Source organism: Notolepis coatsorum (genome assembly GCF_963971535.1).
Source record: "Notolepis coatsorum genome assembly, chromosome: 4".
Lineage (NCBI taxonomy): Eukaryota > Metazoa > Chordata > Actinopteri > Aulopiformes > Paralepididae > Notolepis > Notolepis coatsorum.
The window spans coordinates 131122106-131194194 of NC_140168.1; the positions used below are offsets into that span (position 1 = coordinate 131122106).

The following is a 72089-nucleotide window of genomic DNA, read 5'->3' on the forward strand; positions in this document are numbered from 1 at the left end:
AGGCTCCCGCCAGAGCAGCCGCAGCCTGGTCTTTGGTCTGGGCCCCAGCATAACCAATGCAGATGCCATCATCACTGGTGCCAAACTGCCAAGTGGTCGCCAGATCTTGCGGTGCATGCTGTACAACTGCGACACGCAACTGCATGCCAAGCGGCCAGGTTTGACCGGAGCCTTGTCACGGTTCCATGCGGCTAAGGACGTTTTGGAGCAGGTGCAGCCATTTTATGGAAAGGCCAATATTCCAATGGTGAGTGATCGTCGAGCATGCGTCAAGATAGTAGCGCTTGTCAATGCTAGCAACAAGCTGCGGCAAATTCCAAAGGCCAGGCGCTCCAGTGAGGCTACAGCTCGACTGGTGGACGCAATGGAGCACAAGCTGGATGCCACATTCCCGCTGTGGTCTCCAAATGCAGAGGAGCTGATCTGTGATCCAGAGGACATTGCTTTCCTGGCCAGCATGAAGGGCGACAGAGTGGCCACATTTGGAGCATTGGATGCCAATCTGCAATCCAAGTTGAAGCGGCGACAGGAGCGTGAAGCAGCGCAGCAGGCATGCTTTACCAAGGAGCAGCAGGAGATGACTGCGAGGTCCAGCATGGCGGTGGTGTTGGAAAGCGAAAGTGATGAAGACAGCAATGCAAATGAAACAGCTGCTCCACCGGCTGAGAACACACCCACCCGTGAGCGTAAGAAGACTGGCACCACAGCCTTCATTCCATCAGACATTCTCAGCCGGCCGAGTCTTGTGTCACTGGCTACACGGTTGAAGATCACACCAATGCAGCAGGCTGCCTTCACGCGCGGTCTGATCGAGGAATCCGGTGGCAATTCGGCAATGGTCTCCACATCCTACGCAACAGCAGACCGAGCGCGCCGCCACGTGTTGCAGGCCATCAGTGAGGACCAGCAAGAACAGTGGACACCACCTCCCATGTGCACCTTGCACTGGGACAGCAAGTTGACGCCAATGCTCAACAATGTGCGCCAGTTGGAGGAGCGTCTGACAGTGGTGATCGGAGACGCGGAGCGGCTCAAACTGCTTGGTGTGCCAGCATACATGAAGGGGACTGATGAGGCATGTGGAACGATCATTGCCCGGCTGACATGCAAGCTGCTGCAGGACTGGTGCTGCACCGATCAGGTTGTCAACATGGCATTTGACACCACCGCGTCAAACACTGGCCATCTCACGGCAGCCTGCATTGCCATCCAGCTCTCACTGGGTCGACCACTGCTCTGGTCCGGGTGCCGGCACCACATCGGCGAGGTGCTCCTCAGCCACATCTTCACTGACCTCAAGGTGGAGACGTCACGCTCGCCAGAGGTTACATTGTTTACACGTCTGCGCGACAACGGGAACCTGTTGCCACACAAGGACAGCGGCCCATTGGCCCGCTACATTCCTGGCGATGCCGAAACACCGTTCCTGGGCAAGTTGCGTGCTGAACTAATTGTGTGCGCTGCAGGAGTGCTCGACTACAAGCGAGGCGACTATCGCGAGTTCGTGCAGCTATGTCTTGTGTATCTGAGTGCAGACAGTGCAGAGCACACTCCAGTTAACTTCCAACGACCGGGAGCACTGCACAAGGCGCGGTGGATGGCTAAGCTGCTCTACACTCTCAAGCTGGCCTTGATGGAGCAGCACATTGCCTTGCTTCCTCAGGGGACCATCACTACGCAGCAGCAGGTGCTGAAGATTCTGGCGTTTGCCAACGTCATCACGCACATCTACGCAACGTGGTGGTTGACCTGCGACACGGCCGTAGATGCAGCATGGAATGACCTTACACTCTACCACAACCTGTACGCATACAAGTCTGTTGACGAGGGCATCGCAGCATCAGCGATTAAGGCGCTGAAGCGGCACCTATGGTACCTGTCAGGCGAGATGCTGCCCCTGGCACTCTTCAGCACCAAGGTGCCAGTTGGCGAGCGGCGCGCACTTGCAGATGCTATATTGGAGCACAAGCCGGCTGATATATCCATGCAAGCCCCACAGCTCCGCTTTGGCACTGGCTTCGGCAAGCCAAAGTTTCCAACCCTCTCGCCGACCACCAGCTTGGCTGACCTCGCCAACCCAGACTGCTGGTTCGGCATGCACCTGCTGCACATCGATCCCGCGTTTCTTTCACTGGATGTAGAGGATTGGGTTACCAGTACAGCATTTCAGATGGGTGCAGTGAATGTACGTGCCATCAATGTTGTGAATGACTGTGCCGAGCGTGGCGTCAAACTGACGTCAGACTTTGTGGCAGCAGCCAGGAGCGAGGAGCACCTGCAGAATGTGCTACAGGCAGTTGAGCATGACCGCTCAACACAGCCAAATCTTCGCTGCTGCAAGCGCAAGCTGGACCAGGTCTAGGACTCTAGGATGCTTGAGACATGTTTGAAAGACTATTTCAATGTTGTTATCAAACATTTTGTTCTTAAATGTTAGGGTTAATAAATGTTGTTCTCAAAAACTATTTCTTGCCGTTTTTTTAATTGCCTTGTCATGTTATCTAGTAAAACGCCCAAAAAGGCCAATTTTCATATATTTCACATGCTGTGTGGTACCTCTAAATCTCAACAAATCTTTCCCAAACTTTGCACAAATCATTTTTATGTTTGTCCGAACAGAATGCAACCCCACACAGATTGATATGTTGAGATAAAATTTTTGCATTGCAATTTGATGCACCCTAACACCCACCCTGATACAAACACAGCTCTCACCACTAGACTAAGACACCCACCCTGATACAAACACAGCTCTCACCACTAGACTAAGACACCCACCCTGATACAAACACAGCTCTCACCACTAGACTAAGACACCCACCCACCCACCCTGATACTAACACAGCGCTCACCACTAGACTAAGACAACCACCCTGATACAAACACAGCTCTCACCGCTAGACTAAGACACCCACCCTGATACAAACACAGCTCTCACCACTAGACTAAGACACCCACCCACCCACCCTGATACAAACACAGCTCTCACCACTAGACTAATACACCCACCCTGATACAAACACAGCTCTGACCACTAGACTAAGACACCCACCCTGATACAAACACAGCTCTCACCACTAGACTAAGACACCCACCCTGATACAAACACAGCTCTCACCACTAGACTAAGACACCCACCCTGATACAAACACAGCTCTCACCACTAGACTAAGACACCCACCCTGATACAAACACAGCTCTCACCACTAGACTAAGACACCCACCCTGATACAAACACAGCTCTCACCACTAGACTAAGACACCCACCCTGATACAAACACAGCTCTCACCACTAGACTAAGGCACCCACCCTGATACAAATACAGCTCTCACCACTAGACAAAGACACCCACCCTGATACAACACAGCTCTCACCACTAGACTAAGACAACCACCCTGATACAAACACAGCTCTCACCACTAGACTAAGACACCCACCCTGATACAAACACAGCTCTCACCACTAGATTAAGACACCCACCCTGATACAAACACAGCTCTCACCACTAGACTAAGACACCCACCCACCCTGATACAAACGCAGCTCTCACCACTAGACTAAGACACCCACCCTGATACTAACACAGCTCTCACCACTAGACTAAGGCACCCACCCACCCTGATACAAACACAGCTCTCACCACTAGACTAAGACACCCACCCTGATACAAACACAGCTCTCACCACTAGACTAAGGCACCCCTAGGGCTGGGCGATATGGCCTAAATATGATATCACAATATTTTCGGACCTTTCGGCGATACACATCACGATGTTTTTCTTTTTTCCCCCAAACAATTCATTATGAGGCTTACCAAGACAGTATTTGAGTTTGCAAGCTAACATTAAAGACAAAATAAAATACCCATGCATTTAGCATTTTTATATTATATATTAGATTTAGATTATTGGATTATTAGATTATATATTGCATATATTTAGCAATGAGATATTATACGATTTAGATATGAAATATGATTAATTGAAAATGGGGGACCCTGATGTAAACAAGATGAAAGTCTTTCTCTGGTCTGCATCCCCTTAACAATTGTATGTATTGAGCTGTACTGTACCCATTCTGCAATATGTTAATAAAGTTTTAAATCAATCAATCAATAGCATTTTAGCATTTTTATGAAACTACTGTATATTTGTATGTCTCTAAATGTTTTGATGAATTGAAAATGGAGGACCCTTATGTAAAAAAGCTGAAAGTCTTTTTCTGGTCTTCATCCTCCAGTCCACTGTTGTTGTATTGAGCTGTACTGTAGTGTACCCATTCTGCAATCGTTAATAACGTTTTCATTCATTCAATCATTTAGCCGGCAACAGAATAATTTTGATCGACAGTCGAGTCTGCCAATTACGTCACACCGCTTGCACCCGCCCTGCTGTTCTTAGCACCAATCGGCAAGCGCTATTCTTTTTTTACATTCCTGAATGTCCTCCATTGATTTTGACGAGAGCTCAGCTCAACGACAACAACAACAGCTCCCCGCGGCCGACGAGTGATTACCAGCGCACCGCAGCATGACTAAACGAAGCATAACGATTTTACTGCAACGAATGTTATAATAAAAGCCTTTCCATACATCTGTCTGATTGAAAACTTTATTAACAGACCGCAGAATGGGCATGCACAACTCAGCACGGGCTGAGATATGAACAGTATAATGCTTGCTATCTATGTCGTCATCGGACGTTGCTATGTTTGGGTAAATACGCTGATGTTATTGAATGTGTAACTATATAACGTTAACACTTTAACTGCCAGAAGACGAGTTTAGGCGTCCTTCCCCGCCATGCTCAAGTTGCCGAAGACGCCGTAACTAGTCTTTGTTCTGTTTACATCTTTTTTCGATTTTCCCTGTCTGAACTTCACCGCAGAGCTTTTGGCAGAGAGTTTGAACAGGAAACTGCATTTCCTCTCAAATTACACTAGGTGGCAGTGTCCCCCTATTTTCTAACACTGTATCACAAGGTAATGAATATTGCACCCCACAATGAATCTGGCATTTGATTGGCCAGCATACCTGACCAGTGTGACCACAGGTATAAAAGTTTAGCGGGATCCCAGAATCGACGAGGTTTTGGAGGGAGAGAGATAGATAGAGCGATAGAGATTGAGAGAGAGATATTTGAATTGAGATCAGCCTATAGTCTATATTTATAGTTTTATACAGTATAGTGGTAGTATCAGAATAATTGTAAGGTTTCAGCTGTGCTTTAGAAGTACTTAGTCGTGCTAAGTAGTAGTACTATTGTGAGGGATTAGTGTGTAGTCTAGGTAGTATATTTCAGTAGTAGTAATAGTAGTTTGATCATTTAGTAGTTCCATTTAGATCAGTATGAGGAGACGTAGTGTAGGTAAGAGAGGCGACAGACCGACAGCGGATCGGTTTGTTCAAACGAAGCTGGCGTTTGGACCCGCCGCTGCAGCACCAACGACCGGACCTTTGGTAGCTCCAGCAGCAGCACCAACGACCGGACCTTTGGTAGCTCCGATCGGAGAGAGCCGTGAGACCGTGTCTCGCCCCGGGACCGGCTCTCCCCGTCGCAGTTCGAGGAAGAGGAAGGTGGCTGCTGTGCTGATATCTTCTTCAGCCGAGTCCTCGGACAGCGATTCAACGGCCCATGAATCTGATGGGAGCGCCGATTGGGAACCACCAGGTAAGGATTGTGTGTGTGTGAAACGTGTATATTTGATGATGATTTACCTAATGCTAATTGATTCATTGTATACTGTGAATATGTAACGTTAGTTCGCCAACCAACCCAGGTATGCATTTATTATAGCTCCGGAGTCATCTGACGAGGATATCGATCTGGGACGGAGGTATTATGGTTCTGATTCATCTCACGAGTCCGACGGGGGACGCGGTGGTGGTCGAGGGGCGAAGGGTAAGTCCCTTGAGCATGCATGTTCAAATCGATAGTTGCATGCTATAGACTAGAGGCAGAGGCATCACCATGTGCTATATATTTGATTGTGTGTGTGTGTGTGCTGTAATCAATGGAATTGTGCATATGCTACACAATCCATGCATATATAGGCCACCATGTGCCCATGCCCTTTGATCTTTGTGTGTGTGTGTGTGCTATCAATGGAATTGTGCTACATGCTATGCTACACAATCCATGCATATATAGGCCACCATGTGCCCATGCCCTTTGATCTTTGTGTGTGTGTGTGTGTGTGCTATCAATGGAATTGTGCTACATGCTATGCTACACAATCCATGCATATATAGGCCACCATGTGCTGCAAGTTCAAAGCTGTTGGATAGGGGTCATGCCCTTTGATCTTTGTGTGTGTGTGTGCTGTAATCAATGGAATTGTGCATATGCTACACAATCCATGCATATATAGGCCACCATGTGCTGCAAGTTCAAAGCTGTTGGATAGGGGTCATGCCCTTTGATCTTTGTGTGTGTGTGTGCTATCAATGGAATTGTGCTACATGCTATGCTACACAATCCATGCATATATAGGCCACCATGTGCTGCAAGTTCAAAGCTGTTGGATAGGGGTCATGCCCTTTGATCTTTGTGTGTGTGTGCAGCACATGGTGGCCTATATATGCATGGATTGTGTAGCATAGCATGTAGCACAATTCCATTGATAGCACACACTATATATAGGCCACCATGTGCTGCACACACACACACACACGTACATGTACATGCTTTGATGTACAATGGCCGCTGATTTATTTTGTGTTCATACAGGATCCGACACAGAGTCCGGCGCTGGTACACCAACATGCTTGGGTATGTACTAACTACATTCATGTATGTAAATGTATTACTATTGTGTTTTATGAGACTTACTTACTGAATGAATTTAATCCAATTCAGATTCTGGCGCAGACTCCGCAGAGAGTGACGCAGAGACTGGCAACGACATAGGATCACATTCTACTCCTGCAGGTAATTGTACATAAAATATAACACATAATGCTATATATATATATATATATATCATGTAAATAAAATGACAATACGTTGCCCTAGTGTAATGTATTACATCATGTGATTCTAGAACTGGATGCTAGTCTGGACATGCCGGAACCCGTTGCAGGGCGGAAACGCACATCTAAGAGCGGTAAGTTGGCCTCACTCTGCACACCACTTCCAGCTCTGACCTCGGACTCCCACACCACGTCCAGCTCTGACATCTGAACCCCACACACACTCACTCATTCACTCACACACAGTTTGTAACTACGTGGCATATGAATGTTTGTCTACAGTAGGGGTGTTATAGTATATTTGTATAATTGACAGGTCGTGGCGTGCGACGCGGAGGAGCGAAGAGCAGGGCTGCGATCCATCAGGAAGAGGAGAATGCCTGGTCTCGTGAGGGCTGGGTGCCTCACAGGATCCCCTTCACAGCCCAACCGGGGTTGCTCCAGGACGCCGCGGCACTGCAATCGTACAAGCCTGCAAAATGGCTAGATCTGTTCCTGACGGATGCTTTTCTCAATTCCATTGTTGCCCAGACCAACCTCTACGCTGATCAGTCCATTGCCCGGCTGGATCCCACGCTAACCAGTAGCAGGGCACTGCTTTGGAAGGCCCTCACATTGAAGGAGCTGAAGAAGTTCCTTGGACTCAATTTCCTCAGCAGTGTCCTTCGGAAGCCTCGCGTGGACATGATGTGGACCACCGACGATATGATGTACACACCGTACTACTCGGAGACCATGCCACGCAACCGGTATCAATTGATCTGGCGATTCCTCCACTTTGCGGACAATACATCCCTGGAAGTCAGAGACAAATTGTGTAAGGTACGCCCTGTAGTCGACCATGTCAACGCGAGGTGCAAGGAACTGTACCAGCCCGAACGTGAGCTCGCCATTGACGAGGGGGTGATGGCATGGCGAGGCCGCCTGACCTTCCGGGTCTACAACCCCAACAAGCCAACCCGGTATGGCATCAAGTCGTACTTCCTGTGCGAATCACGCACAGGATATTGCTTTGCATTTAAGCCATATTGCCGGGAAGGCTCGCTCCTGGGGGACACGGTCGTCGGTCTGCTTGGACGTTTGTCTGGGGCCGGATATAGGACGTTTGTCTGGGGCCGGATATACGCTGTACATGGATAACTTCTACAACAGTGTACGCATGTCCGCCAGGCTCCGACAGTTGAGGACCGACGTCTGTGGTACCCTCAGGAAGCACCGGGGGGAGCCAGCCATCATCAAGAACTTGACCAAACGTGACATCGGTGTGGGGGAGCGCATTGCGGTCAACAACAAGGAGGTCCTGATCGTGGCATGGCGCGATAAGAGGATCGTGAAGACCATCAGCAGCTACCACGAGGACACCATGGAAATGGCGAAGGTGTGGAAGAAGCAGAAGAAGGGCAAAGCGCTGAGGGTGGAGATGCTCAAGCCGTCATCAATCTTGTCGTACAATAAATTCATGAACGGCGTCGATCAGCTGGATAAAAACCTCTCGTACTATCCGGTTACACGTAAGACTGGAAAGTGGACCAAAATGTTTGTGATGTATCTGATCCAAATATGTGTGTTCAACGCTTTTGTCTTGTACAAAAGCAAGCACCCACAAGGGCATTACTACAACCTCTTCCGGTTCACCAGGGCTGTGGCGCGGACCTACACAGGGGGTCAGGAGAAGAAGATTCCTGGGGTGACAGCGGAGATGGAGGCGGAGGCAGGGGGTGGGGGTGAGGAGGAGGCAGGGGGTGGGGATGAGGAGGAGGCAGGGGCTGAGCAGGTGGGGCGTGATGGGCAGCATGACCCTAGGGCCCCACTGGGGGACCCGCAGAGCAGATTAGTGGGTGGCTCTGTGAAGCATGTAATGGTTGCATACAAAGCCACCCCCAAGCAAAAGCTACCGTGTAGGAAATGTCGGGTCTGCAGTAGGCGTGGCATCAGGAGTGAGACCAGATATTTTTGCACATCGTGCAAAGTCCCCCTGCATCGTGACAAATGCTTCGCTCTGTACCACACAAAGAGGGATTTCTCTAAATAGTTTCTTTATTAGTTGTCATACAGAAGTACAGACTACTTCTAAATAATCCGGCACACAGAAGTACAGATTACTTCTAAATAATCCATCATTGTGTGATACAGACAGAATCATGTGTACCGGTACATAGTATAGCTAGCTGAGAGTAGTATAGTATAGTATAGTATAGTATAGTGTATGGGTAGTTGCACTGTTTTCTGTACAAGACAAATGCGTTGAACACATGTATTTGGGCCACGGTTGTCGATATTGCATAGGCATGTTTGGACCACTTGCAGATGAGACGTTATGTTAGCGATCTAGCTGTGTCGACTCCATTCATCATTTGCATTGTGTGTGTATATGGTTTATTTTTTTATTTATCTTTTTCCCCCCTCATTTTTACCGTTTGCACAGAACCAATGGTTGCTGACAGTCACCCAGTTTATAAAAGTATATACTGTAGGTAACATACCACACTTTTCTAATGCAGTCCATTGGCCTCTTATTTATATACTTTGGAAGCATGTATTGGATATTTTTTGGTCCACAGATCATCTGGCGATTCATCCATTTATCAATGGACAATGCAGTCATCGATGCGAGAGACCAAGTAAGATATGCCCTGTAGTTGATCATGTGACGTGCCTGTACTGTGAATGTTACCAGCAAACTTCTAAATGCACTGAAACAATGGTTGGTTATCCTCCAGTGTTCACTTTTCATAAGGTATTGTCTTGGTAAATTACCATAATCCTATACTGTGAATGTTACCAGCAAACTTCTAAATGCACTGAAACAATGGTTGATTATCCTCCAGTGTTCACTTTTTATAAGGTATTGTCTTGGTAAATTACCATAATCCTATACTGTGAATGTTACCAGCAAACTCCTAAATGCACTGAAACAATGGTTGGTTATCATCAGCCAGTGTTCACTTTTTATAAGGTATTGTCTTGGTAAATTACCATAATCCTATACTGTGAATGTTACCAGCAAACTCCTAAATGCACTGAAACAATGGTTGATTATCCTCCAGTGTTCACTTTTTATAAGGTATTGTCTTGGTAAATTACCATAATCCTATACTGTGAATGTTACCAGCAAACTCCTAAATGCACTGAAACAATGGTTGATTATCCTCCAGTGTTCACTTTTTATAAGGTATTGTCTTGTTTCAGTTTTTTTTAATGTCAGATTGAAAATACAATATTTTATTCAACTTCAGCCCTGATGATAACACCACATTAATTTTATAATTCTAACCCTTTAAATGCCAGTGTGTGTGATGGCATATATTTGCAATATATCAAATGCAAAGTAGATTTTTTTTTACTTACTTGTCCGATAACACGTACACATTGTACATTTTCATAAATACATCAATATATAAATTATGGCTGTAACATAACGTACAATACGTCATCCTGTGGTCGATTAGTACTTTATTTACACATTTTAAGCGAGATCGAGCTGGCTTCTCAGATTTAATTGACCCATCTCAAAAACCCTCGCACCCTCTTTTCTTGATCCTCCACTCCTCCGCTTGTGATTGGATGATCAGGAAAAGAGGGCAGGGTTCGAGATGGGTGAATTGCATTCCGTTTCACTTCTTCATTCAGTCTGAAAAGTTCTTCCATTCTGGACGATTTCAGCCGTTGTTGTTATTATTCTGGTCAACAGACACAACAGGTGCCAAGTAAACACTACCTAGCAACGTGCCAAGTAAACACTACCTAGCAACGTGCCAAGTAAACACTACAGAGCAACGTGCCACGTAAACACTACCTAGCAAGGTGCCAAGTAAACACTACCTAGCAACGTGCCGAGTAAACACTACCTAGCAACGTGCCAAGTAAACACTACCTAGCAACGTGCCAAGTAAACACTACCTAGCAACGTGCCAAGTAGGGCTGCAACTAATGACTAATTTGGTAGTCGACTAATCTGCCGATTATTTTTTCGATTAGTCGACTAATCGAAAACCAATGTAAAAAAAAAAAAAAAAAAAAAAAAAAAAAAAAAAAGGATTTTTTTTTTAAAATTATCTATCTTTGTGAAAGTGGCTTCTCAGCTCTGGTCCAGCTGAAGACAGAGCAGAGGAACAGATTGGACATTGAGCATGACCTCAGAGTTGCTTGTCTACCATCACCCCAGACTTTGAGACTCTTGTCAGGACCAAACAACAACATCATAACATGATGATCCCATAGCAAATTAAAATAATGACTCATGAAACATTTGAATTTGGATCTTTAAGCCACTTTAAATGAAAATGTATTTGAAGAACAATACAGCAATCACTCATAACAAGATAAATAAATTAAATAATACAAATTAAAGTGGAAGTGTACTTTAAATAACTTTTGTTTGCTGTGTGTGAGAGGAGTCAGTGTGTGTGTGTGTATGTGTCTTACTCTGATCGCTGTGTGAGTGAGAGGAGTGTGTGTACTGTGTAATTTGTGTGTGTGTCTTACTCTGATCGCTGTGTGAGTGAGAGGTGTGTACTGTGTAATTTGTGTATGTGTGTGTGTCTTACTCTGATCGCTGTGTGTGAGAGAGGAGTGTGAATGTGTGTGTGTCTTACTCTGATCGCTGTGTGTGAGTGAGAGGAGTGTGTGTGTGTAGGCCTGTTGCAATAAGCAATAAATCAATTTATCGCGCAATAATGAAAATTAATGCAATGATTTTGACGGGCGCAATTAATTGCTATTTGCGTGTTTGTTTTAATGAGGCGGGAACCAGTACCTCTCCGTGTGGGGAGGCGGGCCGCTGACGTTACTACAGAGTGCTCCTGTGAGCACCATGCGTATGTTGGGCAGTAGCAACGCTACATAGCTTAACTACATTTCTCAGTAGCGTGATGGTAGCGTCGCTCCTTTTGAACCAAGTAGCGTTCTTTGTAGTGTAGCTATTTTTAGACCCAAGTAGTGATGTAGCGTGAACAAACGCTATACGCTACTGCCCGGAGAAACTGGACTGCTAAATAAAGATTAAAGATCTAGCGTTGATGCTATGACGCTTCCTCCTCATCGTTGATTGCCTGTAGTAGCTGCATCTAACGTTAGTAGCTAACGTTAAAACTAACCTAAAGTTAGTTGTTCACCAACAATCTCAACATTTGTTTTATCATTAGCTCAAAAACACAGAACCGGACGACACAAGTTGTCCGCTCATAGGTTCTGCTAGGATAATAACTACAATACTTCCGGTCGGTGGGTTTCAAAATAAAAGAGCAAAGTCTAAAACACAGGAAAAGACGTTTATTTTGTACAGCGTTTTCCTCCACGAGTACTCAAGTACATCATGTGATCAATCGATCTGTTTTTTTTTGCCCATCCCTAGTTTATCCTGTGCTGAAAAATCTCCATTCCAATAGAGATAGTATATATTTGTGTTTATTTGATTATTGTTGAGCTATATTTTAATCGAGAGTAACTGGTAGTGTAGCTTACTACATTTTCCAAGTAGCTTGCCCATCACATAATCCGCAAGCCACAGTAAACAAACGCGAGCCACAATTAGGGTGACCAGGTGTCCCGCTTTTGGTTGTATACTGCACAGCCATTTTACCTAATGTCCCACGTCCCTCTTTTCGAAGCAAAAAATAAAAACATGGGTATAAAAGCCCCTTCCTACAGTAAACGTAGCAACCTGCCTCTTGTCCACACACATTGCTCTGCTCGTTTTATCATTGCTCTCACGGAGATAAAACTGGGAACGAGGTTACTCTGCTTCTGACGCTACCTCATATCTGATTGGTTAGGTAGTAATTTAGGATATTTAAAATGTCTTCCAATGTTAAATAAAGGTTTATTGCACTTTGAAACGGTGTCCTTGCATTATTATGCTATTATCATTATATTAGTAAAAAAAAAAAAAAGTTGATTGAAAACTTTTGGGAAATACATTTCTCAAAAAAATTATTTCTCTCAAAACCGCAATAATATCACTTATCGCAATAATTTCTGGGACAATTAATCGCCCAGCAAAATGTGTTATCGTGACAGGCCTATGTGTGTGTCTTACTCTGATCGCTGTGTGTGAGTGAGAGGAGTGTGTATGTGTGTGTCTTACTCTGATCGCTGTGTGTGAGTGAGAGGAGTGCGTGTGTAATGTATTGTGTGTCTAGTCTGATCATCATCTCCTGCAGGGGAACAATGTTTTCAATGTCCAAAATTTGCTATGGGATCATCATGTTATGATGTTGTCTGGAACCCTGAAAAGCCACCCTCACAAAGATAGGTAGTGCAAAAAAAAAAAAAAAAATTTTAATGACTAATCGACGCAACAATTTCTCATCAACGATTTTTTATAATCGACGTCGTCGATTATGTCGACTAATTGTTGCAGCCCTAGTGCCAAGTAAACAATGCCTAGCAACGTGCCAAGTAAACACTGCCTAGCAACGTGCCAAGTACACACTGCCTAGCAACGTGCCAAGTAAACACTACCTAGCAACGTGCCAAGTAAACACTGCCTAGCAACGTGCCAAGTAAACACTACCTAGTAACGTGCCAAGTAAACACTACCTAGCAACGCGCCAAGTAAACACTACCTAGCAACGTGCCAAGTAAACACTGCCTAGCAACTGACGACGGTTGAAGGTCCGGCCGGAGAAGGCACCAATCAGGATAAGATGGACCAGACCCTGCACCAATCAGGATAAGATGGACCAGACCCCGCACCAATCAGGATAAGATGGACCAGACCCTGCACCAATCAGGATAAGATGGACCAGACCCTGCACCAATCAGGATAATTAAAAAGTAGGCGGAACTAGCAGCTAGTGATTCAAGGGCTGAATCCAGGAATGGTTGGACACCTACTTGGATGAACCAGACTAAAAAGATATCCACTCATTGCACTGAAGGGCACTTGGAATAAAAGCACCAATGAAACGGCATACTGGTCCCAGAGCAGGGCACGAAATTAACTTTTTGACTCACCGGCCAGTGGCGGGTAGATGGGAAAAATCTACCCGCCAAGCATATTTCTTACCAGCCAAAAAAAGGCATTTTTGTGTCACATATATATAATAAAAAGAAATCAGTAAATTTCAAGTAGATAGGGTATTATGTTGAAGAATACACTTAAATAAGAGGCCAGAGTAAAATTTTAAGCAAATTATTTTAATATATTCATTGATGATTGATTAATCAATACATGTAAATTCAATCTTAAGCTTAAATTGTAACCTACTGTTAAACAGAATATAACAGAACATAATTAGGGATGCCCCGATCACGTTTTTTGCCACCGATACCGATCACCGATAGTCTATGAGCCATATCGGCCGATACCGATCGTTTTTGGTTTAAAAAAAAAATATATATATTTCTTTTTTATAAAATATATATATTATATAATCATACTTGTAGTTGTATTATCTGCGAGACATCGCCACCACGCAACAAGTCAAAATGCTCGCTATCTGCAAACAGCTCCATTGTCTGTGTGTATACTCGAGTAGCCTCCAGCTCCAGCAAGGATTCTCCGGCGCTGCAGCTGGCCCCTATACTCTGCTTTGGTCAAATCACATTCAGCATGCCCTCATGCGATGGAAGCCAGGGGCTCGAATACGCATCGAATCAATGTTATAAGACATTGATATCAGGAGCTATCTGTAGCTACTGCTAGCCGGCTAGATAACGTTAAGACAACGCCTCAGTTAACTATTTAGTTTACTGGGACATTTCGTAGTGAGCTAACGTGAGCTAACGTGAGCTACCTAGCCAACGGAGGTATCATGCACTACTAGACTATTGCTGGAGCATTTGTTGATATCAGGAGCTAACAGTAGCTAGCCGGCTAGATAACGTTAGACAATGCCTCATGTATTAAACTAAAAGTTTATAGTTGACTGGGTCATTTTGTAACGGTAGCTAACGTTAGCTCACGGAGGTCCCACTAGGCTAGAGCATTCAGCAGACTGCCCGATGCAATAGGAGCCTCTGTGTTTACACGGGTTTGGGAGGGGCAGGAGGAGGAGGAGGAGCAGTGCGCTGCAGGTCTGTGTGTTGAGACAGAAGTCAGCGAGTGAGAACTCCGCTAAGAATTGGATCATGTTTTTCGATCGGTTTTCAAATGACTATTTGGTTGCCCGCCACATGGCGGACAGACCTCTGTCTCACTCGCCAAACCTAAAATCTGCGGGTGGCGGGCTCTAATTTTCGTGCCCCGTCCCAGAGCCTTCTCTGTTGCCGCACCCACACTCTGGAACTCACTCCCTCCAAACATCCCTAGTGCTACATCCCTGCACTCCTTCAAATCCCAACTCAAAACCCACCTCTTCACCAAATTTGTAAATGACTGCCTGATTTCCCTCTTTTCTTTTTTCCTTTTGCTTATGTTGTTACGTTGTTCCCTGTTCCCCTTCCCCTAGCTGCCCCCTCCTGTTAAGCACCTTGGGTCTCCTGCAAGGTTTAGGTTTACTTTATTTGTTCAAGGGGGACAGCGTACATTAATTAAAAAAATGTTTAGCGTAAATGCACCCAATTTTTGCCAAAAGGCTAATTTCGATTGGCAGTCCACCTGAACTGAAAGGCGCTATATACATTTATTTTTGCGTTTAACGCTTTATTCTACTGGGCAGTCCAGTAGAGAGAGAGAGAGAGAGAGGTGAAACGGGAGACAGAGTGGGGGGAAGACATTCGACAAATAACGACGGGTTCGGAAATCGAACCCCGGGTCGGCCGTGCCGCGACTCAGCACGTTATGTGGTTTGCCACTGGGGCGCCCTGCGCTATATACATTTAAGATATTATTATTATTATATATTATACAATAAAACAAGAACCAGGGAGGATGGAGGTAGGAAGAGAAAACACGTGACACCACAGCAATATCTCAGCGGAACTTCCCGGTACCTCGGAGCAGCCGTCACCCGTACTGCACGGGTACCGGATCATTTGGGTGGAAGGATACTGACTTCGGTGGTGGTGAATTGGTCTCGCAGGAAGTCCAGGTCCTCCTCTAGTGATTCTAGATTGCGGGACGCCGTGGCTAAGTTCTTCTCTAGGAGCGCCTGGGCTTCGTCGATGTCGTACTCCAGCATCACGTTGGCCTGTGGGGGGGGGGGGGGAGAGACGACGTTATAAATAGTTTTACACACGTGGTTCAACATTTCCCCTTGGTGTGTTCCTTTAAGGACAGAAGTTCGATGAGCAAAACCTGACAGGTTGAGCTAGAGGCATGGTAAACTGTATCAGGGTTCCCACAGACATTGCAAAAAGAAATTCACAGACTTTTAAGTACTTTTCCAAGCACTATTTTTCATTTTCAAGGATGTCACTCGAAGGATACAATTCACTTTTAAATGCTGTTTCTTTCAAGCATCTTCTTGGCCTGCTTGCCAGCTAGAGCATCACACGCGAAGAAATGAGGAAAAGCAGTTGGAGTGCGCGAGACAGCCATCAGATTTGATAAAAAAATATATATATTTCTTGATTCAGAACAATTTTATCATGGATGAACAAAACATTCAATGTGAATGGTTGATTTGCATTAAAAGACTTTTTAAGCACCTTGTTAAAAAATGGGCTGTTTAATTAAGGAATTCCAGGCCTCGACTTTTTTTTGTAAAAAGAATCAAGCACTTTAAGGGGGCTTTCTCATTAGGAAAGGGTGCTCCGCTCCGTCCCTGAGGAGTCTATTCTTTTACCAACGGATTTCCAGTTCTGCGTTCGCGTTCTGCGATCTGATTGGCCACTGAGGTTTCTGGTGCGATCTGATTGGCCAGACGTTTCTGGTCATGTGACATGTGCGCCCAATCGCGTGACGCGCCCATTTCCGCCTCGAACAGCAGCAAACGACCTAACGCCTAGTTTATCACTGGTTAAGCTTAGAGTTTGGAATCAGGGCTGGTGTTCTATCGCCCTGCTCTAAGACAAACTCTAACCTTAACCAACTTCGAAAGAGTGCCTAAGCTTAACCGGTGGCAGAACTTGCCGTTACACGATTGGCGCGACCAGAAACGTCAGTGGCCAATCAGAGCGCAGAATGCGGAACTGGAAATCCGTTGGTAAAAGTATTCAGGCGTCCCTGAATGCGAACTCCCCCCTCTGGTTTGTGTACACACTGCAACCTTGGTTCGCTTCGGGTTTTGTTTACGGTTTGCGTTTTGAGCGTGTAAGCTGCCTAGGCGATGATGTCACACTCGAACGTCAGCACATGAAGAGTTGAACACATGGTGATGGAAACTGGATGCCCGATATAAAGAAACTATTCAAACGAATAACCAATAAATATGAAGTTATCTTTGAAACTCTGTTGTCAAGCCGTGTCAATATAACCCACCCCCTTTCCTCACGAATGGAACTGGTGTCGTGGAGTCCGCTTTGAGCGTTTTCCAGGGTTAGCGGCTAACGCTAGTTAGCTTAGCCTAGTCATGGGATAACTTCGTTAGCAGCTAACGTTAGCCCATTGCTCGCGTCAATTATTATATTGCATGTCATTTAAGGTGCGCGCTGGTCTGTGTCTAATGAAATTACAATTGCATGTCATTGAAGGTCCGCGCTGGTCTGTGTCTATAATGAAATGAGAGGAAAGCTCTGCGCTAAAGCAAGTCTCATCTCAGCCGTGACAACATACTCGATGTTATATAAAAATAATCCTGCGGTCTACTTGAAAATCAGCCTGCGATCTACCGGTCGATCACGGCCGACTGGTTGGGCACCACTGGTCTATAGAAATAAATGCATTCGAACAAGAAAGCAATGTATAGACATAGCAATGGCAAAAAAATTGCCAGACCTAATGCGAGCCAGGGAAGTCTTGGGCTTGTAACGTGGCTTCATCTCGAAGTTTTCATCCACTGAGCCGTGATGCTCAACATGCTTGTTTGGTTGAGGTCTGAACTCGCCAAATTGCCCATAAATATCGTTTTTGTGGGTATTGTCCAGTTGTTGCTGCATGTTTTTATCTGCCCAAAATTCAAGCAAGCATGAAAGCATTACAGTAAGCTTGCACACCACGCCCCGCTCCGTCGTCGATACCACCTATTCCAGCGGTCCAGGTTTGGAGCGAATCAGCGTCCCCGGGGACGGAGCGTTCTCATCACGCGATATTTTGGTGCGATCGCGCTCTGATTCGACCCCGATGGCTGGTGTGAAAGCCCCCTAATAATCCATGGGCCAGAGGCCAAAATTTCACTTGTCGGTGCCTCTCAGGGTGAATAAACGTACATATAATTTTTTCAAAGATCTATGTCTGTAGATGATATTTTGGTATGATAGCCGTTCCAGAGTGGTAGCTTTATCATAATTATCAAGTCATGAAGTATACCCACCCTCTCAGGTAATTGCATTTCAGATGCTGGCGCATATCCTGTTTAGACTCACGTAGAGGACATCTGTCAATGTTTCACAATATTGTGTTTGGTATAATTTTAAAGGGGACTATGTCATCTTTCATTCAAGCTAAGATGTGAATCTTTCTGACCAATATAGAGGTCACTGGAGCTCTTTGAACAGTCAACACAAATTTTTACACGATTTTCGCCCTAAATGATATACTATCTTTTAGCCTTGTGTCATCTAGGAGCAACAGAGACACAAAATACAATATCTACAACACTCAGGACCATAAGGATTCAGGAAATGTATAATATGCCTATACTATTTCATTGTTACAGGTCATTGTGAGCCTTAAATTAGAAGCAGTATTAGGCTCCTAATTAAACTATACAGAACAGCCACTATAGTCTAGATCAGTGGTGCCCAACCAGTCGATCGCGATCGACAGGTAGATCGCGGGCTGATTTCAAGTAGATCTTGATTAATAAAATGTGATTATATATAAAAAAAAAAAAAAAAAAAAATGCTAAATCAACTCTTCCTCTCCTTGTTAACTACAACAAGCAATGCGGTTTGTTATTTAAGATGAGGTCGGACTCGGCACTGACAGATTTGTGTTCATTATGCTGCTTTTATAAAGCCTCAAATGACGGCTTACAATATACAATTTTGGCTGGTAGCTCTCGGGCTAGGTGGTAAATAAAAAAGTAGATCTTGGTTCAAAAAAGGTTGGCCACCCCTGGTCTAGATGGAAACATAGGTCCACCTGCATATGGTGGATTTTTTTCACCACCTGTTTTTTTTATTAATCGTTGAAGTGTCTATTTTAAGATTCTGACAGGTAACAGGTTGGAATAATGTCCCATGGGGTTTATTTTTAACCCTTTATTACACCTATCCTGAACCAAAACCTGAAAAAGAAAAAAGCATAAGTTTTGAAGTTAACAAATTAAAACATTTTCCTAAACAAGTTTGACCCAAGGAATTCAGTACAATTGTTATTTTTAATATTCAAACACATCTTGATTAAATTTCAGGACAGAAAAAGCAAAAAACACTGAAAATAAACACATCACATCTCTATTTTCCCTTTTTACTGAAATGTAGTGCATTGGACGAGATCGATTTAGGTTAATATTGGAAATAATATTGTAATAAAGATAGTCTCCATGCTGTTATGCCCTAAATATTATAGTTTTGCATAAACAATTATATAGAGACAAATTAACACATTTTCCCATGCGATTTTGATCAGTGATTTATTTATTGTTAAGGTTCAAACTATATGTTTTCATATGCACTGGATATCATGGACTGGATATCTTCTTTGTTGACACAACATTCAAGTCTTTTTTTCTATTTGTATTTTGTACCCTAAACTACTAATCATCATCACTAAAACAATTGTCAGTCTATCTCTTCGATCTCCATCTCTTCCTCCGCCTCATAACTCGTACTCTCCATCCTCCTCATCCATGTTATTTTTTGCATAATCTGCCTCCTTATCAAGAGCTTCTTGCTCTTCCGACTCCACTTTCTGGGCCAGTACCTCAACAAGAGAAGGACAGAGAATGGGTCCAACCGTCCAGACAGGTTCTAACACCTCCTCATCCATTGTTTTTCCCTGTCCATACTTTGATCATAGGCTTTGGGCCTCTTGAATATTGGCTGTTCTGCTCTTTTGTAGCAGGCGACTATGAAGTTGGCTCGCTGTACATGTGGGATGAGACAGACCTTGGGGGGAGGCAGGTGTTCAATGTCTCCTTTGGAGTTTGCATCCAGGACTTTATCAGCACCCATCATTTTCTGCAGCATCTTGGCTCACACAGCATCAACTGACTTCATCTAACTATGGCCATCCATAATGCATGTGAAGGACTCCATCTCCTGTTGGAGCTCATCTGTTACCAGCGACAATGCGCCAAGCTGACTAAAAGCCTTCTGGAATCTAGGGTTCTTCTGCAGCTTATTCAACGGATTCACCTGTCTCTTATCTTTTAAAGCGCTGGCACAGTCATCCCCAGAAAAGTCATAGTATCCCAGCAGAGTGCTGCAGTACTCTGAGTCCAGAGACTCAGCCAGTTCGGACACATGTATTAACTTGCAGTGCCAAGGTGCCAGTGCCGTGGTCCAGGTATCTGGAGAGGGTGGTCATGCCATGGTAGATGAGGATCATCAGTATATAGAGGTTGGTCATGCTGACATGGTAGAGGTGGATCATCAGTATCTGGAGAGGTTAGTCATGCTGACATGGTAGAGGAGGATCATCAGTATATAGAGGTTGGTCATGCAGACATGGTAGAGGAGGATCATCAGTGTATGGAGAGGTTGGTCATGCTGGTAGAGGAGGATCATAAGTATATAGAGGTTGGTCAAAGAGTCTCCATCAGCAGACCCCCCCCCCCCCCCCATTAAAATGTGATATCGGTTGATATCGGTATCGGAAATTAAGAGTTGGACAATATCGGTATCGGTAAAAAAGCCAATATCGAGCATCCCTAGTGATAATGCTTTATTTTCGCCGATCGTCAAAACGATCGAAAAACATGATCCAATTCTGAGCGGAGATCTCACTTGCTGAGTTCTGTCTCAGACACACGGAGAGAGCTGCGGCGTCTGCTCCTCCTCCAGCCCCTCCCGGACCCGTGTGTAAACACTAGTCTAGTCTAGTGGGACACTGGGACCTTCGTGAGCTAACGTTAGCTACCGTTACAAAATGACCCAGTCAACTATTCACTTTTAGTTTAATACATGATGAGGCATTGTCTAACGGTATCTAGCCGGCTAGCTACTGATAGCTCCTGATAACAAATGCTCCAGCAATAGTCTAGTACTAGCGTATGATACCTCCGTTAGCTCACGTTAGCTGACGTTAGCTCACTGTTCAAAACTAAATGTCCCATTCAACTAAATAGTTCACTGAGGCGTTGTCTTAAAGGGGAACTATCTTATAAATGGCCTTTTTGAGTGTTTAGCATTGTTTCCTAGCTATGTGAACTTATATTAATATGATCTATGTCTCAAAATTCTCATATTGGCGCATTCTTCCAATTCTCCTCTCACAATATTCACCCTCACTGAACTGAGTCGTTTGAAAATGTGCCTATATGTGATGTCATATAGTCACTGCTGCATGTTAATGTGGCTCCTCAGGCACCTGCACCTGCACCCCAGTCCACATCAGCTCAAAACAGCTCGAGATCTTGAGGTAGAAAAATGCTGTTTTTGAGGACTTGATTAGAAATACAAAACAATGAATAAAAAAAAATATATATATTACAGAGGTGTTCCATAGACTCACAGGAATTGTGTAAAAGTGCCCAAATAGTGAAAGAAATAGTAAAATAGTTCCCCTTTAACGTTATCTAACCGGCTAGCAGTAGCTACAGATAGCTCCTGATATCAATGAATCAATCAATTTAATTATTGTACTATGTTTTTTAACTGAGGGGTTGTATTTTAATGTATGTATTTTAGTGTATTGTAACCTATATTGATTCCTACTGTGTTTTAATTATTGTACTATGTTTTAATTATTGTTGTGCTCATGTCACCTGCCCCAGAGACTACAGTTGAAAATTAGCCAACTTGGCTAAACTGGCATATTTACAGTCAAATGTTCCTTAATATGCACTGTCTCTGTATTTTAAACCAATAAATACAAATGTATTATAACAGTGATTCGATGCGTATTCGAGCCCCGGCTTGCATCGCAGTCACAAACGGGGCTAGCTGAGGGAGTAGGGTATATCTGCAGAGCCGCAGATATACCCTGCTGAGGGCATGCTGAATGTGATTTGACCAAAGCAGAGTATACACACAGACAGTGGAGATAGCGAGCATTTTGACTTGTGGCTATGTCTCGCAGATAATACAACTACAAGTATAATTATATAATATATATATTTTATAAAAAAATAAAAAAATTTATATAATTTTTTTAAATTTTTAAATTTGTTTTAATCAAAAACGATCGCTATCGGATCGGTATCGGCCGATATGGCTCAAGACAATCGGTGATCGGTATCGGTGGCAAAAAACGTGATCGGGGCATCCCTAATGATTAGTAGTTTAGGGTACAAAATACAAATAGAAAAAAAGACTTGAATGTTGTGTCAACAAAGAAGTTCTGTTTCGTTAAGGCTTCGCTCAGCACCAGTAGCACTGTACTTCACTTCGTGTACATACACTGAATAAAAAAAATTCACCATGTACCTTTACATCCCCATATTCGTCTGACCACACCCCCTTCCGCTTACCTTCATAAGCAGGTGTGTGGTCACCTACTCGCCTCCTTCTTCACTTTCACCACAAGGAAGTGCCTCGGTAGATCCCCACTTGACGAGGTTGTTAGCTGAAGAAAGTTGAGACGTGTTTACATTGTGCTTATTTTTTTTCCTTCTCTCATATATATTCGATAGAAAAACCTAAGTCATAATGTCTACTCCGGAGGGTCGTGTTCGCAGCGCTAGTCTCCACCAGCGATTCTCCATTTCCGCCTCCGCCGTACGTCCTGGAGCGGGGCTGTTGCCTCTCTCGTGGTTGACAGCCACGCCCGGTAGGCGTCCGATGGGTAGTTCGCCTCTCCCAAGGAGCTGGTGCACCGGTGCCGTCGCCTATGCGATGGCCTGGTTCTGGCTCTGGTTCCTCTGTTTCCGAGGAATCGTCCGCTGTTGGGCGGCCGGTTCCTTTGGTTCCAGGGGATTTGAGACGCAAACTTTTTGCGTCGGCTCGCTCCCGTCGCAAGATGGTGGCTTGCAGATGCGAACGGCCAGGGTTTGGTGAGTTGCTGGAGCCCAGTGAGGATGCGTCGGTCTCTACATGCCCGATGGAAACAGAGGATTACATGATAGAGGCGGACGGGTTCTTATTTGAAGGCCCGGTGGAGACAGGAATCCCGCCCATCCAGGTAACACTGGAGGGGGGTGAGATGTCTCCTTGGGGCGCCTTGTTTGAAGACGTTGGGGAAGAACCTCTGACTCGTCGGCGGGATGCCCTGCTATCAGCCACATCGGAGTGTGGCTCCTTGACCAGTAGCAGCCTGCTGTATGTGAGGGATGCGGGCTCGGTGGAGGAAAGTCTGCGGGCTTTGTTCCCCGAGCTCATGGCGGTGGCGGCAGTCGCAAACGGCGTGCCGCTGCCGCAGCCACTGCCTGTTCCTGTCCCTGATGATCTCATAGGTCATTTATGGCAGCGTCGCCCGGTGAGAGGGGTGGACGTTGTCTATCCATTCTTCCCCTCAATGGGGGCCTATGTTCGTCAGGGCCAGGTGGTGTCCCACATCATAGGCCTCACCCCCGCCTACGTACAAGTTACGCGGGTGGCGGGTTTGGTCGACGGTATGAGAGGGCGTGCCACGGCTTGATAGGCCGATGGCCGCGCTACTCTGTCCGGAGGTGGTGTGGGAGCCGTTACGGAAGCCGGTTCCTCAAGGGAAATCGGCTAGGCGGTTGGCTTACTGGAGCGACCAGTCATTTATCGCCGGAACACAATCTCTAGCTGCTGCGTCTAACATCGCACAGCTGGCAAGATTCATGTCCGGGATATTGACGGGCGGCATGGAGCTGAGTGATGTACAACATGACCAGCTCTCCCAGGCGGCAGGAGCTGTCCTGCATCTGACTCAGCTGCAGGCCATAGCCGCTGGGAAAGTGGCGAATCTGAACCAGCGCCACCTTTGGCTGGAGCAGGCGCGTGTGCCGGAGAAGAAGAGGCTTCCACTTCTGACGGCACCCCTCTCCGACGCTGGACTGTTCGGGAAGGCCCTACAGTTGATGACCTCTACCTGTAGAGAAATGCAGGAGGAGCGCTCCGTGCTTCAACCTCATTTTCCCCCTCCCGATGTTGCCGGTGGGGTCAGACGGCTGCCACGACGTCGAGCGTCTTCCGCCGTGACTGCTGCTACCACCACCGCCACTGCTGGTCCTTCAAGGAAGAAGGCCAGGAGGAGAGAGAGCGCCGCCGCTACAGCCGACCCATCTACGCCCGGAGGTGACGGTAGGGACCGTCGAGACCAGCCGCAGATTGCTTACAGTCCCTCCGGGGCTCCACGGGGTGGCAAATCCCGAGCGGCTCGTGGCGGCAGGCGCCGCTAGACAGTGACTTTTTCCCCCTGTGGTCCCCTGTTTTTCCCTTCCCGGCCCAAACATATTATGATTTTGTTCAAAAATAAAGAGTCCCCTCTAAAGGGGGACTGTATTTTTTGTTAACAAACTGTGTTTATTCACCAAACATATGATGGGGTTGCAAAGTGTGAATCTTCACTAGTATGGGTTGATAGGAGGGTTACATTCATGTTAAGAGCTTTAAGCAAGGTCTGCAGCCTACGCTCTGTTGAAAAAGGGTTTTTTCTGCCTCGGCCTGAGTCTCCACATAAGGTAGAGGTTTCTTGTATGTTCTGTTGCTTGCACGAGTAATGTTGAGCTACAACACCGTTGTGTTGGTTGCAGTAATGCTCGTATGAACACGTACCACGGCTCAGCCGTTCTCGCTCTCTCTATCAGTGTTTTTCTATGTTCAACATGGATGCGGGTGTAGGACTCACACACACGCGCGACTTGGTTTTGTTGTAAACCCTGTTCACAGTTGACTGTGGTTAGCATGCATTGTATTAGCTTGCGCTATTCATTAGCATTGCTATTAAAGGTGTCGTGTGCTAAAGTTGTTGCTGTGTGCAAGGGAAGGGCTTGTGAGGGGGTACCGGATAAACCCCTCCTTCCCTCTTCTGATTGGTCAGGGGGTTTATTCATCTCTTGTTGGTCCAGTCAGGGCCAAGTCGTTAGGTGACTTGGCAGGGAGGGGGGGGGGGGGGAAAGGGTTCCCTAAACTCTGCTCCTATTACACAGGTGTTGAGTATTGGGTTTCCCCCCGTCATAGCACACGTCATTACGCACGTTGCTATTTGACGATGGCTTCCGTGAGTTAGGCCGTATGACTGTTGTTGTCAAAGTGTCGGGATAGAGCGTGGGTTCCACTACGCTCGATATGTGTAACTTGAGTCGGTTGGTCACATGACTCAAGATTGCCATGGCTTTTTCACTCTATGACTCACGTGGGAAGCCTCCCTGAGGAGCTCCGTCTAATCCTCTGTGGTGGGGGTGACTGGATATAAAAATGTAAACAGTTTTATCCTCAGCTGTGTCAAATGGGGTTCATACAGTCGGTGCTTCTTTTCTTTTTTAATAAAAGAGTGTGGAGTATAGGAAGCACCACACCACTCTTGTCGTTTCTCCCAGGCGCCTTGAGGATTCAATGAAGGGTCTACATTAGCCTGTTCATTGATGTGGTTGTGTCCCGACGCATGCATGGTGCTAGCTCGGGGTGTTTCTGATGGGAATCATGCGGGTAGCTAGTACGCCTTGGTTGCTTGTGGTTAAAACAGCGTTTTTATAAAGCAACTGGGATGGAGGGTTTGTCCTCTTCCGAGAACCTGTTACTGGTTCTCGACGGGTTCTCGTTCATGTCTGGGGGATGTTAACGGAATAAGATCTGAACATAGGTAGAGGGGTCTCACGCCCTTGGGGTGGGCCACCGAGCACGGTTCACACCGGCCCGTCTGGGTGGCACCCTCTTTTCATGTTTTTGATCGACGCGGATATCTGTCCCTTCTCACGGAGTAGGCTGGTCGGCGTGGTTAGGGCACGGGACTGGTTCTGGTCACGCTGGTCCAGGTCAGTTAACCCGTTGTCCGCCGGGGATGCAGATCTGCTGTTCTGGTACCCTGAGGGACTTAGGCTTTTTTCGGGGGGGAAAATGCCGGGTCGGCCCGGGGTGTCACAAGGTTAGGCGTTATGGAGACCCTTGTTGGGTACTCTTTTGTACCTGGCACTATCTTAAGGGGCTGGTTCTCTTTTCTTCGCTCCTCTCTCACGCATGGCGGAGAGAGGGCTGTTGGGGTGGTCTTCTGGACCTCCTCTGGTAACCCTGTGTGCTTCCCGAGCCGCCGGGCCCGGTCCGAAGTAAAGTTTCGTTGATACCGTAGACCTGGGATAACCCTTTTTCTTGAGGGGTTATAGGAACAACCACCGCATTGGTACCAAGGGGGTGGTTGATTCCCTGGTGTGTTGGAGCAGAGTCAACTCCCGGGTTACCCGGTTGAGTGTGCCCCTGCACGTTCATGACGTCTGCCAATCATGTCAGCCTTCTCTGCCTCAACCCCTCTGGGTGGGTTTTTTTTTTAATGGAGGCTTTGTCATGGTGATCAACAACGCCGGCATGCGCCCCTTCCGCCGGGGGGCTGTTTTCAGCTGACTCCTTTGGCGCCTGTCTCATCCACAGTGCTCCAAGCTCAGGTTACAGCCTGCTGCCTGGTTTCCCCGGTGCGCTGCCTGCTTCCGTTGGTTAACTTTTGAGTGCTTACGGCCATGCTGACTGCCTGTGTTTCAGAGTCAGTGTGCCAGGCGGTGTGCTATTGGGGGGAAAGGGCCCGCTCTTGGAGGGGCCCTATCCGAATACACTGGCGATGTGGGGGGCGGTGTCACTATGTGACCACCTGGTGGGGTCTTGATGCCTGGCATCATTGACCTCTCCAGGCCCCCTTTTTCCGGGGGATCCAGTCCCTTCAGTGGGACTGGGTCTTCCTTCGCGCTCCGCTGCTACGGCCTTGCCACGGGGTTGGGGTTGCTCTTGACCCCGTGATTTTGGGGGCAGTAATGAGGTTGTTCCTTCCGTTCGTTCCCTGGTGGCATGCGGGTTGTGCGTGTGTGTAGTCGTGGGGTCAAGCCACGGTCTGCTCACCCTGTGCGTTGAGTTGCTCGAGTTCCTCTTCGCCTGGTCGGATCCGTCGCCCTCCCGTAAGCCTCCACTAGGGAGGGTGTCCTCCATTAGGGAGGGTCGGGGGGGCTCGGTCCTCCCCGGTCTGATGGTTGTGGGGGGCCTCAGCGTGGTGTATTTGTCGGGCTAAGGCTCCCGCTCAGCCCCCGTTGTGCTACTGGTGCTGAGCGAAGCCTTAACGAAACAGAACGTAAGGTTATGAATATAACCAAGTTCTGTGAGTTATGGTGCGCTCAGCACCAGGACGCCGCTGCTGCCCTTGATCTCGCCTTGTGGTGAAAGTTTGGGAAGGAGGCGAGTAGGTGACCACACACCTGCTTATGAAGGTAAGCGGAAGGGGGTGTGGTCAGACGAATATGGGGATGTAAAGGTACATTGTGGAATTTTTTTATTCAGTGTATGTACACGAAGTGAAGTACAGTGCTACTGGTGCTGAGCGCACCATAACTCACAGAACTTGGTTATATTCATAACCTTACGATATCCAGTCCATGATATCCAGTGCATATGAAAACATATAGTTTGAACCTTGAAATCACTGATCAAAATCGCATGGGAAAATGTGTTAATTTGTTTCTATATAATTGTTTATGCAAAACTATAATATTTAGGGCATAACAGCATGGAGACAATCTTTATTACAATATTATTTCCAATATTAACCTAAATCGATCTCGTCCAATGCACTACATTTCAGTAAAAAGGGAAAATAGAGATGTGATATACGATTTTTTTCAGCGTTTTTTGCTTTTTCTGTCCTGAAATTTAATCAAGATGTGTTTGAATCTTAAAAATAACAATTGTACTGAATTCCTTGGGTCAAACTTGTTTGGGAAAATGTTTTAATTTGTGTCTATATGTTGTTAACTTCAAAAGTTATGCTGTTTTCTTTTTCTTATTTTTCAGGTTTTGGTTCAGGATAGGTATAATATAGGGTTAAAAATAGGGATGCTCGATATTGGCTTTTTTACCGATACCGATATAACGATATTGTCCAACTCTTAATTTCCGATACCGATATCAACCAATACCGATATATGCAGGGTTCCCCCCCCCCAAAAAACGGAACAATTTCAGGTAATTAACATTACATATATCTTGTTGTGGAATTAACAACATTATGCATACTTTTGACAATAAATAAAATCAGAATTTGTTCTTACTTGCTTGCCTGGGTAAATAAACGTTATAGAAATGTAAAAGAAATAATAATAATAATAATTTCACTAATTTTTTTTGAAAACAGATACCGATATTTTCCGATATGACATTTTAATGCCAATATCGGCCGATAATATCGGTAGGCCGATAATAACGGACATCCCTAGTTAAAAATAAACCCCATGGGACATTATTCCAACCCGTTACCTGTCAGAATCTTAAAATAGACACTTCAAGGATTAATAAAAAACAGGTGGTGAAAAAAATCCACCCTATGCAGGTGGACCTATGTTTCCATTATAGACTATAGTGTCTGTTCTGTATAGTTTAATAGGAGCCTAAGGGCTTGTGTCCATAGCGGACGTTTTTTTCAAGGCGGACCGCTTTGAAAAAAAAGAATAAAAGCTCAGAGCATTTTCCTGGGTCTCGCGGCTCCGCCCCTTCCTCGATGTTGATTACCTTGATGAGCGAGCTCCTTTCCAAAAGTTGAACTAGTTTCAACTTTATGCGCTGGGAGCGCTCCGCCCAAAAAACGCTGCCGCCGAGAGCTCATAAACGCGAGGCGCGGCGCTGGGAAGAGGAGCGCGCCTGTAGCATAGAAATGAATGACAACTCATAAAACGTCCGCTATGGACACAAGCCCTAATACTGCTCTTCTAATTTAAGGCTCACAATGACCTGTAACATTGAAATAGTATAGGCATATTATACATTTCCTGAATCCTTATGGTCCTGAGAGTGTTGTAGATATTGTATTTTGTGTCTCTGTTGCTCCTAGATGACACAAGGCTAAAAGATAGTATATCATTTAGGCGAAAATCGTGTAAAAATTTGTGTTGTTGACTGTTCAAAGAGCTCCAGTGACCTCTATATTGGTCAGAAAGATTCACATCTTAGCTTGAATGAAAGATGACATAGTCCCCTTTAAAATGATACCAAACACAATATTGTGAAACATTGACAGATGTCCTCTACGTGAGTCTAAACAGGAATGCAATTTCCTGAGGGGGTGGGTATACTTCATGACTCGATAATTATTATAAAGCTACCACTCTGGAACGGCTATCATACCAAAATATCATCTACAGACATAGATCTTTGAAAAAATGATATGTAAGTTTATTCACCCTGAGTGGCACGGATATCTGGTCTGGCCCATGGACTATAAGCACTTCAAGGACCTTGTGCGAAGTAGGTGACTGGATCCATGCAGAGGGACCATACTGTGGTGAACCAGGCTGGATCCATGCAGAGGGCCCATACTAGGGGTGGACGGTATGGTCTAAAATTTATATCACGGTATAATTTGAAGCATAGACGGTAACGGTATATATCACGGTATCAGTGTTTCCGTTAGAATAATTTTTTTTGCCTGATAGGCAGGCTATATAAAGAATGACATCCTCAAGGCATGTAGATTTATAATATTTTAACTTAAAACTAGGCTACTTTTGCGTATAAAGTCATTATATTCCAAATAAAATAAGTCCCGAGTCCGTGCTGCTCCCATTGCAAACAGCCGGGCTGGATGCTGGATTTTGCTAGAAGCATATGTAGCTGCAGAGCCGCAGAGCCAGCGGCGCTTTCAGGTCTGGTCACAGCTTTCAGCCGTTGGGTGGGGGGGCGCTGTTGAGCGGACCTGACCTGAAAGCGCCGCTGGCTCTGCGGCTCTGCAGCTGCATGCTATTCGCAAATCCACTGCTGCCGCCGTCCTCCCGGCTCCCGCTGCAGCCGTCGTTATCATAACACTACACACATATCGTAATGTTTACAGCAAACTGTAGTTGATCACCAGGTATGTTTTATTAACGTAGAATAATTCATATAAGAAAAACGATAGGGACATCTCTTACCTTTCTCCACTGGTTAAAAATGCCAGGAACTGAAATTGAAACTTGCTGTGCGCCTCGGTGATATGTGTTTATTATGAAATGACAATTGCGTGTTGACACGCCCACTGCGCGAAGCCTCCTAAATAACTTTTTCCAGTTTGCACATATCTATTATCTATGACTAATTCTATCTATTTTTAGGGGCAAATGCGATTGAAATAGTCGCGCTGTGGTTACATGACGTCATTGCTATTTTAGAGCTGCTCTACCGGTTACACGGTATAGTCAAAATCCATACCGTAGAGCAAATTAATACCGTTTATACCGTATACCGTTTATACCGTCCACCCCTAGCCCATACTGTGGTGAACCAGGCTGGATCCATGCAGAGAGAGGGCCCATACTGTGGTTAACCAGGCTGGATCCATGCAGAGGGCCCATACTGTGGTGAACCAGGCTGGATCCATGCAGAGAGAGGGCCCATACTGTGGTTAACCAGGCTGGATCCATGCAGAGGGCCCATACTGTGGTGAACCAGGCTGGATCCATGCAGAGGGCCCACACTGTGGTGAACCAGGCTGGATCCATGCAGTGGGCCCATACTGTGGTGGACCAGGCTGGCAGCAGCCGCATTCCAGTCACATAAAGGGACCAATGCAGATTTATTTTGCACACGTTCATTTGACAGTAAATTAGTTTGATTGTAACCACCAGTGTCGTCATTGGGGACATTGAATCCTTGTATCGTGTTAATTACAGCTCAATCAAATGATAAGGTAGCAGTGCCCTTTAGACAAGGTATTGATATTTCTTATCAACACCTACATCATTTCACAACACGAGCTGATGACATCACTGGTGGCCATATTCAAACTCATTAAATCTCAATAACTTGTCAAACTAAATGAATATGTGCAAAACTGTTTCGAGTTTTTGGATGTGTGTGAGATTGTGTGCAAAATACATCAACAAGTGAAGTGGCCCTTTAACTCTCACTTTAACACATTCGGGGCCATTGGGCTGAGTCTAATTAATGTCAAGAGGACCGGGGAATGTAAACAAACGTGGGGCTGTTTGTACAGCTAAATCTATACGTTATAGTATTGCTATCTGTCCATTCTCATTGTCAATTGAGTCCATAATCAGTCCCTTCAAAATGGCTTAAAGAAAAAAAAATCATCAATAGGTTCTCATTTTATAGCGCTGTGAATTTAAGCGTTATACGGGATTTGGGACTAGTATATTTTCTGGAAGGCTAGATATAGGGCTAATAGCTGCTAACGTTATATCCAATGGCATTTCCGTTTTACAGATGCTACAGAAATAACTCAAACTGCATATGATCGGGACGATCCCAAAGCATGTATGCATGAAAGGGGGGGGGGGGGACATTGTTTATTATTATTGATTACCAATAACCGTGTTCGTCTAACTAGCCACATAGGCCGATCGCCTGGATGGCTATCAAACAATGCCAGATCGGCTGTAATTTACGTGAAAAAGATCTTACCGTGGTCCGGGCTGATCCCCCCGAGCATTTCCCAGTTATCGATCGCCATCTGGTAGATCGATATGTCCATTGGCTGATGATAAATCCCCTTATTGCATGGTGAAATCTGCGATCCGAAACGTAATCCAAGCTACATGCTGCATATCCAGAATCCTGCTACTGAAATCTCCATTGAAAGTAAAAAAAAAAAAAAAAAAAAAAAAAAAAGACTGATCCGTTCAGCCACAGGGCACACTGCATTAGCGCCCCTAAGAGGATCTGGCCGGTATTGCACCTTCTCGAATTCATAGAGTAGGGTAAATCTGCAGTGCCGCTCGGCGACCTTGAATAGGTTATTAAAATGGAATAAAAGCAATAACAACTTCCCACGGATATATCCGTGCCTCTGTCCACAACCGGTGGAATCGAATGTGTTAAGACTCTTGACTAAATGCTTTCCCAGAACTGGACTAAATAATAATAAAAAATAAAACAATAATAAAACATTAGTGGCAGGATAATCTTTAAGACAAAATTGTGAAGGTATGTATATCTTAATGTTTTGCATTTTAAATCTGTAAAAAATAACCCACAATTTGAGCTGAAGGTTCTGTAATGTCAATCAGTCATGAATAGATTTGAACAATACCGTTCTCAATTATGTTTATTTTCCTTGAACGTTGCCTGGTTAAATATATAATCCTGCGTTCTGGATGTGCCCCCCCCCCCCCCATGTCACTACTTACCCCGAGCCACAGGGAGACTTTGTCAGTGGGCGGGACCGAGGCCTTGCAGTAAACATTGTCAGCCAATAGGAAGTGTGTCTCCATAGGGTTTTTTGTTTCCTGGGGGGGGGGGGGGGGGGGGGGGGGGGGGGAGTAAGGTTGTCAAAATTATCTCGATATATGGGTTATTATCTCGGTAATCTTTGTAAGCTGAAAATCTTAAAACATTAAACACAGACATAAATGAACAAATTCTCGTCTCTTTAGTGTGACCACCATGTCGGGGACAGGAGACAACACATGTCTAGATGCAACATTCCATCATCTACACCAGGGGTGTCAAACTCATTTTCACAGAGGGCCACATCAGCATTATGGTTGCCCTCAAAGGGCCAAAGACCGTATAAATGTTAATGTAATGTAAAATAAATGTAGCTACTCATTTACATATTGTTAAACATGTTGTTTCTGTATTTATTACTTATTCAAGTTATACATATTGCATATGCATTTGCATAGATGTAAAAATATATGTTAGCTTATATTATTTTAACAAATAATTTTAGTTTATCAGAACCCCATATTACTCCATTAATCAATGATCAAACCATTCAAGTAAATAACAAAGAAGAAGATCATCAAATACAAGCTATGACATTAAGTTTGTTCAAAACCTTTTTGTCAGTCAAGAGGGGCAGAACTAACAACTGAGCTGCAAAGAACACGTGGGACAGATGTAGCAGATGTTACAAAAACAAATGGCTGCACACAACCTTGCAGAGGCCATACATCCAACTAATGGAAGATAGTTTAATTCACTTTAATTAACAGATTGCAGAATGGGTACAGTACAGTACAGCTCAATACACACAATTGTTAAGGGGATGCAGACCAGAGAAAGACTTTCGACTTGTTTACATCAGGGTCCACCATTTTCGTCAAATGGGGAAAAAAATTATGAAATTAGATACCAATGATGTAAACTACCCATAACTGAAGAGTAGGGTTTAACCTGCAAGTTGGCCTTTAACACTTTGGTTGCCACTTGTTAACATGGTAAAACGTGGTTGAATGCCAGCACCCACTTCAATGATAGCGTTGTGAACGCATAATCTTAAATCTTAAAATATGGCTGTGTCTAATCTGCCCGTCACTTATTAATGACTTGTTTGCAGTCAACATTGTCGATAATGGATTTTTTTTTTCTTTTTTCTTTTTTTTTTTTAATCGGTTAATTTCCGTTTTATAGCATTTTGAAAAGCCCTCGTTTTTCAGGAAAATATATAGATTCCGTGATAAACGGCATTTACTGGAATATTCTGGCATACACAAAACACGTTGTCATTTTTCGGCCTATTTATGAATCGTTTTCAAATAAACACTAGATTATCGATAGTATGTGTACTTATGCACGCTATAGAAGCGGGCTGAAAATCGATTATCTTATTCCCTGATGGCACACACACATACGGCACACGCTGATATATAGGTGAAAATAGCTCTGATTATCCCAAGACTGGTAAAATAGATTCCTTACCTCAGATCAGATGTTCTCCAAAAAGATTATTCCAATTCCTGATCACCATTCCAAATATCGATCGCGTTTATTGATCCAACGCTGAGTACTGGAAACACATATTCTCTACAGTTCTGATAGTGGGCGATGACTGCAGTAGGCTCGGATTACATGCCTGACTTTTTTTCTCTCCATGCATTTCATTCAATCCAATGGGGTGCAGTACCATCCGGAGAGACGATAGGGGGCGGTATTTTCCCTGTTCGAGCTCAGATCCCCACTGGTAACGTGAGGCTAGATTGATGAAAAATGAATGGAAATCGATAATAAAAAAAATAGCGATTAAAAACGAGATCTCTCGTCGGCTGGCACTCAACGGTTGGCATGAACTAACAAGAAATCTCGTTGTTGGCACTGAAAGTGTTAAAACTGGACATCAGTTCAGTGTGGGGGGGGGGGGGCTGCTCCATACAGGTGGGACATCGACTGTACAAGGCCAGAACAGTCTGTGAGCTCTTACACTTCAAACCAGGTGTATATTGTAGCATCCCACTCTCCAGGACGTTTATAACAAGCGTTGCAGGGCCAAGGCTAAGAGAATAATCAAAGACTCCAGCCACCCAAACAACTGCCTCTTTGCACTGCTGCGGTCAGGCAAGCGCTACCGGAGTCTCATGGCAAGCACAGAGAGACTCAGAAGGAGCTTCTATCCCCAGGGCCCAGGAGTTCAAAACTTGTAATCCCTATTGATTGATATTTTTTATTAACAGATTGCAGAATGGGTACAGTACAGTTCAATACACACAATTGTTAAGGGGATGCAGACCAGAGAAAGACTTTGGTCTTGTTTACATCAGGGTCCCCCATTTTCAATTCATAATGAGTTGAAATGAATGAATCCAAATCTGATCCAATCAGATAGAGATTAAAAGTTTTGAACTCCTGGGCCCTGGCCATCAGGATGCTCAACGACAATGACACTATACAACAGTGGTGTCCAACCAGTCGATCGCGATCGACAGGTAGATCGCGGGCTGATTTCAAGTAGATCTCGATTAATAAAATTAGATTAAAAAAATAAAAAAATAAAAATAAAATAAAAATTGTGTGCTAAATCAACCCTGCCTCTCCTTGTTAACTACAACAAGCAATGCTGTTTGTTATTTAAGATGAGGTCGGACTCGGCACTGACAGATGTGTTCATTATGCTGTTTTTATAAAGCCTCAAATGACGGCTTACAATATACAATTTTGGCTGGTAGCTCTCGGCTAGGTGGTAAATTAAAAAGTAGATCTTGGTTCAAAAACGGTTGGGCACCCCTGCTATACAACAACCCATCATCTACACCAGTGGGTCAGCAACCTTTTTGACATGGAGTGCCTGTTTGAAATATAGTTGCAACTAGTGTGCCTCAACAATATTCCATGCATCGTACATTTTTTTTTCTCATAATCAGGACTCACATTTGCCCATTCATTTTTGGACACATCACACACCATCGGTGTGTGTACTGTACGTGTGCTGTCATAGCTGGCTGCAATTGTAGCTTACCACCACCGGTATGACTGTATGAACGAATAATGGACTCTGTGAAGCGCTCTGGGTGTCATGAAGAGCGCTATATAAATCCAATCCATTATAGCTCCACCTACAGGCCTAAAGGAGAACACCAGGAGAACACCAGGATGTGAATGGAGGTTGAATGTGAGGTATATCGTGTAAATAAGTTTTGATTGATCGCAAGACTACACTGTAAAAAGATTAATAATAATAAGTTACCAGACTTAAAAATATTGAGTTCAGTTACTGTGCATTAAGGTTTTCAGTTTTCAATCCATAATAAGTTAACAGAAAAATAAGTACACAAACACATTATTTCAACCTAATAAAACTATGTTTATTGTCATTGTTTTAAGAACACAAGTTGACTTGGTAATACTCAAATTTTGAGTAAAAAAATGGCTTTTAACATGTGCAATGTTCAATGAAATAGAAAAATAAATAATAAAACGTGTTGATTAATCCCACTGGTCACAATGGTGACCGTAATAATGTTTTTGTTATAAGGCTCTGCAAATGTTACTGAATGATGTAGGAATGTATTTCCAGCTAAATTGAAATAATAAACAAATAAAGGGTCTCAATTAAATATGTGGTAGTAAAAAGAACCTGTGGGAGGATTTCAACAAGATAAATGCGACATCAGTGCAAAATATTTCACTATAATATTTCCAAAAAAAAGGGTATATCCTATATAAGACAATTAACTAAATTGGATGTGCACTGTCAACTAATGCTTGTATATCTTATCGTGTGTTGTCATGTTTGTTTATGTGTTTGTTTAAAAAAAAAAATACAAAAAAAAATACAAAAAAAATTATGCTGACCCCTGTGCCTATGAAAATGCCCCCGCGTGCCTAGGGTTGCCTACCCCTGATCTACACTCACAGCACACCCATCCACATGTACACACTCACTTTAAACAAACACTCACCTTATCACCCACTTTACTACACTTTATATTTATCTATTATTATTAATTAATTATTAATTAATTACTATGCTGGCGAGGGATCTGATGATGAGGGAAGTGATCGCGAGATGCAAAGCAGCCTGGAATATATATTTACAGCAGCAAATAATCAATCAATAAACACGATCGATATTTGGAATGGCGATCAGGAATTGGAATAATCTTTTTGGAGAACATCTGTTCTAAGATAAGGAGTCTATGTTACCAGTTTTAGGATAATCAGAGCTGTCTTCACTGAGATAACAGCATGTCCTGTATGTGTGTATATGTGTGTGTGTGTGTGTGTGTGTGCTGTTGAGGAAATGAGAATCGATTTCTCAGCTGGCTTCTATAGCGTGCATATTAGTACAATATACTATCGATAATCTAGCGTTTATTTGAAAATGATTCATAAATAGGCAGACAAATGACAACGTGTCTAGTGTATTCGAGAATATTCCAATAAATGGCGTTTATGAGGGAATCTTTCTATTTTCCGGAAATTTTTGAGAAAACGATAGCTTTTCGAAATGCTATAAAAAGGATATGAACAGATTAAAAAACAATCCGTTTCGACAATGTTGACTGCAAACAAGTCATTGATAAGCGACGGGCAGATTAGACACATAGCCATAATTTTAAACATAGATTATGCGTTTTTAACGCTATCATTGAAGTGGATGCTGGCACTCAAGGACATTAATAAACGCGACAATATATAATAATATTGTCGCGTTGTGGAAAGCAGGATGAGAGAGCGTAGATTTCAGTGTGTATCATTTAATCATTTATCATTTAACATTTGAAAGGCATACATTGTTGTCATAATACTTTTATCCAAAATGCTTCTTACTGTTACTGTTAGAGACTGTGCTAGACAAGATAAGTATGAAATAAGAGCCCTAACAGTGTTTATTATTAAGAGTCAGATAGTCCTAACAGTGTTTATTATTAAGAGTCAGATAGTCCTAACAGTGTTTATTAGTAAGAGTCAGATAGTCCTAACAGTGTTTATTATTAAGAGTCAGATAGTCCTAACAGTGTTTATTATTAACACTTTGAGCGCCACGCCGGGTTTTCCTTTTTACCCGCTGAATGCCACCATCGGCGCCAATGTTAACGTTAATATCGCCTAATCTATGTTTTAAATTATGGCTATGTGTCTAATCTGCCCATCGCATTATCAAAGACTATTTTCCAGTCAGTGCTGTCAAGGCAGATTGGTTTTTTATCGCGTCATTTCCATTTCAGAGCATTTAGAAAAGCCCCCGTTTTGAAATAAAAAACAGCCCATTCTGGGGCATTCTATGAAAATCGTCTTTTACTGGAATATTCCACAACGCTGATATTCGTCTGCCTTTTTATGAATCGTTTTCAAATAAATGCTAGATGATCAATATTATACGCAACGCTGCTGCCGCGGGGGGCGTGCCACGTGGCCGTCGCGGCCAATCAGGCCAACCCGGAAACCGAATTCCGACTAAATCCGTTGCGGAAGTGATACACGCGTCCCGACCCCACTTCTATGTTTCAATAAATTATTTGCATTTAAAACTATTAATGCTGACTCATTCCTTCAGTCCACTCAAAATTATGCCAATATTCCTTATGTTGTTTATGATATTAATTGAAAATAGCATATGAGAGTATTATATGTAATAATAACACATGGCGATATACTAAAAAGCTATTTATAATTTTTGGCTATTAAAAATCTGCCCGGCTGGTACTTTTAAAAATCTACCAGCCAAATGGCTGGTAAGTCAAAAAGTTAAGTTTGTTCCCTGGGTACAGCCCTACCTATTTCCTCTCTGTGCGTTCAGTAGAAAGCTCTCCAGGTAGCTTAACACTCCAGGAGGTGTTTTGTGCTAAGCTAGCTTGTAGATGGATAGCTTTCTACTGAACGCACAGAGAGGAAATTGGTATCCATCTTCTTGTGACTTGAGAAGACGGTAAGAGCCTTTCCCATAATGTTGCCGTGTTCCTTAAATTCTAAATCTAAATCCAATTCTACATATTTTATTTAATCCAATATGTGTATTAAAACAATTACATTACAGTAGAGCTGCCGCGGTATTGATGTTTTCCTTACCGCACAAATTTGCGAAATATTTCCTACCGCGCCGGTATTTCCGCACAAAAAATTCAAAATAAAAAGTTTGAATGCATTTTTTTTAGTAGTCTATTCTTTATAGCATATAAGTGTTATATAATTATACTTGTAGTTGTATTATCTGCGAGACATCGCCACCACGCAACAAGTCAAAAATGCTTGCTATCTGCAAACAGCTCCATCCTCCACTGTCTGTGTCAAATCACATTCAGCATTGCCATCTTCCCAGTGTTGTTATGAAGCATGATAACTAATTAGCCAATGTTCAGCTGCAAAAACGAATAATGTCAATTATGTTATAAGACATTGATATCAAGAGCTATCTGTAGCTACTGCTAGCCGGCTAGATGACGTTAGACAATGCATCATGTATTAAAATAAAGTGAACTATTTAGTTTACTGGATCATTTCGTTGTGATCTAATGTGAGCTACCTATGCTAACGGAGGTCTCATGCTGCCGCAGCCCGCATCCCTATCATTCTTAAACTGAAATGCGCATTTGTTGATATCAGGAGCTATCAGTAGCTAGCCAGTTAGACAACGCCTCATCATGTATTAAACTAAAAATAGTTGACTGTGTAGTTTTGTTTAAACAGTAACGTTAGCTCGGTAGCTCACGAGCGATAGCTAGTTAGCCAACGCTAGCCAGCACTTGCTAAATGAATACCAAACTGATTATATCAGACGTTGATATCAGGAGCTATCAGTAGCTAGATAACACTAGACAACGTGTCGCCTCATGTATTAAACAAAAGTGAATAGATGACTGGGCCATTTTGTTTAATGCTTGTTAAATGTTGAAAGAGCTCTGAGGACGGTGTCCATGCACTCGAGGGTTTGTTGACGATATGCCACGGGTCTGGGAGGGGGAGGAGGCGCAAGACGGTCAGCAGAGTGTGGCTGTGAGAGATTCAGCTTAACGCTGCGGTGGCCGTGATGTAACAGCGATACCGCGGTAATCGCGGCAGCTCTACATTACAGCACTATTGATTGATTGATTGATTGATTGTGGAGATGATTGTGGACTTTAGGAGGTCGGGGGTCAGGGACTACAGCCCCCTCAGCATCGACGGGGCACCGGTTGAGAGAGTGAACAGTTCCGAGGACTTGACATGGACCACACACATTGACACTGTGTTGTGAAGAAGGCACGGCAACGCCTCTACTTCCTCAGGCGCCTAAGGAAGTTCCACCAAGTCAGTCAGAAGATCCTTAAAGGATAACTCCACTATTTTGGGAAATTAGCTTATTTAACATCTTCCCTGGAGTTAGACAAGAAGATGCATACCTTTTTTGTCTCTGTGCGTGCATTTTAGCTTTGGGAATAGATGCTCCGTTAGCATAGCTTAGCTTCATCACTGGAAGTGGGGGAGGACAGTAGCCTTACAGTGCCTTACAGTGTATTGCAAGGTTGACCAAACTTGATATGCATGACCTTGGTGGGCTCTAGGTCAACTCCTGAAAAGGGGGTCAATGTCAGACTTTGCAATCAAAAGTTAGGGGGCTAATAACCCTTGCCATAATTTCAGTGCGCCCCTAACTTTTGATTGCAAGGTCTGACATTGACCCCCTTTTCAGGAGTTGACCTAGAGCCCACCAAGGTCATGCATATCAAGTTTGGTCAATGTCAGACCTTGCAATACACTGTAAGGCACTGTAAGGCTACTGTCCTCCCCCACTTCCAGTGATGAAGCTAAGCTATGCTAACGGAGCATCTATTCCCAAAGCTAAAATGCACGCACAGAGACAAAAAAGGTATGCATCTTCTTGTCTAACTCCAGGGAAGATGTTAAATAAGCTAATTTCCCAAAATAGTGGAGTTATCCTTTAAGAACTTCTACTCATGCACAATAGAGAGCATCCTGACTGGCAATATCACCTCCTGGTTTGGGAATAGCACAGCACAAGACAGTAGCACACTACAGAGTGGCCCGTTCAGCCGAACGCACAATTGGAGGGGGGCTTCCCACTCTCCAGGGCATTTACAACAAGCGGTGCATGGGCAAGGCTAAGAGAATTATCAAAGACTCGAGCCACCCAAACAACTGCCTCTTTGAACTGCTGCGGTCAGGCAAGCGATAACGGAGTCTCATGGCAAGCACAGAGAGACTCAGAAGAAGCTTCTATCCCCAGGCCATCAGGATGCTCAACGAACAATAACACTATGTAAGAACCATCAAATGCACTCACAGCACACACATCCACACGCACACACTCACTTTAAACATACAACTCACTGCAGCACCCAATTTAACCACTTTAGAACACCTAAGCACACTTTATATTTATAGGTAAAGAATTTGCACTACAACCCATACCTCATTACACCTTACTGTTAATTGTACCTAAATTGTACCTCATCCCACTTCTGCTTTGCACTGTATAGTATATTGTATGGTAACTCAGCTACTTCTACTCTACATTGAGCATTGTATATATACTGAACATTTGTCTACGTACTTGACTTCTATTTTATACTTGCTATACTTATTTTATACTTATCTATTTTTGCCTAGCACAGTCTCTGGAGCAAAACAGAAAGAAGCATTTTGTATAAAAGTATTCTGTACTTCTGTATGACAACTAATAAAGAAACTTGAACTATTGTAAAAGAAAATTATAATAAATTGCAATGGAAATACCAAAATAAGTATCAAATTGATATTTACCTTCTTCTTCTGCATGTGTAGTAGGATTTCTAGTGTCTGTTTGATCTGTGGGATCTGGCTTTTCAATCTGCAGACCAAATGAATACAAAACAAGATTATGCACGTTAAAGGACACGCAGTCATCACATCGTTACATAGTATGTGCAACAGTGTCTTGCTAAAATGTGAACAAGATTTTTCTCCCTAAGAATTTAGATCCAGATTCTCACGATAATTTTTTATGTATTGCACTCTTAAAACATATATCAAAGTGCTTGACTTAAACTTAAAAGTCTCTTGTAACATACAAAACAACTCAAGTCTCTTTTCCTCTCTTACGCCCATGCATCGCAGCACTTTGCTCTCGTCAGTCAGCTCAGGGCGTCACTTGACAAGCGCTCCGTTAAATGACCACTTTCGGTTCTGACATTTGTCCCGACTCTAGCGTCAGAATGTTATGAAATGGACGGCGATTTAGGATAATAACGCTGCGGTACACACATTACAAAACATCTACAAAACTTTTTTCCCATGGAATTTTTATAAACTTTGCACTGTAGGACACTGACTATAAGACTTCAGGCTATGGAAGCGTTGTGTTGTCCAGCTCCTACCTCTCATCTGGGCATGCCCTCTCACACCCCCACCCCCTAACCCTAACCCAGTGGTCGGCAACCTGCGGCCTCGAGGCCGCATGCGGCTCTTTAGCCAATCAGCTGTGGCTCCCTGGCCCAAAAAAAGAATAAAAAAAAAAAAAAAAATTGATATCGATGTCATACTGTGACACTGAAATGAAAAAATATTTCATCAACTAAGATATTTAGTCAACAAAAGGCTTACCTGTATGCCTGATATGTGGTGCGAAATTTGCGAACAACGAAAAATGTACTTTTTATTTGATAGATTTTCCACAAATAAGGGAAGGACTCTAATAGAGCTGCATAGTTCAGGGTTTTATTTCAAAGTAGGTTTACAGATGCAAGTGTTTTTCTCCTTTTCTGTGTTTTATTTCAAAGTAGGTCTACAGTACACATGGTAGTCTTTTTTCAAAGTGGACTACTTTTATTTTATAAATGTTCCACAAATAAGGGAAGGACTCAAATATAACTGAATAGTTCAGGGTTTTATTTCAAAGTCGGCCTACAGACACCAGTGTTTTGTCTCCTCTTCTGTTTTTTATTAAAAAATAGGTCTACACAGCCAGTATTTTTTCTCCACTTCATAAGAGTTTGAGGTTTTCCTTTGTTATAACAGGTAAAAACAGCAATTAAAAAGTCAACATTTTTCTTTTTGTTGCTTTATAATCCCATTAATGCAACAAACTGTGTGCTACATTTACATTTACATTTACATTTAGTCATTTAGCTGACGCTTTTATCCAAAGCGACTTACAAGTTCTGTACGACAAGACAGCAAGAAGGGTACAACTCTATCAGCTGAGTAACAATGTTCATCAAGTGTTGCGTGTTACAGTGTAGGTTAGTTTATTAGGACAAGTGCATGACAGTAAGGTTAGTCAGGGTTAGATTTTTTTTTTTTTTTTTTAAAGTATAAGTATAAAGTATAATAAATCGCAAATTACTTTGGGTATGCAATTGTCAGGCGTTTTATGCTAAATGTGGGGTATGCTTGGGGATATATAAAATGTTATACACTGTGTTATCTTCATTTTAAGGGTAAATAGGTTGTGCGGCTCCCTGAGCATTTTATTTTGTGGGACGGGGGAAAAGTGGCTCTTTTGATAGTAAAGGTTGCTGACCCCTGCCCTAACCGTTGTGTTGTCCAGCTCCTACCGCTCATCTGGAACCCAAAAACAAGAATCTGGCGACAAATCAACACAAAAGTAAGAAAATATATTGAGTGTTGAATTAATAGCGTGTTTTGCATTACATTGTGTAAGTGTGATTGATATCGCAACTGGGATTGTTCCGAAGCAAATAAGTCAACGCGTGAATGCAGCGTGACGTGAATGCATAGGGGAATAGGAGCAAGTGTTTTAATGCAACTGATCTCCATTTTGACGCAAATGCAAATACATCAGAATCGCTGTCATTTAGAAATGAGATTGCATACGTCTATGAATCAAGATCGCGATTTTTTTTTTTACGGTAAATCGTGCAGCCCTACTCCTCAGGAGGTAGATCGGTCGTCTGGTAATCCGAAGGTTCTCAGTTTGATTACGGCTCCTTGAGCAAGACACTTCACCTCCAACTGCTCCCGGCGAGCCGGCTGGTAGCTTGCATGGACGCCCCCGCCATCAGTGTCTGAATGTGTGAGTAAATGGGTGAATGTGAATAATAAATGCTATATAAAATGCAGCCCATTTAACATTTGTATGTGTTGTGGGCGTCTGAGAGCTTGAGTGTGTATGGCATGCGTTTGTGTGTGTTTTGCATACATGTGTGCACGTACATCTGGGCTGGATCCATTTAAATTCAGGAGATGTGCATTTTCTTCACAATTAAAATACTGAAAACACCCCTTTTTTATAAAGAGGTTGGCCATTTCTGATCTTTTACAAATGTACCTGAATGGATGAAACGTTAAAATACTTCAGCCCTCGTGTGTACTTGTCGTTACCTTTCTTTCTTCTGGGCCAGGTTGAGTTCCATGTATTTGTACTTCTGGTAAGTTTCGTCCAGTTTCCTCAGGACAGAGTCTGCCGTGTCGTTGCCCGGCTGCTTCATAAACGAGTCCACATCCTCCTAAATCAACAAAGAAGAAGAAAACAGTAAGCACGCACACACACACATAATAACCGCACCAACAAAGAAGAATATCTTAGTTTCTCTATACATAATACTATAAGGGATTTAATTAGAGCTACTGAAAAAACATTACTCAGCCCCCCCTCTCTGCTAACGTTGATTTCCCTTAGCAATAAGAGCCGTCTGTGGATTATTTGTATGTGTGGGTTATTACATGAGAGCACTGATAATCATTGATTGATTGAAAACTTTATTAACAGATTGCAGAATGGGTACAGTAAAGTACAGCTCAATACACACAATTGTTAAGGGGATGCAGACCAGAGAAAGACTTGTCTTGTTTACATCAGGGTCCCCCATTTTCAATTCATCATAACATATATGACATACAGATACAGTACTGCTACATTTATGACATACCAGATTTACAATACAGATACAGTACTGTTTGTGATACAAAGAGTCTAAAAAAAATAGTCTAATTAATCATTATTATATTATAACTAGGTTTGGTCCCACAGCACTGAACATGTAATGAATGAGCAGGCTAGCTAGTTGGCTACTACAACAGCAGTCCTGAGCTCTCATGGCAGGAGCAGTGAGCACCCAATACAAGGGTACTACGACTATGCTTGCACCTCATGTCATGGTACCAAAGCACCTCAAAGGCGCTAAAAACAAAATTACAAACATCTCAAAACAAACTGGTCAGACTACTGCTTGACCTTACTCCTAGAACCCACCTCACCCCTGCCCACTTTGACAACCTAGGATGGCTTAGAGTAGACGACAGAGTACAGCACCTTGCAATGGGCCTGGTCTACAAGATACACTACACGACTAAGGTACCCATGTACATGTCAAAATACTTCCCAAAGGTCAGTGAATACCACGATCACAACACCAGAGGGAGCTCCACAAATCATGTTAAACCCAGATTCGGCTCAAACAAGGGACTAAACACGTTTTGCAATTATGCCACATCAATGTGGAACGCCCTACCCAAAGCTGTAAAGTAATGTGAATCACTACCCACTTTCAAAAACACTCTCAAAGAACACCTACGGGAGACTGCAATTCGAAACTGGCCCATGTAAATGTCCTAACCCAACCCCCTCCAATGTACAGTAAATGACCAAGTATGGTTGTCAATATTCAAATGTACAGTTTTGCTGCCTTGTACAGTTCTACAGTGTTCCCCACCCACCGAACCACCTCCAATGTACAGCCCCCCCCCCCCCCCCCCCACCCCCAATGTAGTTTTTATGTCAAATGTATATACTCTCTTCTAGACTCTTTTTGTATCACAAACAGTACTGTATTTGCAAATCTGGTATGTCATAAATGTATAGATGTAGCAGTACTGTCTATCTGTATGTCATGTATGTCATATATGTCCTGATGAATTGAAAATGGGGGACCCTGATGTAAACCAGACGAAAGTCTTTCTCTGGTGTGTATCCCCTTAACAATTGTGTGTATTGAGCTGTACTGTATTGTACCCATTCTGCAATCTGTTAATAAAGTTTTCAATCAATCAATCAAAACAGCCAATGGGTGGTTCCAAAATGACAACTAGCTAGATTCCATGCATGACTGACTGGTATATAATAAATGGCTTAGTTACTAGCTAGCAGACTTAGTTAAAGAGAGGGACACGGAGGAAGGGTTCTATGTGGTTAAGAGTGTAACTCAGCGAGAATATGAGCTCCAGCTGACGAGCTGCTTTCCAGCAGGTAACGTTACTTCAATCAATCCATCAAAACGTCCCTAAATGGACGAGCTAACCTAGCCAGCGAGCTAACCTAGCCAGCGAGCTAACGGCCAGGCTGCAGGGTGCTCTCGTCACTACAGACACTACAGAGACCGCTCTGTGTTCCCGTCGCGTCGCGGACACCAGACACAACATCACGACACCGAGAGCTACGCACCACAAAGATGGCTTCGGGGATCCCGAGGTGCTTCTTCTTGGTCGTCGCCAGTGCGGCGGCATTGCTGCTGTCGTCTATCATGGTCGCGGCCATCTTGGAAAGAAACAAACCTGCTTCCTCCCTCTGACGCGGACGTCACGGCGACGTAAAAGTCTGGGCGTCGCCCCCTCGGCTGTCCCTAGCGGCGAGTGGCGGGGTTGCATCCTATGGTTTGATTGATTGATTGAAAATGTTGATTGATTGATTGATTGATTGATTGATTGATTGAAAAGTTTATTAACAGATTGCAGAATGGGTACAGTACAGTACAGCTCAATACATACAATTGTTAAGGGGATGCAGACCAGAGAAAGACTTTCGTCTTGTTTACATCAGGGTCCCCCATTTTCAATTCATCATAACTGACATACATGACATACAGATAGACAGTACTGCTACATCTATACATTTATGACATATCAGATTTGCAAATACAGTACTGTTTGTGATACAAAAAGTGACCAGAAAAAGAGTATACATTTTACGTAGAAACTGTACATTGGAGGAGGTTGGGTGGGTGGGGTGGGGTTGGTGGGTGGGGGCTGTACATTGGAGGGGGGGGGGGGGGGTTGGGGTGGGGGGGGGGGGGGGGGGGGACAAAGCCATACTTGGTAATTTACTGTACAACTGGGTTAAGACATTTGTAGGGGCCAGTTTCGAATTGCAGTCTCCCGTAGGTGTTCTTTGAGAGTGTTTTTGAAAGTGGGTAGTGATTCACATTCCTTTACAGCTTTGGGTAGGGCGTTCCACATTTTCCACATTCCACATGTTATTGACAGATTTGCAGAATGGGTACAATACAGTACAGCTCAATACACACAATTGTTAAGGGGATGCAGACCAGAGACCATTTTCAATTCATCAGGACATATATGACATACATGACATACAGATAGACAGTACTGCTACATCTATGTACATTGGAGGTGGTTGGGTAGGAGGGGTGGGTGGGGAACACTGTACAACTGTACAAGCAAAACTGTACATTGGAATATTGACAAAACCATACTTGGTCATTTACTGTACATTGGAGGGGGTTGGGTTAGGACATTTACAGGGGCCAGTTTCGAATTGCAGTCTCCCTTAGGTGTTCTTTGAGAGTGGTTTTGAAAGTGGGTAGTGATTCACATTCCTTTACAGCTTTGGGTAGGGCGTTCCACATTGATGTGGCATAATTGCGAAACGTGTTTAGTCCCTTGTTTGAGCCGAATCTGGGTTTAACATGATTTGTGGAGCTGTTCATCGACTACAGCTCAGCATTCAATACCATAGTCCCCTCCAAACTCATAGCCAAGCTCAGGGACCTGGGCTTGAACTATGACCTGTGCCAGTGGGTCCTGGACTTCCTGACGGGCAGACCCCAGGTGGTAAGAGCCGGCAACTGCACCTCCTCATCCATCACGCTCAACATAGGGGCCCCCCAGGGCTGTGTTCTGAGCCCCCTCCTCTACTCCCTGTACACACATGACTGCGTAGCACAGCGGAACAACAACACCATCATCAAATTTGCTGATGACACAGTAGTGGTGGGCCTGATCTCTGCCAACGACGAAAGGGCCTACCTGGAAGAGGTAGAGAACCTGTCACAGTGGTGTCAGGAGAACTGCCTCTCCCTGAACGTCAGCAAAACAAAAGAGATGATTGTGGACTTCAGGAGGTCGGGGGTCAAGGACTACAGCCCCCTCAGCATCGACGGGGCACCAGTTGAGAGAGTGAACAGTTTCAAGTACCTCGGAGCCCACATATCCGAGGACTTGACATGGACCACACACATTGACAGTGTTGTGAAGAAGGCACGACAACGCCTCTACTTCCTCAGGCGCCTAAGGAAGTTCCAAGTCAGTCAGAAGATCCTTAGGAACTTCTACTCATGTACAATAGAGAGCATCCTGACCGGCAACATCACCTCCTGGTTTGGGAATAGCACTGCAAAAGACCGTAGCAGACTACAAAGAGTGACACGTTCAGCCGAACGCACAATTAGAGGGGGGCTTCCCACCCTCCAGAACATTTACAACAAGCGGTGCAAGGGGAAGGCTAAGAGAATTATTAAGGACTCGAGCCACCCGAACAACTGCCTCTTTGAACTGCTGCCGTCAGGCAAGCGATACCGGAGTCTTATGGCGAGCACAGAAAGACTCAGAAGGAGCTTCTATCCCCAGGCCATCAGGCTGCTAAACGAACAATAATCGCTAAACGAACAATAATCACTATGCAACAACCATCAAATGCACACAGCACACACACCCACACGCACACACTCACTCAAACAAACAACACACTGCAGCACTCACTCTCCACACTTTAGATCACACAAACACACTTACACTTTATATTTATTGATAAAGGATTTGCACTACAACTCGTACACCTACTGTGAATTGTACCTAAACTGCACCTCGTCCATTTATGCCTTGCACTATATAGTATTGTATATTAGTACACTGCACAGTATTGTATATTGTATGGTAACTACGTCTACGAACATTGTACATATGTCTAAACTGAACACTGTGACCTCTTTTTTTACTTCTAATTTTTACTATTTTTACTATGTTTTTATTTCATACTTATCTTGTCATGCACAGTCTCTGGAGCGCAACAGTAAGAAGCATTTTGTACAAAAGTATTCTGTACTTCTGTATGACAACTATTAAAGAAACTTGAAACTTGAACTTGAACTTGAAACCCTCTGGTGTTGTGATCGTGGTATTCACTGACCTTTGGGAAGTATTTTGACATGTACACGGGTACCTTGGTCGTGTAGTTTATCTTGTAGACCAGGCCCATTGCAAGTTGCTGTACTCTGTCGTCTACTCTAAGCCATCCTAGGTTGTCAAAGTGGGCAGGGGTGAGGTGGGTTCTAGGAGTAAGGTCAAGCAGTAGTCTGACCAGTTTGTTTTGAGATGTTTGTAATTTTGTTTTTAGCGCCTTTGAGGTGCTTTGGTACCATGAGGTGCAAGCATAGTCATAGTACCCTTGAATGAGTGCTCCTGCCAGAGTCTTCAGGGTATTCTTGTTTACCAGAGAGGAGATCCGGTACAAGGATCGAGTTCGTTGGTTGACTTTTTTTATTACATTGGATGCCATTTTGTCACAGGAAAGATTAGCCTCTAGGATGGAACCCAGGTAGGTAATTTCATCTTTCCTTGTGACAATATTGTCACCCACTGTAACTGAGAAGCCGTCGGTCTTGCTAAGTTTGTTATTTGAACCGAAGAGAATGGACTCTGTTTTGCCCATGTGTAATGATAGTTTGTTATCAGCGAGCCATATGCAGATTTTGCCTAGTTCCGAGCTGAGGGTTTTTTCAACCTGTAACTTGTTCTTGTCAGAGACCAGCAGGGCTGAGTCGTCTGCGAACAAGAACAAGTTGCAGTCACAAGCTGACGACATGTCATTTGCATAAATTAGGAACAGTAGCGGTCCTAGTATGGTTCCTTGTGGAACACCACAGCTCACTGTGAGGGGGGGGGGGGATAGGGTACCGTTTACCTCCACCATCTGGTCCCTCCCCTCAAGGTAGGATTGCATCCAGCTCACTGATAGATCAAAACCAATTGCTTTTAGCTTGTCAATCAGAATGGAGTGATTGACAGTGTCGAAGTTTTTTTTTTCTTTTTTTTGTATTTTCTTTTTGTATTATTTTCTAAACATAACATAAAATTAGACATACAAGCATTAACAGTAAACATCCAATGAAATCACCATTTAAATAAATGTACTTGCTATCTAATACCCTACATACATATGCTCTCGCTCGCCCACCCCCCCCGGACCCCCACTTGGATAATCCATCCATTATCATTCGTTCCTAACCAGGCACTACAATTCATATGCTAGCTTTTATTCTCTCCACCACTTCTAACCAGATTGCAATTTTGGCTTCACTGACACCTAAAATTCTTGCTGTAGATATTTCTAGATAGATGACATCGAGATATGTAAGAACCCATACCTTCCGACAATTTTTTTCCGGTTGAAACCATCGTGATGCTATCAGCTTTTTAGCCGCTGTGAGACCAGATAAAACTAATCTCTTTAGCTGTATAGGGGCTCCATACTGAAAAACATCATTCAACAGCAATACAGAGGGGTGTACAGGTATGTTCAGAAATAAGACATTTGATAATTGCTGGGCCACTTCTTTCCAGAATATCTTAACTGGTGGGCAATCCCAATACATGTGCATAAATGTACCCTCATCCCCATTTGTACATAAGGAACATCTGGAGTCTTGTTTAAGTCCCATTCTGTTCAATCTTATAGGAGTCAAGTATGTCCTATGAATATAATTAAGATTAATTTGTTGATGGTCCGGGTTACGTGACGCAATTCGAGTTTGCCCAGACTTCTTGCCAATCAAAATTTATTTCCAAGTCTGGTACTGTATATCCCTCCTCCAGACTGAGTCTAGGGGGAGGATTCCATACGAGGACGTTAGTAAGTGATGATAAAAATCTGATACGAAACCTCTCGATGTCTCTCTTTCATAGAAGAATTTGTGATATCTGTGGTGTTCAATTGGTATCCTTAATGGGACTCCATGAGCCTTCAAACAAACCAATAACTGTGCGTAAAAATAATATGTGGAACTGGTGAGATTACATTTTTTATGTATGTCTTTATAGCTACAAAAACCCTGTTTGTTGAAAACATCTCCTAATGTGTGTATGCCCTGCTTTTCCCATTTAGGGTATCTTATAGGTCGATTTCCAATCAGGAGTGCATTGTTATTGAATAGAGTATGACTATGCCATTTATGTTGGTTAGAATATTTTTTTTGTGTTTCACGCCATATTCGGATCACATGAGTAATAAGGGGGCCAAATTTCAATTCGCATTTCTTAATTGATAATATGGTGTATACTATGTCCTGCAGTCTATGTGGTGCTACTATATTTACTTCTAAGTTCCTCCAGGATACTGATGCTTGGGAATCAAACCAGGTTGTCAGTGGTCTTTAAGAGTACGCTTTAAAATAGTGGTAAAAATCTGGAAATGCCATACCCCCGTCGGCTTTGTTTCTCTGTGCGGTGGATCTTTTTATACGTGGAGGTTTGGATCTTTTTATACGTGGATGTTTGTTATTCCAAATAAATTTGTATGCGGTGGAGTGTAACTTTTTCCAGTAACCATCAGGAGGGGGTAACGGTAACATTGAGCTAATGAAGTTGATTCTAGGTAAAACATCCATCTTAACTATTGATACCCGTCCCTGTACTGAGTTTTTGAGTTTGGACCACCTGTCAAAGTTGTATTTGATCTTATCTTGGAATTTTATGTAATTGTACTTCACCGTTTGGCTTATAGTAGGGAATACTTCAACTCCTAAACATCTGAAGTGTTTAACCATTGGTATTTTTACTGGAAGGAGTTTATTCTTTGCAGGGGTATTAAGTGGAAGGAAAGCCGACTTTGACCAATTTATCCTAAATCCCGATAGATTGCCAAAGTCATCAATCAACTTGAGAAGATGAGGCATTGAGGTATTAGGGTTTTGTATGAACAATATTACGTCATCCGCATATAAACTAATATGATGTTGTGTGCCCTTAATTGCGATTGGTTCTATAGATTGGGATTGTCTTATATATTGTGCTAAAGGCTCTAATGATAAAGCGAATAGTCCGGGACTAAGAGGGCAACCCTGTCTGGAGGAGTGCGATACCGGAAAGATTTCGGAGGTGATTATACCTGTTGTAATCATGGCCGATGGGTCTTTGTATAATACTTTAATCATATCAATGAATCCTTTTCCTAACCCCATCCTTTCTAATACTGCCCATAAATAAGACCATTCCAACCTATCAAAGGCTTTCATCGCATCCAGGGACAGCATCGCTATATGTGTGGTGTCATCCTTGCTGGCATCAAGCACATGTAGTAACCGTCTTGTATTATCCGTGATCAAGCGGCCTCTTATGAAGCCAGTCTGATCAGGATGAACTAAAGACGTCATATGCTTTTGAAGTCTGATGGCTAATACCTTGGAATACAGCTTGATATCGGTTCCGAGGAGGCTTAAGGGTCTGTAACTACCGCAATCGGTGGGGTCTTTGTCTTTTTTAAGGAGGACTGTTATGAGTGCAATATTGTCTGTCTTATGGAAGTTCCCCTCCTTGATTGAATATAAAATCATATTAAGTAATAGGGGTCCAATTACATCCCAACATGAGAGGTACATTTCTGGTGGGATACCGTCCCTTCCAGGAGCCCTACCACTTTGCATTTCGGATATGGCCTCCCTAAGTTCATCTAGTGTGATGGGTGTTTCTAACTGTTTTGCATCATCCTCTGATAGTTTAGGAAGGTTAATTTGATTAAGATATATGTCCATTTTGTTTTGATCGAAGGCCATTTCTGATTTGTACAAGTTGGAGTAGAACTCTTTGAATGTCTCGTTGATTTTTTTAGGGTCTGTAACAAGTCCTTGCTGTGCCTTAATATCTGCAAATTTTGCGTTGGCTCGTAACTGCATAGCTAGTAGGTGACTTGGTTTAGAACCATGAAAGTAATGCTGTTGTCTTGTGCTATGTATTTGAACTTCAGATTGTTGTTTAAAAATGGCATTAATCTCTTTTTTAACACATTAATTTGAGATTCCAATCGAACCGAGTAGTTGTATTGTAAAGAGGAAAATAACGTAGAGTAAAGCGTTTCCAGCTCTGCCAGTTTTGAACAACGATTCTTGCGTATTTTGGAGGAAAAGTTCCCGGTAAAATCCTTGATAAATCCCTTTACCGACATCCATAATATTCTGGGGTCCTGTACCGATTTCGCATTCTCCAGTAGGAATACATCAAGAGCTTATTTGAATTGTGTAATGAATTCCTTGTTTTTCAGCAATATCGAGTTAAATCGCCATCTTGGGGCTCGGGATGACAGTATACCAAATTATCCTTTTAGGAGTAAATGACAGTGATCTGATAGTGCATTGGGTACCATTTCCACGTCATAGTTATCAAATAGTCTAGGGGATGCAAAAACATAATCTATTCTGGAAAATGTGCTATGTCTTGCAGATCGACAAGAGTACTTCCGGGTCGTAGGGTTGAGTGATCGCCATAGGTCATTTACACCTGTATTCTTAGACCAATCCTTTAATGCATTAGATGAATTTTTCTGGTCATTGGAAAAGGTGGGATAAGATTTATCCTTCCCGGGATCCCAAATGGCATTAAAATCCGCGCCAATTATAAATGAGTATTCAGGAAGGTCTAACATTGTTCTAGTAAGTGTAGCGTAGAAGTTAGCCTCGTACAGATTTGGGGCATATGCCGCCCGCTACCAACGCTATTTTCCTGTTCCTGTATACAATTTTAGCTATGGTTTTCCGACCATCTGTATCAGACCATACTTCCTGCAATTCAATATTCAACTTCCGTTTCACGACTATAGCAACTCCACGGGATCTCGTTCCAAAGGATATATGTTGTCCGCTAGCGTTGCTTTGTCTTCCACTAAAAGGTGCGTTTCGCTTAGAAGAGCCACATGTGTTTTTCATCAGTGTGAGCACGCTTTTGCGTTTATGTTGATTATTTATTCCCCCAGTATTCCAGATCATTATATTCAAACTAGCCATAATCTATACATTTTGTTGTGTACTTGTTGGTAATGCGTCTGGAGTACGAATTCACAATGGATATACATCCAACTATTGAGGTCCCGTTGAGAGCCGAGCTTAAAAACATACATATATACAAATAAACCCCTAAACCCCCCTCCCACAGGGAGCCGTACAAGGCTGTGTTCCTTAGACACAACCTTCGCGTATAACTCCCTCCCTTACACCACCGGTTAGCCCAGAGTGAGCCTTTTATCCTTAACTTTCCTATGCTAATTGCCATAGGATCTAAAACTTTAATTCTAAATTAATAGAATGTCACTCGTGGCGGGCGGCTACGTGGCGTAGTGGGCAAGGCGCTCGCCACGAAATCTGGAGACGCTGGGCTCGCCTGTTCGAGCCCAGCGCTCCACATTTGCTTTCAGTTTAGCTGGTCGTCCACAGTAATACACATTGGCCGTATTACGGGGAGGGAAACTGAAGGGTGGGGATCGGGCGTTGTGGACAGCGACTCCTACAGGTCGGTTGGTGCGCCTGCGCAGTAGAATCAGGAAGTGTCGGGGGCAGCGTGAGCCTCCCACGCGTTACTCCTCGCCACTGAGAGATCGAGCTGCGCAGGTGAAAAGATGCGACTGCTGTTACCTCAAGTACCGGAGGGGACTTGTGCTATGTATGACTTAGTCCACATTGCAGCCGGCTTGTGGGAGGCAAGAAACAGCGTTCGTGACAGGGGAGGGTTGAATTGGATGATACGAAATTGGGATGGGAGAAAATATAGAAAAGTGGGAGAAAAAGTGGATAAAAAAAAAAGAATGTCACTCGTGGCCTAGACACCCTCCCTTTAATGTAATAAAAATAAAATGAAAAATGAGAATTATGCCTCAATTAGCATATTCATTTGAACCTTCTACTAACATGTATATGTTGGAACCTTACAGAAGACAGTGTCGAAGGCTTTTTGTAGGTCCAGCATGACCATGCCGCAGTATTTGCCCACGTCCACCTCTTGTTTGATGTGGTTGTTCAAATAGAGAAGGCATGTGTCAGTGGAGTGGGATGTTCTGAAGCCAGATTGGAATTCGTAGATTCGATTTTTTTCCTCTAGGTACTTTTCAAACTGTTCGTAGAAATTTTTTTCCATGACTTTCGAGATGGAGGTAAGAATAGAAACAGGGCGGTAGTTGCCTGGGTCTAATTTACTGCCCTTTTTGTGCAGAGGGGTCACTCTCGCAATTTTGAAGTCTTTGGGGACGTGTTCCTGTTTTATGGAGAGGTTTATTATGTGTGTGATGACTGGGGTGATGGCGGCTGCTGAGTCTCTGAGGAATTTGGAGGGGATGTTGTCATGGCCAGTGGCCTTGTTAGGTTGGAGGGCGCTCAGTTTTTTGAGTACCTCATCTGTTGTTACCATTTCCAGTTTGAAGTCGTCTTTGCGGACCCATAGGTTTTTGTAGTAAGCTACTATGTGTTCTACCCCATAATGCCTTGAGTGGGAGGGTAGTTTGTTTACCAGTGTTGTGGCTATGTTTGTGAAGAAAATGTTTAAGTAATTGGCTACATCCAGCTTGTCTGTGATGAGCGTGTTGTCCGTCTTTATGTTTATGTTTGAGAATCTGGTTTTAAGTTTTTTACTGCAGCCTAGTTGATTGTTGAGTAATTTCCAAAGTTTACGTGGTTTGTTTTTGTTTTCCTCAGTTTTGTCATTGATGAAATTCTTTTTTGCCGTTTTGATCATGGAGTTTACGTCGTTTCTTAGTCTGTTTCTTTCCAGTTTGAGTTCAGTCACGTGGGCTTGGAGTTCACTGCTCGTGCTTTTTGTAAGCTTTGACTGACTTTTACGAAACTCAGAGCATTTTTTGTCTCTGGTTTTCATAGCGGCCAATATTTCGGAGTGCATCCACGGCTCAGCGCGATTTTTTACCCTGGTGGTTCTTAGGGGGGCCATGTCGTTTAGTGTTGTTGAAAATTTGGTTTTGAAACCAAGCCATGTTTCTTCAACCAGTGTACCATTGAGCTCATCTGACCAGTCCAGACTCTCCAGTTCAAGGTTAAAGACCTGGCTAGAGTAGGTTTTGAGGTCTCTAGATGTGACTGTTTTGTGACAGCCGGCCTTATGTTTTAGCTTTTTGCAGGTACAGAATATCATATAATGATCACTTAACCCGCATGCTATAACTCCTTTATTGGAGATCTTGGACTTGTCAGAGGTCAGGATGAGGTCAATGGTAGTCTGAGTTGATTCACATATACGTGTGGGTTGGGTGATCAGCTGGCTGAGGCCGTGCAGATCACAAAACCTATTGAAGGATTTGAAGACGGGTGCATCTTTTTGTTGCATATCCATGTTCCAATCCCCAATAAGAATCTTTTCAGCATCCTCAGCTCCAGCTAAGCACACATCCAGAGTATCATAAAAGCCAGTTTGATCTGGCGGTCTGTAGATTGTGCCGACTAGAACAGATTTAGCCCTTTCAAATAGAATTTCCACCCATACGGTTTCAATTGTCTCATGATGTAGGTCAGTACGGTTAATTAATTTGGTGTCCTTATGAATGTACATACAGACACCACCTCCATACTTGTTGGTTTGATTGATTGATTGATTGAAAATGTTATTTAACAGATTGCAGAATGGGTACAATACAGTACGGCTCAATACATACAATTGTTAACCCTTTCACTGCCACACGACAGAAGGTTAACCCTTTACTATCACAACCGACGGTCGCCGTGTGGCAGTGAAAGGGTTAAACAAACAAAAAAAACTCTAACCCTAACTAACCTTACTGTCATGCACTTGTCCTAATAAACTAACCTACACTGTAACACGCAACACTTTGATGAACATTGTTACTCAGCTGATAGAGTTGTACCCTTCCTGATGACTTGTCGTACAGAACTTGTAAGTCGCTTTGGATAAAAGCGTCAGCTAAATGACTAAATGTAAATGTAAATGTGTAGCAGTGAAAGAGTTAACCTTCTGTGAATTGTCGCAGTGAAAGGGTTAAGGGGATGCAGACCAGAAAAAGACTTTCGTCTTGTTTACATCAGGGTCCCCCCCATTTTCAATTCATCGTGGTCCTATGCTCAAAACCCCTTGACTGTAATTTTAGAAGCTATCAATTTATTTCACATAGCCCGGGAGTTCCATATTTGTTGTAGTGAGGTGTTTAGGAGAAGTGGGTAGGATTCAAGCGCAGGACAATGATGGGTGAGAGAGAGACGAGCACGAGTCGAAGTTGCAGATAACCAGGCTTTTACTGAGCAAGTCAACAAGGCACGTTACAGGGGTACAAAACAAAACCGAACTTAAAACACGGGAACAAAAACCTCAGCAGGGCTGGAAAACGTGGCTAGGAAGCAGGAACGGACTCACGGGGGAAATACAGAATAACAAGGCTTTCACGAAGGTTAAGCAGAGTAGCACGACAGGATAACACCGGGGAGACATAACACAGCACGGAAGGGTACTGCGACCGGATAACCAAACAATGGCGCAACACTGGTAACAGGGAGGGCGAGATCCTAAATACTAAACATGTGATTGCTAAACAGGAACAGCTGGGGAACAGAGGATAAGAATACTGACACAAGAATACAAGGGAGACTAGACAAGACTAGACACTAACACAAGGACAGAATGAATACTACAAGACAAGGACACTAGACTAACAGGCAGGGCTAATAGAGACACATAATAATAGGCAGCAAGGTCTTGAGCCAGGCAGGGATTAAACATTGTAAACATAACAACACAAGGACTGAGGCCACAGTAGACAGGAGTTCATTCCCTGATAAACCACAAGGTGGTGCCAGAGGGTAATGTTCGGAATTGTTCAGAGAGTTCCTGAGTCCAAAGGGCAGATTATGACAGTACCTCCCCCCGAAGGGGAGGCTCCCAGACGACCCATAAGACCGACCAGGGACAGGCAGGGCGAAGGGGCACTGGAGAGGGGGACAGAAGACCGGTGAGGGGGGCTGGAGACGGGGACAGGAGCCCAACGGCGGAGGCCGGACACTGGGACAGGGGCCGGGTGAGGGGGCCCGGAACAAAGGGGCGAGGGCGACAACTCCAGAGAAGGACCCCGGACGGGGGCCACTCCAGGTGCAGACCCCGGGACCGAACCAGGGGGCCCGGAGAAGAGGGGCGGAGGCGAAGACCCTGGAGCAGGACCCCCGGACAGGGGCCACTCCAGATGCAGACCTCGGAAACGAACCAGGGGGCCCGGAGAAGAGGGGCGAAGGTGACAACCCCGGAGCAGGACCCCGGACGGGGGACACTCCAGGTGCAGATCTTGGGACCGGGCGCAGGTCCCTCCCGGCGTAGACCTCGGTGCAGACCTCGGCGTTGACCACGGTGCAGACCACGGCGTAGACCACGGCGCAGGGCTGGGCCAGACGACACTCCAGGTGCAGATCTCGGGATCGGGTGCAGGACCCCGGACGGGGGTCCCTCCTGGCGTAGACTTCGGTGCAGACCACGGCGTTGACCACGGCGTAGACCACGGCGTAGACCACGGTGTAGACCACGGAATCGAGTTCGTTGGTTGACTTTTTTTATTACATTGGATGCCATTTTGTCACAGGAAAGATTAGCCTCTAGGATGGAACCCAGGTAGGTAATTTCATCTTTCCTTGTGACAATATTGTCACCCACTGTAACTGAGAAGCCGTCGGTCTTGCTAAGTTTGTTATTTGAACCGAAGAGAATGGACTCTGTTTTGCCCATGTGTAATGATAGTTTGTTATCAGCGAGCCATATGCAGATTTTGCCTAGTTCCGAGCTGAGGGTTTTTTCAACCTGTAACTTGTTCTTGTCAGAGACCAGCAGGGCTGAGTCGTCTGCGAACAAGAACAAGTTGCAGTCACAAGCTGACGACATGTCATTTGCATAAATTAGGAACAGTAGCGGTCCTAGTATGGTTCCTTGTGGAACACCACAGCTCACTGTGAGGGGGGGGGGGGATAGGGTACCGTTTACCTCCACCATCTGGTCCCTCCCCTCAAGGTAGGATTGCATCCAGCTCACTGATAGACTATCAAAACCAATTGCTTTTAGCTTGTCAATCAGAATGGAGTGATTGACAGTGTCGAAGTTTTTTTTTTCTTTTTTTTGTATTTTCTTTTTGTATTATTTCCAAGTCTGGTATATCCCTCCTCCAGACTGAGTCTAGGGGGAGGATTCCATACGAGGACATTAGTAAGTGATGATAAAAATCTGATACGAAACCTCTCGATGTCTCTCTTTCATAGAAGAATTTGTGATATCTGTGGTGTTCAATTGGTATCCTTAATGGGACTCCATGAGCCTTCAAACAAACCAATAACTGTGCGTAAAAATAATATGTGGAACTGGTGAGATTACATTTTTTATGTATGTTGTAACTGAGGGGTACAATTCCCTGACTGTATTAATAAGTATGGTATCATTAAACCACTACTGTCTTATGTACATTACTACTGGCCATACAGTACACAGGTATATGAGATGAACACTTCCACAATAACACGGCTTCACAACAAATACTGGTTAGAATAATATTTATTAGCAGCACGAAGATTATCTTACATTACTTGAGAATTAGAGTCGCGCTTGTAAGGCGAAGAATGTGCATGAATAGGTCAAGAGCGTAAGTCCATTAGAATATTACGCAGGAGATAATGAATACCACCTGTATCATAGGAATTATATCTATGGTACACTAGTAGGGCAGCGGGAGATACTAGTAGGGTCCCTCCGGTTGTAGGCCAGCAGGGGGAGGAAATGTTCGAATGCAAAGTCTGGATCACCGGGGAATCAATAAGCTCCAGCTACGGGAGACGGTACATTACTCCCTTGATCGGCAGACGAAAGCAGCAGCTATTCTCCGGTATGCGGTGCAGCATGGAAGAAAGCTAGCCAGCCTCAGGCGTCCTAGAGGCGGGCTCGACGATGCTCCTCACAGGGTAAATCCCACACAGTTGTGGGTGTAGACGATTCTCCGCTCCATCAGATACAGGACCAAAGCAAATATAATCCAGCCGAAAAGGGCTCTGTAGTCGTCGGGTAGATTATCCAGTGTACATATCCACACGGTCCTCGTCTAGGGCTCCTCGGATGACGGCACCAGGTTAAGCCGCCCAGCCTGGATGAGCACACTAGCTAGGTACGAGGAAGCGTTGGTAATGCTGGTCACTGTAGAACGGTAGCCGCACGATACATTATACATAAATAGACTATTACTGAATAATAGAATAGGTCGAACTCGACGGTACAGCGTTAAACTCTGACACTTCAGCTATCAATTCGCACACGGTCTCAAGGCTCTATTTTGGGGCAAAACGGGCCCACTTCACAGCACGTTGTATCGTGGTGTGAGGCTTCAACTTATTGGGTAACAGTACTTCTGTATTCACCTGCGCCGTATTTATACGTTAGGTGAACAAACTAGTACCAGCCTTATTTCTGTCTCGTATTCTTGCGCAGAGCCGGTCATGTCCAGGCATGTCTTTGGCGGTGACTTTGAACTAGACATTGGGGGCATGGCCGTGGCGCCTAGTGGATCGCTGTCCAACGGGAGAACGAAATATCATGGTCTGTACTAGGTAAAAGGGATATTCCGTGTATACGTACAAAGAATACACAAGGGATATCAGACGACATACAAATACCACGCAATATACATCAAGCAACAAATATATATATTCGGTTTAATCTGATCCTTCGTAACAGCCGCCTCCTAATTAGTCCGCACCTAATTAGATAAGCAGAGACAGATTAACCGCACTGTCCACTACTCAATGTCCGTTGTGAGGGTAGGGCAGTTCACAAAGTCAGGGGGTCATGGTCGTCATCAAGAGAGTCGGGGAGCCTTGGCAACTTTATCAGCCTCGCCACGGGTCGGGTGTATGTCCGCCCTTGGACGAGCACCTCTGCCGCTCTGACCCCTCCGCCGGCACCAGTTATCACCTTGCTTACGCGGCCGGCCGGCCACGCAGCTCGGGGTAGTGACTGGTCTATGATCACGACGACTGTGTCCACTTTTAAGTTGTCCCCGTCCTTGACCCGCTTCTGACGGGCTGGAAGGGATGGTAGGGGGGTTAGGAGGAAGCGGGCCTGAGACTGCTTTGATCTGTGCTTGGCTGCGCCTCCACCTCCTCCGTCTGTTTCTCTTGTTTGCTCTCTACCCCGTCTGAGGAGGGGCCGGTTCCGGCCGCCCCATCAAGGAGTCGCTTGGGGTGCTGGGTTCGAGGTCAGCTACGTCTGGAGCGCAGCTGAGGGGGGTGGAGTTCCGAACTCCCTCTTGTGCCCACGGTTCTCTCACAGGCCTCTCGCTTAATGTCAATAACCTCTCAACGGGCTGTACGAGAGAGTGGCCGGTGTCGCTCACCTTTGTGTGTAGGCAGCGTGTAGACGTGGGTTGACTGTCAAGTCCGTAGAGGGGGCCCTGGAGCGTCCACCCCAGTTGGGTCTGAACCGCGACTGGGCATCCTTTGGGTCCGATGTGGGCCGCCTCAATTGGGAGAATGAGGTCCGCGTGGTCGGAGCCGATGAGCAGGGTCGGTGTGGCGCCGTCGATAAGCGGTATAGGTAGTTGACGTAGGTGCACATACTTCGCCATCAGCTGTGGGATGGGGTAGGTGTACTGTGATAGGCCTATGTCGTGGCTGGTGAAGACGTTGGTAATACTATACTGCTTCTCGGGCTGGTCCACCGCTGCTATCTTGAAGGAGACCTTTTCACCTTTTATGGTCTTCTGGTCCCTTCTGATGGTGCGTATGGTCATGGTACCTTTGGCACCCCGCAGGCCCAACTGGGCTGCGGCGGAAGCGAGGAGGAGAGTCTTTTCAGACCCATCGTCCAGGACGGCGTAAGTGTCCAGGACCTTATCCTCGTAGCTCAGGAGCACTCTGACCACTTTGATGAGCACTCGGGGGGTCCCGCTATGCTGGTCAATGTGGAGCACTCCTGTTGGTCGGTTGCTTTGGATCTTCTGGAGTGGTGCCGACTCGCGGTCGTCCGAGTAGCACCGTGACTCCCAGTGTCTGCTGTAGCAGTCGGAACAGTAGGGAGCGGTCTGGTGGATCTTTGGTACTGGTGCCACCGCCTCGGCCTGGTACATTACCGTGACGGGCCCACTTTGTTGTCCTGGCGGACGCCTGTTGATGTCATGCAGGACCTCCAAGTGGGCGCCGCCGCACCTGCTACACTTCTTCTTCAAGCGGCACTCAGCTGCCATATGGCTGCGCGCGCAGCGGAAGCAGCGGCGGTGGTCCTTGATCCACTGACTCACCTCGTCCGTGGTCAGCTTCCCGAAAGTGTCGCATTGATACAGCCGATGTTCCCCTTCACAGTACTGGCATTCAATCTTCCACTCCTCTTTCGTCGAGGGGGTGTTGTGGTTCTTGTGCTGCGGTACTGATTCGGCTTGGTGCATAACGGTCACCGACCGGCGGTTATCATTTGATCCCCGAGGTCCTAGTCTTGGGCTTGGTCCACTCCATACGAACGTATCCAGTCCTAGGCTGCTGACCTCCCTGGCGAGGAACTCAGATAGGTCTAGGAGGGATGCCTCTGGGCCGTTTGGGTCACGGTGGTCTCTCTGCCGCCGAAAACGCTCTTGTCGGGCGGGAGGGAGCTTCTCTAATATCCTTTCTACATTAGAGTTAGCGTACAGTTCGTATATCCCTTTTTCCTTTTGGGACCCCAGCATCCCTACCAGGGACTGTACCTTGATAGAGAGGTCATCTAATGCTCTGTTGTCTCTGGCTGGGGGGAGACGGTCGATGTCTCTTATCTCTTGTATCACGTAGTCCCATATGCGTCCATAACGTTGGTCGAGGGCTACTAGAGCCGCGGTGTATGGGGTACTTGAGTTGGAATATGCCAGCGCTATATTATGCGCTCTGGGCACCTTCAGGTGCTTGAGTAGGATAGCATACTTGCACGTCTCATCGGGGACATCGGACATCATTGTCTCTAAGCACATTCGTAGCTCTGTGTACTGTGCTCTGTTCTCGTGTGTAAAATCCGGGAACGTCGGTGTGCCAAGGTACGATGCCATGGATGGCTGGCACATCGGGGAGCGTTGGGGGAGAGGCCTCCTAGGCGAGTCTCCCCGTGCCTGTCGTCTTGGGCTGGTACTTGGTGGGTACCGAAGCCCGGGTACCCAGGTGCTGTTCCTCTGGGCTGGCGGTGCGTCAAACTCACCCGTGAGTTGAGTCGGGGGTTTGTAGCGCAGTGCCTCGGGGCTGACGTCTGGGCTGTACTGGGCCTCCTGGTCCAGAGTACGTTGCTGCTGGTCGGGGCTGTACTGGGCCTCCTGGTCCAGAGTACGTTGCTGCTGGTCGGCTTGACATTCCTCCTCTTCCTCTTCCTCTTCCTCTGCTAGGTCCTGGAGTCTTCTGTTCAGTCTCTCGGCGTGGTCCGGTTCTTCCCGGTTGCTGGGTCTCGTATGGACCGGCCGGGGAGGGGGTTCGGAGACGTGGACAGGATCCTCCTGTTGGCGGGGTCCCGGGTCGCTTGGTCGGGTTGGGGAATGTGTCCTAGACCCTTGTCGTGATGATCTCCGGGAGCTCCGTGCGGAGAGAGGGGGTGTCGCCATGGCAATCAATTTGTCCATCATCTGCGCCTGCAGCCGGTCGCGCTCTGCCTCGCGCTGGGCATGGGCGGCGTCGCGCACTGCTTCGCGCTGGGCATTGGCGGTGTCGCGCTGTGCATTGGCGCTGGCATGGGCGGCGTCGCGCTGTGCATTGGCGGCGGCGCACTGTGCATCGGCGCGGCTTCTTTCAATGTTCTCTTCCGTCTGAAGGCGTCTGGTCTCCAGTCTTATGCGGTCGTCTTCACTCCTTTGTTGCGCCTGGAAGCGCTCTCGCTCGGTTGCAGAATGTTCGCGTTCACTGAGGGCTTGCGCTTGGAGTTGCGCGTGAAGGCGCTCTCGTTCGTCTGCAGCTTGTTCGCGCTCGCTCGTCTGTTGCGCTTGGAGTCGATCGCGTTCACCCTGAAGTCGATCGCGTTCGGTGGAGGCTGCCAGGGTGGCGATGAATGCCTGCGCCAGCATCTTGTCCGCCTCGCTGGGGGAAGACACCGACGGAGGTGATCGGCTTCTGGCAGTGCTCGTTGGAGATCTGTTCTCTGGGCGCGCCTCGAGGTCCGTCTCCTGGGCGCGCTTCTCTTCTGGTAGTGGGTCGGGTTCTGTCCCTGGAGCGCTTTCTTTATCCTGGAGCTCTCCGGGGACCGTCCCGTTGACGTCGTCGGGGGGTAAAGTCATGTCATGTCCCTCCTGGTCCCCCCCGTGAGCTTGGTCAGTTACGTTAGAAACCACTAGGGTCTCTACTGGCAGGGTCGCCTGTTCGGTAGGGTTTGACATACTTTTACTATCCGCTTTATTTATTTTATCCGTATTTACCGTCTGTATAAAGCTAGGTAGTAGACTGGCAGCGTAGTCCTCTAGGTAACGAGGTGGCTGCCGTCTGCGCTCCGGGCGATCTAGCTTAGGAGAACCGTTTGTGGAGTGTTCAAGTATGGTATCATTAAACCACTACTGTCTTATGTACATTACTACTGGCCATACAGTACACAGGTATATGAGATGAACACTTCCACAATAACACGGCTTCACAACAAATACTGGTTAGAATAATATTTATTAGCAACACGAAGATTATCTTACATTACTTGAGAATTAGAGTCGCGCTTGTAGGGCGAAGAATGTGCATGAATAGGTCAAGAGCGTAAGTCCATTAGAATATTACGCAGGAGATAATGAATACCACCTGTATCATAGGAATTATATCTATGGTACACTAGTAGGGCAGCGGGAGATACTAGTAGGGTCCCTCCGGTTGTAGGCCAGCAGGGGGAGGAAATGTTCGAATGCAAAGTCTGGATCACCGGGGAATCAATAAGCTCCAGCTACGGGAGACGGTACATTACTCCCTTGATCGGCAGACGAAAGCAGCAGCTATTCTCCGGTATGCGGTGCAGCATGGAAGAAAGCTAGCCAGCCTCAGGCGTCCTAGAGGCGGGCTCGACGATGCTCCTCACAGGGTAAATCCCACACAGTTGTGGGTGTAGACGATTCTCCGCTCCATCAGATACAGGACCAAAGCAAATATAATCCAGCCGAAAAGGGCTCTGTAGTCGTCGGGTAGGTTATCCAGTGTACATATCCACACGGTCCTCGTCTAGGGCTCCTCGGATGACGGCACCAGGTTAAGCCGCCCAGTCTGGATGAGCACACTAGCTAGGTACGAGGAAGCGTTGGTAATGCTGGTCACTGTAGAACGGTAGCCGCACGATACATTATACATAAATAGACTATTACTGAATAATAGAATAGGTCGAACTCGACGGTACAGCGTTAAACTCTGACACACAGCTATCAATTCGCACGCGGTCTCAAGGCTCTATTTTGGGGCAAAACGGGCCCACTTCACAGCACGTTGTATCGTGGTGTGAGGCTTCAACTTATTGGGTAACAGTACTTTTGTATTCACCTGCGCCGTATTTATACGTTAGGTGAACAAACTAGTACCAGCCTTATTTCTGTCTCGTATTCTTGCGCAGAGCCGGTCATGTCCAGGCATGTCTTTGGCGGTGACTTTGAACTAGACATTGGGGGCATGGCCGTGGCGCCTAGTGGATCGCTGTCCAACGGGAGAACGAAATATCATGGTCTGTACTAGGTAAAAGGGATATTCCGTGTATACGTACAAAGAATACACAAGGGATATCAGACGACATACAAATACCACGCAATATACATCAAGCAACAAATATATATATTCGGTTTAATCTGATCCTTCGTAACATATGTCTTTATAGCTACAAAAACCCTGTTTGTTGAAAACATCTCCTAATGTGTGTATGCCCTGCTTTTCCCATTTAGGGTATCTTATAGGTCGATTTCCAATCAGGAGTGCATTGTTATTGAATAGAGTATGACTATGCCATTTATGTTGGTTAGAATATTTTTTTTGTGTTTCACGCCATATTCGGATCACATGAGTAATAAGGGGGCCAAATTTCAATTCACATTTCTTAATTGATAATATGGTGTATACTATGTCCTGCAGTCTATGTGGTGCTACTATATTTACTTCTAAGTTCCTCCAGGATACTGATGCTTGGTAATCAAACCAGGTTGTCAGTGGTCTTTAAGAGTACGCTTTAAAATAGTGGTAAAAATCTGGAAATGCCATACCCCCGTCGGCTTTGTTTCTCTGTGCGGTGGATCTTTTTATACGTGGAGGTTTGTTATTCCAAATAAATTTGTATGCGGTGGAGTGTAACTTTTTCCAGTAACCATCAGGAGGGGGTAACGGTAACATTGAGCTAATGAAGTTGATTCTAGGTAAAACATCCATCTTAACTATTGATACCCGTGCCTGGACTGAGTTTTTGAGTTTGGACCACCTGTCAAAGTTGTATTTGATCTTATCTTGGAATTTTATGTAATTGTACTTCACCGTTTGGCTTATAGTAGGGAATACTTCAACTCCTAAACATCTGAAGTGTTTAACCATTGGTATTTTTACTGGAAGGAGTGTATTCTTTGCAGGGGTATTAAGTGGAAGGAAAGCCGACTTTGACCAATTTATCCTAAATCCCGATAGATTGCCAAAGTCATCAATCAACTTGAGAAGATGAGGCATTGAGGTATTAGGGTTTTGTATGAACAATATTACGTCATCCGCATATAAACTAATATGATGTTGTGTGCCCTTAATTGTGATTGGTTCTATAGATTGGGATTGTCTTATATATTGTGCTAAAGGCTCTAATGATAAAGCGAATAGTCCGGGACTAAGAGGGCAACCCTGTCTGGAGGAGTGCGATACCGGAAAGATTTCGGAGGTGATTATACCTGTTGTAATCATGGCCGATGGGTCTTTGTATAATACTTTAATCATATCAATGAATCCTTTTCCTAACCCCATCCTTTCTAATACTGCCCATAAATAAGACCATTCCAACCTATCAAAGGCTTTCATCGCATCCAGGGACAGCATCGCTATATGTGTGGTGTCATCCTTGCTGGCATCAAGCACATGTAGTAACCGTCTTGTATTATCCGTGATCAAGCGGCCTCTTATGAAGCCAGTCTGATCAGGATGAACTAAAGACGTCATATGCTTTTGAAGTCTGATGGCTAATACCTTGGAATACAGCTTGATATCGGTTCCGAGGAGGCTTAAGGGTCTGTAACTACCGCAATCGGTGGGGTCTTTGTCTTTTTTAAGGAGGACTGTTATGAGTGCAATATTGTCTGTCTTATGGAAGTTCCCCTCCTTGATTGAATATAAAATCATATTAAGTAATAGGGGTCCAATTACATCCCAACATGAGAGGTACATTTCTGGTGGGATACCGTCCCTTCCAGGAGCCCTACCACTTTGCATTTCGGATATGGCCTCCCTAAGTTCATCTAGTGTGATGGGTGTTTCTAACTGTTTTGCATCATCCTCTGATAGTTTAGGAAGGTTAATTTGATTAAGATATATGTCCATTTTGTTTTGATCGAAGGCCATTTCTGATTTGTACAAGTTGGAGTAGAACTCTTTGAATGTCTCGTTGATTTTTTTAGGGTCTGTAACAAGTCCTTGCTGTGCCTTAATATCTGCAAATTTTGCGTTGGCTCGTAACTGCATAGCTAGTAGGTGACTTGGTTTAGAACCATGAAAGTAATGCTGTTGTCTTGTGCTATGTATTTGAACTTCAGATTGTTGTTTAAAAATGGCATTAATCTCTTTTTTTAACACATTAATTTGAGATTCCAATCGAACCGAGTAGTTGTATTGTAAAGAGGAAAATAACGTAGAGTAAAGCGTTTCCAGCTCTGCCAGTTTTGAACAACGATTCTTGCGTATTTTGGAGGAAAAGTTCCCGGTAAAATCCTTGATAAATCCCTTTACCGACATCCATAATATTCTGGGGTCCTGTACCGATTTCGCATTCTCCAGTAGGAATACATCAAGAGCTTATTTGAATTGTGTAATGAATTCCTTGTTTTTCAGCAATATCGAGTTAAATCGCCATCTTGGGGCTCGGGATGACAGTATACCAAATTATCCTTTTAGGAGTAAATGACAGTGATCTGATAGTGCATTGGGTACCATTTCCACGTCATAGTTATCAAATAGTCTAGGGGATGCAAAAACATAATCTATTCTGGAAAATGTGCTATGTCTTGCAGATCGACAAGAGTACTTCCGGGTCGTAGGGTTGAGTGATCGCCATAGGTCATTTACACCTGTATTCTTAGACCAATCCTTTAATGCATTAGATGCATTTTTCTGGTCATTGGAAAAGGTGGGATAAGATTTATCCTTCCCGGGATCCCAAATGGCATTAAAATCCGCGCCAATTATAAATGAGTATTCACGAAGGTCTAACATTGTTCTAGTAAGTGTAGCGTAGAAGTTAGCCTCGTACAGATTTGGGGCATATGCCGCCCGCTACCAACGCTATTTTCCTGTTCCTGTATACAATTTTAGCTATGGTTATCCGACCATCTGTATCAGACCATACTTCCTGCAATTCAATATTCAACTTCCGTTTCACGACTATAGCAACTCCACGGGATCTCGTTCCAAAGGAAGAGTGACTAATGTTATGATATATGTTGTCCGCTAGCGTTGCTTTGTCTTCCACTAAAAGGTGCGTTTCGCTTAGAAGAGCCACATCAACCTGTTTGTTTTTCTCCGGCTGCAAGCTAACCTACAGTAGGTGCGTTCCTTTAATATTGTTAGTTTTAAGCTAGGCTAGCTGATCAGTATCCGCTTCCATTAATTTGTGCTAAGCTAGGCTAGCCGGACAACTGCATCATTTGGTTGAAAATGAAAGTTTCAATTCACATATTGTCAGAGACAGAGAGGTCTAGCAGGCAGATGACAGACTTGACATTTGTCCAGTGATGTACTGTACTACTAGCTAGTCATGTGTCTGGTTTTGAATGTGCAAAATAATAGAGGGGGGGAAGGCTATTCAGTACAATACTGTATTTAATTTCATTTAATTTCAAACCTTTATTCCAACTGGTACAGCAACGACGAGTTTACAATCAACAGAAAAGACAAATAAACAAACAAAAGTCACATAATACAACAAAATCAGTTGACACACGGTGATCAGAAATAGTACTCTTAGACTGAGTTGGAGGTCATTCCAAGTGTTGGGCGCATCGATTGAAAAGGCTGATGTTCCAAGTCCAGAGCTCATGCTCGAGGGACCCTTAGAACCAGAGCCTCAGAACCAGACCCTTAAGAACCAGACCCTAAGAACCAGACCTTAAGAACCAGACCCTAAGAACCAGACCCTAAGAACCAGACCCTAAGAACCAGACCTTAACACTTTCAGTGCCAGTGTTAACGTTGATTCATGTCCTTGAGTGCCATCATCCACTTCAATGATAGCGTTAAAAACGCATAATCTATGTTTTAAATTATGTGTCTAATCTGCCCGTCGCTTATCAATGACTTGTTTGCAGTCAACATTGTCGAAACGGATTGTTTTTTAATCGGTTCATATCCTTTTTATAGCATTCCGAAAAGCTATCGTTTTCTCGAAAATTTCCGGAAAATAGAAAGATTCCCTCATAAACGGCATTTATTGGAATATTCTCGAATACACTAGACACGTTGTCATTTGTTGGCCTATTTATGAATCATTTTCAAATAAACGCTAGATTATCGATAGTATATGTGTACTTATGCACGCTATAGAATTCACGCTATTCTCTCATTTCCTCAACAGCACACACACACACACACATATACACATACGGGACACGCTGTTATCTCAGTGAATACAGCTCTGATTATCCTAAAACTGGTAACATAGATTCCTTACCTTAGATCAGATGTTCTGCAAAAAGATTATTCCAATTCCTGATCGCCATTCCAAATATCGATCGCGTTTATTGATTGATTATTGGCTGCTGTAAATATATATTCCAGGCTGCTTTTCATCTCGCGATCACATCCCTGTTCATCAGATCCCTCGCCAGCATAGTGGAGCAAGGAGGCTCCCCCTCCACAAATCCACCAGTATAATCGAATGGCCTGCAGTTACACAGGGATAGACGATAGGGGGCGCTATTTTCCCATCAGAGCTCCTAGAGGGGCTGCTGTACCAACGGGAGACTCGGTTGATGAAATATGAATTCAGATCGGTAATAAAAAAATCAAACGACAATTTGCGTCGGTGGCACTCAACGGGGGGCATGAAATAACGAGATAACACGTCTGTGGCACTCAAAGTGTTAAGAACCAGACACTAAGAACCAGACCCTAAGAACCAGACCTTAAGAACCAGACCCTAAGAACCAGACCCTAAGAACCAGACCTTAAGAACCAGACCCTTAAGAACCAGACCCTAAGAACCAGACCCTAAGAACCAGACCCTAAGAACCAGACCCTATAACCAGACCCTAAGACCAAGACCCTAAGAACCAGACCCTAAGAACCAGACCCTAAGAACCAGACCTTAAGAACCAGACCCTAAAAACCAGACAGTCGGGTCAAATAGGTACCAAACATCCATTCTAACAACATTGAGATATAAAGAGGTAGCTTACTAATAAGAGCTTTACATTTTAAAAACAAACAAATGCCACTGATTGTTGCACCTGTCAGAAAGAAAAGGCCGACCTACCTGATCATACAGGACACAATGGTGAGTATCATATCTGACCCCAGTGTCGGCCTGTCCCTGTCCCCAGAGTCGGCCTGTCCCTGTCCCCAGTGTCGGCCTGTCCCCAGTGTCGGCCTGTCCCTGTCCCTGTCCCCAGTGTCGGCCTGTCCCTGTCCCCAGTGTCGGCCTGTCCCTGTCCCTGTCCCCAGTGTCGGCCTGTCCCTGACCCCAGTGTCGGCGTGTCCCTGTCCCCAGTGTCAACCTGTCCCTGTCCCCAGTGTCGGCCTGTCCCTGTCCCTGTCCCCAGTGTCGGCCTGTCCCTGACCCCAGTGTCGGCATGTCCCTGACCCCAGTGTCGGCCTGTCCCTGTCCCCAGTGTCGGCGTTTCCCTGTCCCCAGTGTCGGCCTGTCCCTGTCCCCAGTGTCGGCCTGTCCCTGTCCCCAGTGTCAGCCTGTCCCTGTCCCCAGTGTCGGCGTGTCCCTGACCCCAGCGTCGGCCTGTCCCTGTCCCCAGTGTCGGCCTGTCCCTGTCCCCAGTGTCGGCCTGTCCCTGTCCCTGACCCCAGTGTCAGCCTGTCCCTGTCCCCAGTGTCGGCCTGTCCCTGTCCCCAGTGTCGGCCTGTCCCTGTCCCCAGTGTCAGCCTGTCCCTGTCCCCAGTGTCAGCCTGTCCCTGACCCCAGTGTCAGCCTGTCCCTGTCCCCAGTGTCAGCCTGTTCCTGACCCCAGTGTCAGCCTGTCCCTGTCCCCAGTGTCGGCCTGTCCCTGTCCCTGACCCCAGTGTCAGCCTGTCCCTGTCCCCAGTGTCAGCCTGTCCCTGTCCCTGTCCACAGTGTCGGCCTGTCCCTGTCCCCAGTGTCGGCCTGTCCCTGTCCCCAGTGTCGGCCTGTCCCTGTCCCCAGTGTCGGCCTGTCCCTGTCCCCAGTGTCGGCATGTCCCTGACCCCAGTGTCGGCGTGTCCCTGTCCCCAGTGTCGGCCTGTCCCTGTCCCCAGTGTCGGCCTGTCCCTGTCCCCAGTGTCGGCCTGTCCCTGACCCCAGTGTCAGCCTGTCCCTGTCCCCAGTGTCAGCCTGTCCCTGTCCCCAGTGTCGGCATGTCCCTGACCCCAGTGTCGGCCTGTCCCTGTCCCCAGTGTCGGCCTGTCCCTGTCCCCAGTGTCGGCCTGTCCCTGACCCCAGTGTCAGCCTGTCCCTGTCCCCAGTGTCAGCCTGTCCCTGACCCCAGTGTCAGCCTGTCCCTGTCCCCAGTGTCAGCCTGTCCCTGTCCCCAGTGTCGGCCTGTCCCTGTCCCCAGTGTCGGCCTGTCCCTGTCCCTGACCCCAGTGTCAGCCTGTCCCTGTCCCTGACCCCAGTGTCGGCCTGTCCCTGTCCCCAGTGTCGGCCTGTCCCTGTCCCTGTCCCCAGTGTCAGCCTGTCCCTGTCCCCAGTGTCGGCCTGTCCCTGTCCCCAGTGTCGGCCTGTCCCTGTCCCCAGTGTCAGCCTGTCCCTGTCCCCAGTGTCGGCCTGTCCCTGTCCCCAGTGTCGGCCTGTCCCTGTCCCCAGTGTCGGCCTGTCCCTGACCCCAGTGTCGGCCTGTCCCTGACCCCAGTGTCGGCCTGTCCCTGACCCCAGTGTCGGCCTGTCCCTGTCCCCAGTGTCGGCCTGTCCCTGACCCCAGTGTCGGCCTGTCCCTGACCCCAGTGTCGGCCTGTCCCTGTCCCCAGTGTCGGCCTGTCCCTGTCCCCAGTGTCGGCCTGTCCCTGACCCCAGTGTCGGCCTGTCCCTGACCCCAGTGTCGGCCTGTCCCTGACCCCAGTGTCGGCCTGTCCCTGACCCCAGTGTCGGCCTGTCCCTGTCCCCAGTGTCGGCCTGTCCCTGTCCCCAGTGTCGGCCTGTCCCTGACCCCAGTGTCGGCCTGTCCCTGTCCCCAGTGTCGGCCTGTCCCTGACCCCAGTGTCAGCCTGTCCCTGTCCCCAGTGTCAGCCTGTCCCTGACCCCAGTGTCAGCCTGTCCCTGTCCCCAGTGTCAGCCTGTCCCTGTCCCCAGTGTCGGCCTGTCCCTGTCCCTGACCCCAGTGCCAGCCTGTCCCTGTCCCTGACCCCAGTGTCGGCCTGTCCCTGTCCCCAGTGTCGGCCTGTCCCTGTCCCTGTCCCCAGTGTCAGCCTGTCCCTGTCCCCAGTGTCGGCCTGTCCCTGTCCCCAGTGTCAG

At 45.2% G+C, this 72089-nt stretch overlaps 1 protein-coding gene across 1 annotated transcript; it reads right to left on the bottom strand.

Annotated features, from left to right (window-relative positions):
• Positions 1-15886: 15886 nt before the first annotated feature.
• Positions 15887-45812, bottom strand: vbp1 (von Hippel-Lindau binding protein 1; the record flags this gene model as incomplete). The annotated part of the gene is made up of 5 exons (XM_084312107.1): positions 45685-45812; positions 43626-43750; positions 41067-41133; positions 32276-32374; positions 15887-16045 (listed from the first exon to the last, which is right to left on the bottom strand). Exons 1-5 carry the CDS (start codon positions 45775-45777, stop codon positions 15887-15889), a joined length of 543 nt encoding a protein of 180 aa, XP_084168233.1. The 5' UTR covers positions 45778-45812.
• Positions 45813-72089: the final 26277 nt, after the last annotated feature.